Below are 72,089 nucleotides of genomic sequence, written 5' to 3' on the forward strand. Positions count from 1 at the left end.
TTGTTTGTTTGTTTGTTTGTTTGTTTGTTTGTTTGTTTAACAAGGAGCTGCCTGGAAGAGTGCTAATCTGTCTTTAACATCGTGGCATCTCCTTATATTACATTAACCCATCTCCCTGGCATTTAAAAGTGAAATATTCGCTTCAGAAATTGAAAAGATGGGCAATAAAATGTAGCCGTAAACAAGCCTTCATGGCTTTATTTTTCATAGATAAATACACAATAAGTTCAAAGTAGAATTGAATTGCTAAAGCAATACTCCACTAATCTGTATTCGGGGGTCTCAAGCGTATTATCTGTAATTTACAACCAATTTAAATGGCATTAACAGCCTTGCCCTTATGGGAATTTAAATTTGCATCCTACCATTGAATTAAACAGTGATTGCATATTTTCTATAGGGGACCGGAAAGCTCTTTGATGCTTGTTTTGAATAATGAAGCATCTATTCATGCACAGAGTGTGACGTGCTCCTTTGTCCTCATTGTAATTGAAGCAAAATGGGACTTAAAGAGATTTCTCCTCTCAGTCAAAGGTTTGTTGATTGGTGTCTATTTTCATCTATTCAAAATTAAGAAAACAGTCATCTCTTGCTACACTGGAAAATCATTTACCCAAAAAGGCCCTGAATGAAGGAAGGTCAAGTTTTGCCTTATTTGATCTTTTCAAAGATGGATCAGGATGTCAGAAAATATTGCCAACTAACCTTTGGGGGAATGGTATTGTGGAATTAATTTGCAATTCTTCTCTAGGACCAAAACAAGAGAAGTCTAAATGGGGGATAGGGAAAAAAGAGAATATGCCCTGTTTCCAAGGTAAGAAACTTAAATAGCCTGGCTCTCCCATGCCAAACCATACTGAAGGGAGAAGGATGGATTTCTTGCAAATCATAGAATCTGAAACCTTGGAAACATGAGGATGACAATTTCCTGGGGGTTTCTATCAGTTTTGATAGCATGCCCATGCTAGACATCAATAATTGGGCACTGCCCTCTTTGCCACTGAGTAAAGATAGTACCTTATAATCAAGTGCTCTCAGCAGCCAATAGCAATTGATGTGAGTTGGCATTAGAGGTGAAACCTATTTGCCATTTCAGTTAATCTGTCTATCTCATTCAATAAATGGTTTCTAGAAAGATGGGGTGACCCTCTCAAGGTCTCAGAGTTGTTCTTTGCCAGAACCAGAACTAAGAACATATTACTACTGGTGCTTGATAGAGCTCTTTCCACCTAAAGCCATCAGCATGCACCCTGTGCCTGCCTTGTGTACCCTTATCACCCACACGGCAGAACACCTAGTACAGGTTCAATAATCACCTCTTGTAAGTGAATGAGTAAGAAAGATGCACATGGTTAAACCTTTATTGTTTTGGAAAAGAAGTTTCTATTTTGGAAAAAATAATACTCTGGCCCAGCTTGGCATAAATAGACAAGGTCTGAATAAAATTTTAGTATCTGATACTAACGCCTTAATTCAAAGATGAGAAAAATCACAAATATCGGTATCAATGAAAACACAGCACCTGAAGAAGAAATTATCTTGTAGACCTGAAAGTACTTTCATGGTATCTATTAGTATAAAACCTATATGTGATTGCAAATCATGATTCATCAAAGAAGTGATTTAAAAACTCACTGTGCTGCACCTGAAGTAAAATTATGTCGAAGCGGGCGTGGTGGAGCATGTTTGTAATCCCAGCATTCAGGAGGCTGAGACCAGAAGATCACAGTTCCTGGACAGGCTCAGCTACTTAGTGAGGCCCTCTGCAACTCAGTGAGACCCTGTTTAAAAAATTAAGAATAAAAAATAGGGCAGAGGTTGTAGCTCGGAGGTTGAATGCCCCTGGGTTCCATCCCCAGACCCGCAACAACAACAACAACAACAGAAAACTTTGTTGAGCCAGGTGTGGTGGTGCACACTTGTAATCCCAGCACTTGAGAGGCTGAGACAGGAGGATGGCGGGTTCAAGACCAGTGCGCAGTAACTTGGAAAGACCCTGTTTCAAAACAAAATAGGCCCGGGGATGTAGCACAAAGGTACAATGCCCTTGGGTTCAATTTCCAGTACCATAAAAAATACTGCATTGAAAAATTGCATAGCTCATACTTTTCAATAATTGAAATGGGGTGTTGTGTTTGTTAGTCTGTATTAATATCCTAGTGTGTTTCCATTAAAGAAGTCAAACACTAAATGTTCCTGACACCTATTTATAGAGCATCAGAGTTCCTTGATTTTAAATGTCAGCCCTTTTACAACAGGAATGAACCATTTTCAATATTTTTTTGGTATAATCAGAATACTTCTGGTTTAACTTTATTTTTAATTATTTATTGGGGCTTATAATCTTATATGATAATGTAGTTCAAAGTGATAGTGATACATGTGTATACCATCTTCAAGACTTAAAATGACAGACAATACATAAGTTCAGTTGTTTTATATTCTTTTAAAATATTTATTTATTTATTTATTTATTTATTTATTTATTTATTTATTTATGTTGTGGTACTGGGGATTGAACCCAGGGGCAGTCTACTTCTAAGCTACACCTCCAGCCATCCCTGTTTTATTTTTTTTAATTTTGAAACAGGGTCCTGAAAAATTACAGAGGGCCTTATTAAGTTGCTGAGGCTAATTTCAAAACTACAATCCTCCTGTCTCAGCCTCCCAAGCACTGGGATTATGTGCATGGGCCATCATGCCCAACTGTCTCACATTCTTAACATAAGTATGTCCCAGGTGTTTCATCAGGGACTATTTTGGCCTTCATGGGACATTTGGAAATTTCTAAAGACATTTTGCTTATCACAGTTGGGAATAGGGTGCTACTGAAATTTGTAGCTAGAGGCCTGGCGTGGTGGCACATACTTGTAATCTCATCATTCAGGAGGCTGAGACCAGAGGATCATGGTTCGTGGACAGCCTCAGCTACTTAGCGAGGCCCTTTGCAATTCAGCAAGACCCTGCATCAAAATAAAGAATAAAAAATAAGACTATGGGTGGAGCTTGGAGGTAGAATTCCCCTGGGTTCCATCCCCAGTACCGCAAAAAGGGAAAAGAAAAATATGTAGTGAGAGGCCCGGAGCACCCCTGAACACCTGCAACCCACAGAACAGCCCTCCGCAACAGGGAGTCATGCAGCCCCAAAAGTCAATAGTGCTGGTATAAGCCAGGCATGGTGGCTCACACTTGTAATCCCAATGCTTGAGAGGCTGAGACAGGAGGATCACACAGGTTTGAAGCCAGCATCAACTACTTAGTGAGGCTCTCAGCAACTTAGTGAGACCCTGTTTCTAAATAAAATATTTTAAAAAAACAGGTCTGGGAGTATAGCCTGGTGGTAGAAAGCCTCTGGGTTCTACCCCCAGTACCACCAAAAAAAATAGTGATATATTCTCCCCCTCCCATAACTATTTATATCAGTTCAGCCCTGTGTTAAATTTAGAATATTTCTCTGACAAGTAGGACATTTAACTGTAGTTATCAAAATGTCTCTTTTGCTTTGCATTTTTGTATTTTGTTTTGTTTTGTTTTTGATGCTAGGGATTGAATCCAGGGGCATTCTATCTCTGTGCTACATGCCAAGGTCTTTATATTTATTTATTTATTTTTATTTTGAAACAGGGTCCCACTAGGTTGCTGAGGGTCTCAATAAGTGGCTAAAACTGGCCTTGAACCTAAGGTCCTCCTGCTATAGCCTCCCAAATACTGGGATTACAGGTGTGTGCCACTAAATTGCTGAAATGGCCTTGAACTATTCTCCTGTCTCAGCCTCCCAAATACTGGGACTGCAGGTAACTGGATGTCTCTCTCTTTTATATTAAGATATCTTGTTTTCTTATGTAGAGAGAAAAGTAGCCACTAATGTCATTTTGCTTTGCCCTTTTCCCAGAGACAAGTTGATATTTCCCTCAGGCAGTTCAACTTGGGGTTTTCCCAGAACACAGTGAAGGAGGTCAAGAGTTCCTGGGATCTCAGATCCAATTTCCTAATATACTGTGTATTGGTGTACTCTACAGGTGGGCACAGGAAGGAACTGCCTGCCATTGCATATATGTGAGGATGGTTTCCCTTATGCCACATTTAATATAAAGAAAGAGTAAAATTTAGTTTCTTCTCTCTTGATTTGTTTTGTTGTTCCCCTACTATTTGTAACTTTGCTACTAACTTGCTTTGCGATCTTGGAGATTATGAGCCATCGCTCGCATTTCCCGTCTTTTAAGTTTTCTGTAAGTATGTGGTCCTCACGCTGTTCTACTGAAAGATGAAACAGGGATAGTAAGAGCCCAGCTGTTCAAAGTGCTATTCAGTGGAGTAGCACTTGTCACTTTGTGGGCTAGAGACTGTGTCTTGTTTACCCTATAGCTTCAGAACCCAGCTGGTTCTGTGCTTGGCACAAAATTGATGCTTAAAAATAAGTACTAAGAATATTTGGAAAGTACTTGGCAGTATCTACTAAAGATGAGCAGTGATCTAGCGATTCAAATGCAAGGTATTTTCCCCAAAGAAATTGGTACATATGTCCTGTGAAATATGGCTATAATAAGGTTCATAGTAACTTTACTAGTAATTATCCTCAAACTAGCTGGGTGCGGTAGTGCATGCCTGTAATCCCGGTACTTAGGAGGCTGAGCCAGGAGGATAGCAGGATCAAGACCAGCCTCAGCAACTTGGCAAAAGCCTCAGTGATTTAGTGAGACCCTGTTTGAATTTTTTTTTTCGACAGCAGGAACAGATTTGGAGATAGGATCTAGGAGGAAGCACCTGACCAGGAGAGAGAGTCCATGAGAGTCTCTCTTAATCTGTCTTACAGACTAAGGGCTTTTTATGGGCCTGAAATTTTTTTATAAAAGGTCTAGGGGTAAAGGTCAGAGGTAGAATGCCCCTGAGTTCAATCTCCAATACTACTACTACTACTACTAATACTAATACTAATACTACTAATAATAATAGCCCAAAACTACAAAAACCACATGTCTATTGACAGGAGAGTGAGTAAATAGTTTTCAAATAATGGAATGATATTGTACAATAAAAAAGATTCTACTGCTTTACCTAAAACTCTCAGTAGAGTACCCGGTGGTAAGGGATGCTCAATAATTAAGACAACAATAATTATGATTGAGCATTTACTATGTGCCAGACACTTTTTAGGGATTTACACATACTGACTTCATTTTAGCCTCAGAACAACCCTCTGGGGGTAGTTTGCATATCTGTTCCTATTTTACAGATAAGAGTATTGACATAGGGGCAGGTGGAGTAAATTTGTTTAACTAAATTAAAATAAATATACACTCTAAAAAGTACTACTATGACTTAGATATGGGGATATTATGTCTCCCAAAGGGTTGTGTCCTGGAAAACTGGTCCCCAGAGTGGAGATGTTGAGGCAGCAGAATCTTGAAGAGGTGGGATCTAGTGAAAGGTCATTAGATCATGGGGGAATTATCCTCAGAGGGGATTTATGTTGGTCATGAGTACCTGGTTTTCACTAGAGTAGGTTTTTATAAAGCAAGGACTCCTCATATACTTAGCCCCTTCTTTCCAAAGATGGTTTCCTTCCCACTTTTCTGTCCATGTTATGACACAGCTGAGGGCCCCAAATGAGGCCCTAGTGCCATACTTTTGGACTTCCAGAACTCACATGAGCTGATTAAACCTCTTTTCTTTATAAAATTCTTAGCTTCAGGTATGTTGTTATAGCAACACAAATAAGACTAATAATACAAATACTACATGTTGGTTCAGGCTGATAAAACATAGTCACACATCCTCAGGTGGCTTACAACCAACAGAAATTTGTTTCTCACAGTTCTGAAGGCTGGAAGTCTTCAACCAGGGTACCAGCATGGCCAGGTTCTGGCTTTCAGACAGTTGACTTCTTGCTGTGACTTCACACAGCAGAATAAGGAGGAAAGAGCTCTCTGGAGGCCTTTTATAAGGGCACTAATCCCAGTCTTGAGTGCTCTGTGCTCATGACACAGTCACTCCCAAAGCCCCATCTCCTAATGCCATCAAAGTGGGGATTATGGCTAAAACACAAGAATTTGGGAAGGGTGGGGAAACAGACCCTGGCCCATTGCATACTATATCTAAAGCAATATTGGGGAAATTAAAATTAATAGTCTGATATTTAATGTGGACATATCTTTTATCTCCTGTGCTTTAATGTTTCATTCCAGAACTTGTCATTTTATTCCTTTCGGCCCATATTATCTTTCAGAAATCAAAGACCATGCATATGCAGCTCATGTGATTAAGGGCTGACATTTCCACACACTAGTTAATGGAAGTTGAAGCTCTTTTGTCTTTGAGTTGCCTTGCCTGCCTAGCTATGGGGCTGCCTCCTGACTCCTAGAGGGCATCCAGTTGAAAAAAACCTGAGAGTGATGTTTGAAGGCGAGCCACGGGGAGCTTAGGGATCTCAGATTTCCTGCCTGTCAAATAATGAAAGCTGTGCCCCTCCTGGGAACCAGAGCTGCAGGGAGGCAGCTGGAGAAAGCTACTCCTCCCACCAGGCAATCTCAAGATCTCCACCATGTTAATATGGTACTACATCTATGACCATATCGTGTGGGGGGGGGTACGAAGGACTGAACCCAGGGGCATTCTACCAATTTACACCCCCAACCCCAGTTTATTTTTTTATTTATTTTTTTTATTTTTTTTAAACAGTCTAAGTTGCAGAGAGTCCCCTAAGTTCCTGCAACTGGCCTCAAACTTACAATCCTCCTGTTTCAGTTTTCCAAGTACTGAGATTACAGGCATATATCATCATACCTGGCTTCTGTTATGTGTTTATAGTGATCCACATGTTTATCTTGTTTGGTGCCATGATATTGAGAAAAGTCAGGGTTGGGAAGGAGGATGTGACTAGATCATAAGCAGCTGAGACTATCTCAATTGTTCATATCTAATGCTTATGTACATTATTTTGGACTCAAAAATTTTCCCATGAAGACAAAAAAGATCATGTAAAAATACTCACCCAGCCAAGAGTGGTGGTGCACAGCTGTAATTCCATTAATTGGGAGACTGAGACAGGAGGATCACACATTTGAGGCTAGCCTCAGAATCTTAGCGAGACTCTCAGTAACCTAGTGAGACCCTGTCTCAAAATAAAGTATAAAATGGGCTGGGAGTGTAGCTCAGATGTAGAAATCTCCTGCTTTTAATCCCCAGTACCAAAAAAAAAAATACCCACCTTATCTTCTTGTCATATTGGAAAAGCTGCCATTGGTGATGACAAATGTGTGTGCACATATATGCGTATGTATGATAGAAAGACTGAGACAAGGAAACGAGAGAGAGAGAGAGAGAGAGAGAGAGAGAGAGAGAGAGAGAGAGAAATTTGCTCAAGTACATGGAGACTTGCAATCACATCCTTTGTGCAAATTTATGATTTGCTCAAGGTTTATTACCCCACCCCCATCCCTGCATCCCCAGTGGTAAGATCCTGAGAGGGCAGAGATGAGACTATTAAATCCCCTCATCTGTACCTCATCTCAGCTCTCAGAGGCAGCTGGTCCCTCCCCTCCACAGATATGGTTACCTGGGTAGCCTGGAATTCTTCTGGCTGAGGTGATAGATAGGATGAGCCCTGTATTCTTGGGGGCTATTGTGGACATTGGTTTAGTGTAACTAGAAATATTCAGTAGGTACAATGCCTTCAGCTGATGGTGTTTAGTGGGTCCGAAAAGAATAATGACCAAAAGAAATCAAACAATCAATTTGAGGCCAGAAAATAATGCCTTGTCTTTGAATTCTGAGAACACTGAGTAGAAATTCTCTTTCTTTAAGGAAAGGTTCTGGGACATTTTTAAATTTAAAAACAGTTTTCATATGAGTATGAATTGATTTTTTTATTAATTGTCTTTTAAATTATACAAGCAATAGAGGATCACTGTAAAACTTATAAAACTGAGAAATAAAAAGAAATTAAATACTCAAAGAGCCAAAATGTGGCCTATAATCTTCCAGTTTTTCCATGTGTACATGTGTGTGTATCTGTAATTGTTTTTTAATGAAGTACTAATGCACTTAGAAATTTATAACTTGCTTTTTTCATTATATAGTATAACTGGAGTATCTTTTAATGTTAATGAATATGGTTCTACACTATTATTTAATATGGTTGTCCAGTGTGTTCCATTGTACTAGAATTTATCTAATTATATCCTTTCATGCACATATTTTTGAATTGGTTATTCCCAGTATCCCACCATCATGAATAAAACCAGTAATTTTTTTGTTTACGTTCATTCATGTATGCGCTTTTGGAGTAAATGGCTATAATTGCCATTGATGGGTCAAGGGACATTTTTAAGGCTTTTGATATGTATTGCCAGATTGCCCCCAGAAAGGCAGCATGGGCCCATTCATTCACCAGGAGTATATGAGAGGGGCCTATTCTCCAAACACAGAGGGGTTTGTTTAAACAACATTTTAAAAGCCTGTGATTAACTTCCTTTCTATTGCTTTTCGTCTCATCCTCTAATGTCCACAGCCTCTCTCTGTTCTCTGCCCGCTGCTCTGGTACTCTCAGAGAGCCAAGAGACACGATAGAACCCCTTAGGGGAACTGGTTTTGGCAAACTCTCAAGGAATTTCAATTTCATGCTGGAGCGAGACGACACAAAGAGCTGCCCATTCATTCTCTGTGAGAGGATATTTACATTACGTTTTATAACAGTCATAAATGAAAATGGCATTAATCTGCCAAGTTGTTGTTTTTAAAAGAGAAAAAGGGAGGAGGTGGTTGACCTACCAGAGAAAGCCCTGTGTCTGCCAGAGCTTTGCTGTGTGTATGATTTTAAATAGCAGGGCAAAGGTGATGAAGCCAGCTCAACATCGCTGTCTCCATGGCAACAGCATCCCTGCTCTGAGCCTTTGACACAGCAGCAGGGACCAAAATACACTCCTTGCACACAATTGTACTGCAAGTTAGAAGTTTCTTTTTATTCCTTGTAAATGAACAATTTAAAAATATGAGCAAGGATAGAGATGGAGCAAACCATGCACATCTAGAGGAGAGTCTTTAAAATGACTAAGCAAAGAAAATGAACAGCCACGAGGTTTGCTGAAATCTGCAGCCTACACTTAACATGTGCAGAAAGACTAAAAATCTTTCTCACATAAGAGTAGAAAAAAAAACCATGCATATGTATAAATGGGTGCATTAACATTTTTAAATGACCATTCCCTAAATTTTTAATACAGGTCAATCTTGCTTTCGGCATATCTACTTAGCTCAGGTTATGATTTAATCAATTAAACTACTATCCAATTTACATAGCTGGAAGGCCTCATATGCTAAAGCCTGACAAAACTTCCAAGAATATTATCTCTGAGATGTGGAGGGCATCATAAGCCCCCCTTAAGATCCGTTAAAACCTAAAAGTGGTCACTAGTGCATGCTTGAACCCTGTTAAGGTCTAGCCTTGTATTTATTTTTAAGAGAATTTGAAAATAATGGAATGCAGAATTGTGATTGCAAACTGTTGAGTCCTTTCTGAGCGGTGTCTATGCTAACAGGTAAGTAATATTCCAGAAGCCAGATATGTTGTTAGAACTATCAAAGTTGCTTCTTCTTAACATTTCATTCTTGCAGACTGTGCCTAAAATGTCAAGGGAATAAACAAATGAGAAATACTAAGGACATGTGTGATGAGCCCCCTACGTGTGTATCTCCATTGCATGTGCCACAAATATCCAGTTCAGTGGTCCTCAACTGGGGGCAATTTGTCACCCAGGGAACATTTGGCAGGACCCAAAACATTTTTCCCATCAAAACTATGGGGAGGGAAGCTACTAGCATCCTTGTGGGTGAAGGCCGGGACACTGTTACAGTGCACAGGACAGCCCCACGTAAAATAATCTGGCCCCAAATGTTGATTGCACTGAGGCTGGGAAATCTTATTCTAGTCTGACTATCCATGTGGATACTATAGATTCAAAGGGTTCTGTGGGTAGATGAAATGGTTACTAACTAGTTCTGCCTTCTGGTGAAAGGCAAAAAAGCTCCTCAAATTGAGCCTTAGTATTTTCTTCCTTGGTTTTATTTTCACATGATTTCCCCCTTGCTTTAAATACATACTTTCTGTTCTATTTTAGGTAAAGACTCCTGAGAGTAAAATGGAGTAAGTATAAAATGAAAGGTAGAATGTTAATAATAAAAGCACAGGGTATCCCTTCAAAGATGGCTCCTGCAAAGTGCTTGGCACAGAGAATGGGTCAAGAGATAAGAGCTGGTATTATTTTTCCCTACACATTTTAGCATAAAACCACTATATATAAGTATATAATATATGTATATATTATATGTATATGTTATATATATATATATATATATATATATACTGTGTTAAGTGTTTGCTAGAAAATAATTAAAAACATTTAAGTACTCACTGCCCATTTTCAAGGAACTGGGAAAGGCCTTCCATCAACAAATGAAATCCTGCCAACCACCACATGTGCATGAGTTGAGAAATGCATCCTTCCCAGTCAATCTTTGAGAGACCCTGAAGCAAAGGACCCAGCTAAGCCACATCCAGATCCCTGCATCATGGGAATTGTGAGGACATGTATGTGTGTTCTTTGAAGCATCTGAGTGTTGAAGGCATCCGTTACACAGAGGTAGAGTAACAGACAAACACACACTGAGTATGCATATAAATTTGTAGTTATCTGTGTTGCAAATATCATCTTCTAGATTGTTTTTTTCCACTCATAATAATGACCTTTCATATCACCATTTTAAGAGTCTTGAGGTTTAAGGTAACTAAATGTATCCATCCTTTTATTTAAAGTTTGCACTTTTCATGTTTTGTTTAGGAAATCATTTCATACCACGAAAGTGGTCTTATCAATATTTTCTCATGCTTTCTTCTAAAACTTTAAAAAATTAATCTTTAACATTTAAGTTTTCAATCCACCTGAAATGGATTTCTGTGGAATAATAAAACCGAGGTTCATTTTGTAGGAACATCTCATCTATCCTTGAGCATCATTCTTCATATATGTTTTAGAAACAGCATGCCAAGACTAATTTGTAGCATTGAAACTTCCTAGCTATGAATGTACTATATTCATAGGTCTTCTTTAACATCTTTCAATAGTTTTGTAGTTTATCCCATAGAATTCTTATAAGCTTTGTTAGAGTTATTCATAGGTACCTAATATGTTTTTTGCCATTATAATTAGTGTCATTTAAAATTTCTTTAACCTGATATATAAGAATATTGATGTACAAAAATGCAATTCACTTCTATATAGTCAAGGAAGCTCCAAAATTATAATTACATTCAAGAAAAAAATTGATAACATTTTTCTTACCTTTTCAGGAATGCATTTGAGGCATTTCATAAAATAAAGCTATAATTAAATTATAATCACTTTCTAGTAATAATTTATATATTTCTACCCCCAGAGCTAATTTAGCCATTCTTCATATCAAAATGTATAATTAAGACTAGACATTCTTTCCTTTATTTCATTCCTGCATAATCATTTGAACTTCTGGTTGCTGCCTTTATATTTACTTTGATCCAACTAAATCCCTCACCAAGATACATAGCTGTCATGATTTAAGGACTACTGCAGGCAGCATTTCCAGAAGAAAATTTTTTTCTTATAACTTCATTTATTTTTCATTTGTGTACGCTATTAACTTTTCCAAAATTCTCTCATAGACATATTTTGGTAAGTCTGATTTATCATAGGATTATGGGTTTTATTGATAAATATAATAAACTGTATTAGGCAATCATTATATATATGTGTGTATATATGTATATATATATATCACAGCAATTGAAAGTGTTTAAACTATACAGCTAACTCTTTACTTTTTTCCTTCTTAACACTTCTTAACACAGGTGAAAGACTCCAGAAATATGAAAACTCTATACACACACATATCCTCATATTTTTATTACTAAGTTACTAACTTCAACTGGCTTATCTGGCTAATTTTTTAAATATATGTATTATATATATGCATGTATACCCACAAACACACACTTGCATGTACACATATGAAGAGAAATTTATCTTCAAGTAATACTCTTAAGAAATGCTCATTTCTTTATTTCAGGGTGGGTCCAGAATGGAAAATGTGTGTGTTGGGAGTCTTACCCACACCAGGTGAGGCTGAGGCAGGTGAGGCTGAGGCAGGCTTAGTTCCGGGGTGGGTTTTTAAAGAGGCTAATGGGAGAGGGTGGCTTTAGAAATTTTCACCTAGGAGAACTGAAGATAGCAAGGCAAGGACAGCTGAAAACCAGAGGAGAGTTCTCAGATCCAAGAAGCAGGGAAAGGAGACCAAAAGGTCACTAAAAATCAGACGGGTCCTATTCAAGTCTCAGAGTTGGAGAAAAACAGAGGTCCATGTCTGGGGAAATAAGAGCCCAGGTGTCCGCAAGGTAGGCTATGAACATGCAACAACCCCAAGCCAAACTTTTCTACTTGGCTCTTGAACTCTGGACTCTTTGGGCTGAATCCTCCAGGGCATCCAGTGAGCTGAGAACCAATCTGGGAGCTGAAGTCCAGAGCACAAAGAAGGGCTCAGACCTCATGCTGTGGGAGCCCGAGCTCCCTGCCTTTCCACTCACCCTCCTCTGTCCCTGTCCTCTGATGTCTGATGTGCAGGCCTTCCTCTATGATCTCATTCTGTTCTGTTTTTCCAGCCCTGACTATACACCAGCACTCTTTGTTCCTTACACTGATGGGCTGAGCTGCTCTGAAACCTTTCCTGTTCGTTTTTTATTCTCTTAAATCTATCCTCTATCCCCTCCTTAAGGGATAGCTTCCTCCTGAAAATAGTATTAAGAGAAGATAAGGTTCTATAACAAAATGATCCCCCAAATTAAATGGCTTTAAAATAAAAGAAAAGAAATTCTCTTGCTCCTGGCATTAGTCCAAAGTAAGGGTTCTAGATTCAGGGGTAGATCTGCCTCATGGAATAATTCAGTGCCTCCAAGCTAAACCCCTAGCCTTTTCATTTTTTGTATTGAAACAGTGTCTCGACAGGTTGCTATTTTACTGAGGATGTCTTCAAACCTTCAAATCCTCCTGTCTGAGCCTCCCAAGTACTGGGATTATACGCATGTGCACATTGCACCTGGCTTAACTTTTATTTTCATGTGTATAAATAAAAATGTTACTAACAATAGTGTCCCTCCATTAAGGTTATCATTGCATTCTGTAATGATAATGTAATAATTAATAATAATAATGTAATAATTTTTACAGGTATTCCTTCTGATGTTTTTCATTCTGTCTTGCATTTTTGTATTTCTACCTAGGATTATTTTCCCTCTGTATGAATAACTGCTCTTACTATTCCTTTTAATGCTGGTTTCAAAATATAACAGAATTCACATGGACTGAAACTCCATCATGAGTCATTTTAATCATTGAATAAATTAAGTGACCTATCCTTACATGAGCTGCCTACCAAGAAACAAGCAAATCTTCCCTGGAAAAATATGAAATCATTCAAATATCAATAATTGTTTATACTTAATATCCAGCATTCAATAAAAATTTACTAATCATACCAGGAGACAGAAACAATTTATCAAAAACCAAAACAAAAAAAGGAGAGAAAAGAAATGGAAGTGCACGTAATCAAATACTGGAGTTATCATTTACAGCAAAAAAGTGGGATAAGGATTTTTTAACCTGGTGCCCATGGATGGAATTCAAGAGGTTATGAACTTGGATGGGAAAAAATCATTTAAATTCCCTTTGTATCCATTACTCATTGATTCTGTAACATGTTGCTATAATTTAGTAGGGTTAACAGCACAAAATTATTTTCTTCTAGTTCTGAACCAGAAATACTAAATCAGTTTCACTGATTCATGTTTCATCAGGACTGTTTCTTCTGGGAACTCTAGGTGAGAATTCATTTTCCATTCTTTTCCTGCTTCTAGAGGCCAGCTGCATTCCTTAGCTTATGACCCTACCTCTATCTTAAAAACTGACAATGTGGCAACCAACTGTCATCATATTGCCTCATCTGAATCAGTTGTCCAATCTCCCTCTGTCTCTCTCATATAAGAACATTTGTGATTACATTTAGGCCCTACAGGGATAATTTAGAGTAATCTCTATATTTCAATATCCTAACTTAATCACCTCTGCTATAAAGTGCCTTTTACCACATAAGGCAACAGTCACAAATTCTGGGGATTTAGATTTGGATATCTTTGAAGTCATTATTCATTATTTCTTTTTACAGTGGTAGGGATCAAACTCAGGATCTCCCATATGCTATGCAAGTGCCTTACCACTACCCATGGCCCTGTGTGTACATTTTAAGTAATGCATCAGCTAACAAGATCTTGTGAGTATGATGTCTATAAACTAAAAAACATGCAGAAGCTGAAAAATACTATAAGATATTTGTGATTTCTTTCGTGTGTGTGTGTGTGTGTGTGTGTGTGTGTGTGTGTGTGACTAAATTGCTAAGTCTTGCTAAGTTGCTGAAGCTGTACTTGAACCCATAATCTTCCTGTCTCCACCTTCCAAGTACTGAGATTACAGGCATGCGCCACCACAGCTGGCTATTATCTGTGATTTCTATCAATGAAATCCTGTTCCAGGTACTACTGATAATACTATGGATTGTTTTCTACATTTAGAAAGTAAGGAAATGCTAAATTTCAATTAGATTTTTAAAAATTTTTTATTGGTGCATTATATTCATATATCATATTAGGGTAAAGAAGTTGTGTGCACTTACATGTACACATCACTGATTTAACCCCTACCCAATTCCTACCCCATTCCCTCCACATCCCTCCTTCCCTTGCTTGGCTTAGTGATTGACTTCGATATGCTTAAGTACATTGTGTGTTTTAGAGAATTTCCTTCTTCTACCCTCCCATCTCCTCATTTAGTTTGTCTTGTTTGCTCCCCTATAGGATTTCCTTTTTCATCTAGAGTTCCTCCTATGACCCATTTCTCCTTAGCTCTCACATATTAGGGAAAGCATCTGATTTCTTATTTTTTGTGACTGACTAATCTCACTTAGCATAATGTCCTCCATTTATAATGAGCTGTCATGAATATAAGGAAATCTCAGGAATGAGCTTGGGCAGCAACATAATAAAGAAGAAAGGTTGCAGATTACAAATAAAACAGCATAATAGAATCAAGTTGGTTAATATAATAGTGGAGAAGCCTACTTTTGGTAGGTTCCATAATCAAGTCAAAGTTTCTCTTAAATAATCTTAAATAATGCTTAAAAAATAACCCAATTAAGAAATGGGCAATTGAGTTGAATAGACACTTCACAAAAGATGAGATACAAATGGCCTATAGATACATGAAAAATTGTTCAACATCATTAGCCATGAGGGAGATGAAAATCAAAACTACACTGAGATTCCATCTAACCCCAATCAGAGTGGCAAGCATAAAGAAATTAAATAACAACAAATACTGGCAAGGATGAGAGGAAAAAGGAACTCTTTTACACTGTTGGTGAAGAGTGCAAACTAGTTTAGCCACTATGAAGATCAGTGTGGAGATTCCTTAGAAAACTGAGAATGGATCTACCATATGATCCGGCTATACCAGTCCTGGGTATTTTTCCAAAGGGGTTGAAAACAGAGAACTGCGTTAACATACGCATACCCATGTTCATAGTAGCACAATTAACAATAGCCAAAATACGGAACCAACCTAGGTCTCCATCAACAGATGAATGGATTGCAAACTTATGGGAAATACACACAATGGAATTCTACTCAGCTATAAAGAAAAACAAAATCATGTCATTTGCAAGAAGATGGAAAGACCTGGAGAACATTATGTTGAGTGAGATCAGCCACGCACAGAAAGAGAAGGGACATATGTTTTCTCTAATATGCCCAAATGAGGGACTATTAGGAATACCAGAGTGACTCCAGATAATGGAGGGGAAACTTCAGCAAAGCTGAAATGGAGGGGTAGATGGAAGAAGGCTCATGTTTATTAATGAAAAAGCTAAATTTGCAATGTGAATACATGTCAACATAACATAGATAACCTGGACACTCAGTATTGGGAGGGAGGGAAAAGGGGAAGCAGGGGGAGGGAGAGGGTACCAAGTACTGTGTGAATATATGCCATTGTCAACATGATCCGCATTACGATATGAGACTATAATGCACCAGTAAAAAAAAAAAAAAAAAAACATAGTCAATGTCCTTCCCAGTCACCCTGATTTTGCCAGATTCTTTGTCTTGAATCACTATACTGAGTGGCTTGGTATAGGAAACACAGTTAGGGAAACACCAGCCTGGTGAGCATTCCTGTGGGAATCTGAGATACTGAGCACAGGCTCAGTGGTCATACTACTCTGGACTCATACTGTACAAACATGGGGCAGTAATTGAATCTCCTTGAGCCTTAAGTTTTTCACCTCAGACTGGGGAGAATTATACTAGTCTCACAGAGTATGAGTGGAGGTTTCAACTCTACTGGTGAAAGTCTAATACAGTGAGGTCTAATAGAGTGGCCAACTATGATGGTCAGCTTTTCACTGCTGTGACCAAAATACCTGACATAACATTTGAAGGGGAGAAAGTTTAGTTGGGCTCACAGTTTTAGAGGATCAATCCATGGTCAACTGGCTTCATTGCTCTGGACCTGCTTTGAGGCAGAACATTATGGTGGGAGGGTGTGGTAGAGGAAAGCTGTTCAACTCATGACAGCTGGGGAGCTGGGAGGAGAGAGGAAGGTAGGGAGAGAGAGCAGAAGAGAGAGAAAGAGGGAGGAATAGACAAAGGGAGGAAGTGGTCAGGGAAATATGTAGTCCCCAAAAACATGCCCCTATGATATACTTCCTCCAACCATGCCCACCATCTGTCTACCATCTTCATTACTTCCTAGAAGTCTATTCAAATTATGAATCCATCAAGTGGATTAATATACTGATGGGGTCAGAGCCCTCATGGTCCAATCATTTCCTAAAGCTCTACCTCTGGACATTGTTGCATTGGGAATTGAGCCATTAAAATATGAGACTTTGGAGGACATTCCAGATCCAAATCATAACACTGACCCAATACGGACACTAACAAATCCACCAGTGCCTTTTCTTTTGTTCGTGTGAATTTCTTGCCAGAGAAGAGACTGGGGCTTATGTTATTATAATGAGAAGCAGAGTAATGGGAAGTTATGGAAATCAACAGCATAGTAAAGGATGTATTTAGACTATCAAGGGAGTAGCTATGATTATATAGATACATACATATATACATATATGTACATATATATTTGTGTGTATTAAACTCCAAATAATGGGCAGAAGCCAAGTATGGTGGTACATATCTTAATCCCAGTATTTTGGAGGCTGAGACAGGAGAATTGCAGGTTCGAGACCAGTCTCGGCAACTTAGCAAGAGCCTGTTTTAAAATAAAAAATAAACAGGACTGGGTTGTAGCTTAGAGGTAGAATGTCCCTGAGTTGAATCCTCAGTACCCCAAAATAAAGATAATTGGAAAAAAGAGAAAAATTAGGCTAAATTTTTAAAAAGACATTCTTACTAAGGAGAAAATGTACTTCTTTTTCACATTATATCCCCAGGTACAAATTATTGTCCTCAGGGATTTAGACAAAGAGGGCAAGGCTGAGGTTCTTTGGAATAAAAGCTAGAGATCTCACTGTTCCTTTTCGTCATACAAATCTAATAGCTGAAATTTGTACAAGAAACTTGGCAAACTATAATTATGATTTCAAGAATCACTATACCAAGAGCCCTTAAAACCACTAATGGAGAGAAATCTGGGTCCTTTTGTACATCTTGCTATTTTCTTTCAGATCATTAAAGCTCCTTATATAAATGGCAAACAGTCATTTTGATTCAGGTTCCAATGGCCCCAGACCAGAGACTAGAAAACCCTCCTCTGTATGCAGCCTGGCTAGAAATAGTCAGACGAGAAAGGAATTTTTCCCCCAAAGCTCTTTAAGCTGCCTCCGCTGGACCTGATTAATTCAGGAGAGCAGAGTCCAGGAAAAATGATTTTCATTCCACTTAAGCTCTTTCTGGCTCTGGCTCTTTTATTTCCTCCATTTGAGGAGCCTGGAGCCGCATCCTCTGAAGCATCCTGCACCCTCTCATATGGGGGAGAGGAGTGTTTGATCCCACAAAAGCAACGCAGAAATGTTTCCTTCTAGGTGGCTGTTGGTTCAAGGGAGTTCTGTCCTTCAGCATCCTCAGGAGGTGAGGACAATTCTGATTTCTGTGACACGAGAGAAGAATCAGAGCTGACAACCATTAGCAGTGGAAAATTGGACTAGTGACGATAAGGACAACAACAAAAACCACAACAAGAAACATGGCTGGGGCAACAGCATTTTCCATCTGGATATATCTCCCAAACTCATCTCTCCCTCAATCACCCAGTTTGCGTGATAACACGTCCTCTGTGCTGAGCGAAGCACGTTGGTTTCATCTATTCTACTCTCTGCATTCCTCTGGTGGGGAGGGCAGGACTGGAAAATGATGGTAGGGATAGTAAATTTCTGTTATTTATTGGCAGGACTTTCTATGCCCTTTGCTAAAAGCTCGCATTGGGAGAAGCCGGCAGCAAGAAGGAAAGTATTTCTTTAGCATAGTTGTCATTTTTCAGTGAATGGAATGTAGTTAAAAAGGTCATAAATGCTGCCTCTATCTATTCACAGGGTACTATCATCACAAGTGCCAATATTTCATACTGAAGTTAAAATCAATTAATTCTTTGAAATTTCCTGTTTTCAAGCAAGTGACTACTACGGGGCTACCTTTCAGTGTTACATTAATTGTAGAGCTGGTGATCCTAAGAGGCTAGTTTAAAAAATTAGCATCCTGATAATCAAAAGTGGTGGCACGTTTGTCCCAAATTATTGAAAGCTGGTTTCATGTCTGGTTGTAAAAATACAAATTGTCCTTTTTTTTTTTCTTCTTCTCTGTGTCGGCTCAGAGAGCAGCTGTTTATGATATTAAAAAAATATCACAGCTGGTTGGCTTATAGCATCTACTCTAAATAAAAATGTATTTTATTCATCTGGAAGAAAACTGTGAATTGTATCAAGACAAGTTAGAAGAAAGAGTAAGAGTTTCAATTTAAGGGAGTGTCACAGAAAATGGACCAGGTGGAAGATTTGAGCCCTGAAGCCTAGACCTCTCTCCCTCTCAACCCCCATCTCCTGACCTGGGAAATTCCCTAGAGGCCTCATCATCCCCCAAAGAATTTATATTCTTCAATAGATTGGGGGATTATGGGGAGAAGAGGAGCCATTTTATATACAGAAGAATTAAAATCTTGAGATGTTTATGCACACATATTATTCAAAGCTACCTGAGATATTACCTAACACATCTGCCCTTCACAATTCCCCAAACAAGTTGAACAGCCAATTCCAGTATCAGAAAAGTCACTATAATATAAATTGAACTATATCATTCCATGACCTTAAATTGGTTATATATCAAAATAAAGTTTGAGTCTTTATAAGCTGGCTGCATTGGCTTTGTTGTGATTTTTCCAGTTCCACATATTTAATGTTTTATTTATGTTAAAATTAAATTTACCAGCCTCAGAAATTTAGCAAGACTCTTGGCAATGTACCAAAACCCTGTTTCAAAACAAAACATAGAAAAGGGCTGGGGCTGTAGCTCAGAGTTAGAACACCCCTGTATGCAATCCACACTACCACAAAAAAATTAAATTTGAGCTGGGCATGGTGGCACATGGGTATAATCCTGGTACTTGAGAAGCTGAGGCAGGAGGATCACAGACCTGAGACAGCCTCAGCACAGCAAGACCCTCAGCAACCTAGTAAGATTTGTTTCAAAAGATAAAATAAGAAGGGTTAGGTGTGAAGCTCAAAGGTAGAACATCCCTGGGTTCAATCCACAGGATCACAAACGCACAAAAAAGTGTTTTCCTTATAAGGAAGCCTCCTTATGAGTCCTTGCCTAAAGAACTATAACCTAAAGAAACTTAGAACCTAGCTTAAGAATTTGCTTTGTGACAGAAGCTGAATTAACCAATTGCAGCAGCCAAGCTTCTGTCAATCACAGGCAGTCAACTGGTCGAACCATGTTACATAAGATAAACACCTAGCTATAACCAACTTAGCTGTCTTGGTACCTTACTTCCATTTCCTATATGTCACTTCCTTTTCTCTGGCTATAAATATAACCAGCTCATGTAGTGAACCAGAGCACTCTGAACTATTTTGTGTACAGACTGCTGCCCAATCCTAAAATAGCAAACAAGAGCCAATTAAGATCGCCCAAACTGGATTTGTTTTAATTTTGTCATTTAAAATTTATATCCTGTCTTGTTTCCTAAAGTATTTGAAGCAGTCTACAAAATAAAAATAAAATAAATAAAATGCACATATGTGCCTATATGTTTGTATCACTTTGAACACATCACTATTATGTGTAATTCAAATAAAAGTATTTGAAACTGCATATGGTATAAAAACTGAGAGAAGCAGGTAGCAAGAAGATGAGGTTTAAGGAAACATACAGTCTAGGAGAAAAATTAAAACCAGAAATCTATTTCATGTGGTCTTAAAGACTTGGTGGAAGTCAGGCGTGGTGGCATATGCCTGTAATTCCAGTAGTTGTGAAGCTGAAACAGGAGGATCAGAAGTTCAAGGGCAGCCTCAGAATGTAACCAGGCTCTCAGTGACTTAACAAGACCCTGTTTTTACATAAAGACTAAAATAGGGCTGGGGATATAGAATTTAGACGTAGAAATGCCCCTGGGCTCAATCCTCAGCAACACACACACACACACACACACACACACACACACACACACACACAGAGTTAGTTGGTGGAGGGTGCCTCAAATGGGGCTCTGTGTTTCCTGACAGTCTGAGAAAGGTTACACTGAAGTGTAGGCTCTGTGATAGCAAGGACTGTATCTGTTTTGTTCTCTACTCTCTTCCCCAGGACCAAGACTGATGCCCAGTCCTTAGCAGGTGTTCGATCAATACTCAATCACTATGCTCGGAATAAATATTGAATCAAAGGAATCAATCAATTACAAAATTCCCAGTAAGATTGGGAATATTTTTTTTAAAAAAGAATGAATTGTTCTGAAGAGCAATTTCTGGAAATAAAACTTGAGAAAAAGTTCCCCTGAGTCCTCAAAAAGAGAACAGAATGTAATGAAATAGGCAACATCCTTGACAGTCTTCCTACAAGTGGGGAAAGAATATGTTTCCTCTACTGTTTTTAACAATGATACTCAGTATAGCCAGAAAGTAAAAAGCTGAAGTGCTGCTCAGTGAAAAAAGAAATCTACAAGAGGACAAACAATGCAATACAAATAAGTCCAAAAAGTTTTTAATTCCCAGCTTTTTGGAGGTGCATGGCCACATCCCCAGGGGTCTGTGGCTTTGTGGAAGATGAGTGAAGACAGGAGGCTGCAAGGTGCAAAGCCACAGATTAATCCTGGCACGTCGTCTTGAGGTGTTAAATTTACCGGAAGATGGAGGTGGGAAGAGAGAAACCAAGTAAATAAACCAGTTCGTTAATTTCTACCTTTACTCGTTACCCAGCACCTGGGGGTATATTAGAAATTTGGAATCTCCATCTCTCCCCCAACCTATGGAGTTAGAACAGCCATTATAACAAGATCTCCTGGAGATTTGTACATATAAAAGGATGAGTATCTCTCATATATTCTATTATTTGCATACTCAGAGACACATGGATCCATTTATGGAGTAAACTGTGAAGTATAACTTTCAAAGATACTCAAGAGATATTTCTCAGTATCAGCTGGCAGTTTGGAGGTGCCCTTTGGATGGCTGGGGAAGCTGTGAGTGCTCCAGCTCTTCTGTCTTCAGGGTAAAAATGGGAATGTTGGACAAGCATTGATCTGATTTGCAAGAAAAAGGAAAATCTAAATTCTCCAAGTATTTAAAGACATTTGTTTTTGGTTTTTATTCTTATTGAATGCAGAGCCCTGACCTTAATCATGCGTCATGTCAGAAGGTTACTGACAATGATGATCCTAATGGACAACCTTGCTTTCTGGAAGCAAAAGTCCTGATTTACTAGGCATAGTGGCACACACTTGGAATTCCAGTACTTGGGAGGCTGAGGTGTGAGGATGACAATCAGCAACTTAGCAAGACCTTGTTTCAAAATTTAAAAAAAAGGACTGGGGTGTAGCTCAGAGGTGCCTCTGGGTTCAAGCTCTAGTATATTTTAAAAAACAGTCCTGATTTGTAGGACTTGCCAATTAAAATGGTGTAAATAGTCTCAAGATAACCCATGTTAAGCTACCAAGGGTTTAACAACCAGCTCAAAAAAGTACTAAATATGTAGCAATCTCTGTAGTGAGTACCAGCCAGCTTCTTTACACCATTGGTTCTGGGCCATTTTCTATTCTGGCTGATTGTCTCAGGTCCATTTGCAGTTTGTCAGCCTGCCATGGTCTAAGTACAATAACCCAGACAGAGTCTGGCAGGTACAAAATACAATAGAATTAGCTTTCCTAGTATACTGTAATTAATATAGCCCAAAATCACATTTGATGTATGGCAGTCATGGATAATTTTGGATCATGAAGAGTTTATAATAATTAAAGGTTCTAAGACTTCCCCCACCACTATACTGATGTTTATTCATGCCTTTTTCATACTGTTCTTACATAGTTTAAATTTTTTTTGCGAGTCTGAGGATGGAACCCAGGGGCATTCGACCTCCAACCTACACCCCCTGCCCTACATTTTATTCTTTTATTTTTGAAACCGGGTCTCACTGAGTTGCAGAGGGCCTCACTAAAGTAGCTGAGGCTGTCCGCGAACCGCGATCCTCCAGTCTCAGCCTCCCAAATGCTAGGATTACAAGCGTGCACCACCATGCCCGGCTTGCATAGTTTAATTTTAAACAAAAAGTGCATACATCCTTATATTTCATCTTGTTCCTCTAAACTCTTCACTCTAGTTTGTTTAGAACCTCTTGAATTTTGACTTTGCCATTGGCCATGTAATCCTTCTCTATTCTGCGACTTCTACAGACATGCTGAGGTTTTCTCATAAATGTTTATTATAGCCTTGGATTAAAAGTGGCCTAGGATAGCTGGGATCCCAGGACAGGTGGGGGAGCTGAGACAGGAGGATCACAGGTTTGAGGCCAACTTCAGCAACTTAGAGAGGCTCTCAACAACTTAGCAAAACCCTGTTTTCAAATAATGAATAAAATAAGGCTGGAGGTGTATCTGAGAAGGACATCCCTGAGTTCAATCTCCAGTGTCACGCGCGTGCACGCACACACACACACACACACACACACACACACACACGTAGCATAGGACAGAGGTAAGTGGAAAGCCCTTCCAGTAGCATTATAAATCCCACTCAGAGTTAACATTCAAGATCAGACATGTGTCTACGGATTTGTTCTATCATGCAGATCACATTATTTGCTTCTTGTCTACATCAATATCGTGAGAGCCCTGAAATAGCTTGCTGAAATCCAGATACACTATGTATGCGGCATTCTTCGTATGGGAAATTTTTGTCGCACTATCAAAAAAAAGAAGAGGTATTGAGTTTGCTTTTTGAAAGATTCTCTCTCTCTCTCTCTCTCTCTCTCTCTCTCTCTCCCTCTCCCTCTCCCTCTCCCTCTCCCTCTCCCTCTCCCTCTCCCTCTCCCCTCCTTCCTTCTCTCTCTTTTCGTGTATTTGTGGTACTGGGGATTGAACCCAGGGACATTCTACCTTTGAGCCCTATCCCTAGCCTACCCTTTTATTTTTTGTTCTGAAACAGGGTCTCACTAGGTTGCTGAGAATCTCCTTAAGTTGCTGAGGCTGGCCTCGAACCTGTGATTCTCCAATCTCAGCCTCCCAAATACTGGGAGGACAGGTGTGCACCATTACACTTCATTAAAATATCTCTTAATAATCATCACTTTCCATTTTTATGTCTCTCAATTAAACATTTAATAATGCACTTATAACATATCCAAGGATCAATGCCTAGATCAATAGGACAACACTATGGTATTTTCACTCATAACCACAAAGGTTCACCAATGCAGGATCCTGAGAAAGGCTGGTCAGTGGAAGTGACTGGGATAGATCTGCACATAGGGACAGTGTGAGTTGAGTATCATCAGGAGAAAGTTGTGACCAGTAGGCACAGCATGGTGGGTGGAGAGTAGAATTTCACACAGTGCTTTGGCAGAAGCAATGAGTTCCATGGAAGTCCCTCAAGAGTGAACAGCCTGCATGCCCGTCATCCCGGTACTTGGGAGGCTGAAACAGAAGGATTGTAGGTCTGAGGTCAGCCTCAACCATTTGGTGAGATCCTGTTTCCAAATAAAAAAAAGACTGGTGGTGTAGCATGGTAATAGAATGTCCCTATGTTCAATCCCCAGCACAACACACAAAATAACTTTAAATAAATAAATAACAGGAAAGCAAGTAGATCCCAGGAGAGGATCCTATAAAGAGACCTACAGACCAGGGAGACTGAGGCTTGGGGTCTTCTGTTAGCAAGTTTGCAAGCTGGAAACCAAGAACAAGCTCCAATGCCTATATTAGGGGTGGATAACCCAAGGAAGAAGTGAAGAACAAGATCAGGGCTGGGCTAGTAGTGAGGAGCTGTACCTGTCTTCTGTATTTCTATCTTTTTAATTATAAACTCATTTAAGTCTTCAGCAGGAATCTGGATTACTGCATATCTATCCTTAGTCTGGACAAGGACCCATGGTTACAGGACGAGGTCCCTGGGAACAGTTCTCCCCTCCCCAAACCATAACAGTTCAAACTGTAACACAGGCCCTGGCTACTTTTTACATTTTGAAACTAATACCAAAGCAATTTTCCAATACCGGCACATTCCCCATCAAGTTCTATCCCCAGTATCACACACAAAAAAAATAAATTAACTTGTTTCTTTTTGCTCCTTTAAATGTGGCCCCTGGAAAATTTTAAATTGCACATTTAACCACTCTTGAATATCTTTCCAAAAGAAATGAAGTCAGAATATTATAGTGATATAGGCATATCTATGTTTATAGCAACACATTTCACAACTGCCAAACTATGGAACTAACCTAGATATCTATTAACAGAAGAATGGATTATGAGACTGTCGTACATACACACAATGCAATTTTACTCAGCCATAAAGAATAACAAAGGTATGTAATTTGCAGGAAAATGGATGGAACTAGAGAATATTATGCTAAGTGGGATCAGCCAGTCACAGAAATTCAAGAGTCATGGGTTTTCTTTCATATGTGGTAGAGAAATTTAGAAACAAAAGGGACTTCAAATAAATGAGGACAGAGACCAGTAGAATAGTGGAAAGAGGTTTGGGGAGGGGAAGAAGAAAACTTGATGAAGGAAACAGTTCAAATAATGCCATGTTCATACATAAGATAACACTACCAATCTCACTAATATAGATGGGGAAGGGTGGGATCCAGAGGGAAACACACCAAGTGCTGTGTGCATGTATGTTTCTATCACTGTTAACTTTGTTATGACATATAATTACAATGCACCAATAAAATATATATATATATATATATATATATATATATATATTTAAAGCTGCACATGTGGCTTGCATTACTCTTCTATGGATCTCTTTGCTCCAAATATACATTACTCTGACTGCCATGGATTGGTAGTAGTTTCTAAAGTCTGAGATGGCAGTCAATGGGATGTGACATAAACAGCAACATCTCTAGTGCTATTTTGAATGATTTCCCTTTTTTTCTGCAGCCTAGGCTGGTAGGAACAGTCCAGTTCCTGATGGGGAATTACTAAAGTCAATGTAGTAAAAAAAAAAATCACCAATGGGTTTTTCCTTAAACAGAAATGTTAGCACTCTTGCTCCAACTTTCAAAAGAATGTAGCAAAGGCATTTGAAACTTAAGTTCCTAGTGAGAAATTATTCAAAAGACTTTAAAATATCTCAAAAACTGCCGGGAGTGGTGGCACACACTTGTAATTCCCGCGCTTAGGAGGCAGAGAGAGGAGGATCGCTCAGGTTCAAAGCCAGCTGCACTGGCTTAAGAGACTGTTTCAAAAAAAAAAAAGATATATATATTAGGTCTGGGAGTGTAGCCCAGAGGTAGGAGGCCTTCCAGGAACCCCAGTACCACAAAAAAAATCTCAAAATGTATATATTAGTTTCATACTCATTCCAGATCACCTATATGAGTATGAAGATTAGAAACTTGGATTTTGGAATCTTGAAAGTATTACAATGGTCCTACAAAGAGGCAGAGACAACTTTTATTTAGTGGCATCTATGGAGAACTCCTCTTCAATATGATCTTGCTGGGCTGAGTACAAGTGTGTGTGTGTGTGTGTGTGTGTGTGTGTGTGTGTGTGTGTGTGTACATGTGTCAAAGAGAGAGAGCAATAAATAGACATGTGCCAACCTCCAATATCTCTGAGAGAGAGAGAGAGAGAGAGAGAGAGAGAGAGAGAGAGAGAGAACAAATTACATTTTTTTTTTTTTTACTGGGAACTGGGAACTGAAGCCAGGGGAGACCAGTAGAATAGTGGAAAGGGGAAGAAGAGCTACACCCCCAGCCCTATTATTTATTTATTTTTTACTTCAAAACAGGATCTCACTAAATTGCTGAGGGTCTCACAGAGTTGCTGAGGCTGGCCTCAAAACTGATCCTCCTGTCTCAGCTTTCCAAGTACTAGGATTGCAGGTGTGTACCACCTCACCTGGTTATAAACTGCATTTGAAAAAGCACTAAAAAGCTAAGTATGGTGGTCCACTCCTGTAATTCCAGTACTTGTGAGGCTGAGACAGGAGGATTGCAGGTTCTAGACCAGCCTCATCAATAGCGAGACTCTCATTAATCTAGTAAGACCCTGTTTCAACATTTAAAATAAATAAATAAAAAGGGCTGAGGATGTAGCTTGGAGGTAGAATGCTGCTAGGTTCAATTACTACTACTACTACTACTACAAAAAACTAAAGTAAAAATTTCAAAATATACTAGAAAATAACTCGAGTAGTAAGGGCTGGCACAAACCTGAATTCTCAGAGGACTAATCCAATGAGTAGAATTTATAATTCCAGAGAAATAAATGACAAATTAAGAAATTCTTTATTCAATTTATATGCTTGATGTCACAGTCCCTGAGATTTGGGGTCTATTATTGACTTTATGGAAATAAAGTTAACATGCTTTACTTCTGGATTCTTTTTAATTTTTTTCAGTACTAGGAATATAACCCAGGAGCATTCAACCTCCAAGCTATACCCCAAGTCCTATTTTTATTCTTTATTTTGAAACTGGGTCTCACTAAGTTACAAAGGGCCTCACTAAGTAGCTGAGGCTGGCCAGGAACCTGCGATCCCCCTGTCTCAGCCTCAGAATGGTATTACAAGCATGTGCCATCACGCCTGGCTACTTCTGGATTCTTAATAAATGATTTTTTCTTAATTTACTTTGAGTCTATTGCTAAAATTTGTTACACCTGGACCATGATCAAATAGGACTATATGACAAAGAAATAGCCCTTCTGAAAAGAGAAATGAAAAGAAAACACACGCACTGAAACTTCTTTTAGAAAATTTGACATCGACTTTGATGTGTTTGTAAATGCCAAACATGAGAAGGAGAGAGGGGGAAGGGAATAGGGTGGGAATTGGGGCAGGGTTAAATGAGTGATGTTTGCAATATGCCTCTACCATCTTGTTTTCAATTAAGATGTATGACTATAATGTACCAATAAAATTTTTTTAAATGAAAAGAAAACTTGACATTGGAAATATTCTACAATGAACCTATAAGTTTCTACTAAATTGCCATCCTGACAACCCAAGTTTTTGCATCTAAATGCATAACAGATATGACATACTATTGGAATATTTTCACCCCTGGAATGATGAATGATGGGTGTACAGGGAGAAATAATGCCATGACAGCCAGTAATATATAGGTTTGGATCATAAAACAAAAAATCAAAACAATTTCCGAGTTTCTCCAAACAGAAGGCATTTTGTTTCAGCTTCTGGGTTGGGGTTGAAAGTAAAATGGGTGAAAATAGAAATAGAAAGCAGGGGCCCCAAAGACCTACTTCTGCTGCATGAAAACGTTGCCTCAAATGACTCAAGGTCTTACACCTAAAATAAAATTGTTGCATTCTTTTAACTGATATAGACTTGGCTAAGCTTGTCTGCTTTTGGAAATTCAGCTTCAATAAAGCCTTCCCAAGGAGCTGCAATCCTCTGAACATTAGCCACATAAAATGTCAACCAGGCCTTCGACTAGCTGGGCTCCCGTGCACAGGGCTATTTGCTAGGGGTCAGAGCACATAGATCAGAAGTGGCCCAGGGAAAAGCCATTCCGGGTCCTGTTGATCCTTTGGGAACTGTTTGCCTTGCATTATTTGCATGGGTGGCTATCATTGTCATAAAACCCATTTTGTTTGCTTTCTAGAATCATTTCATCGCTGATGACAAATATTACAAAGCATTTTATATGATAGGATATTATTCTAGGAGCTGGGGCTATAAAGTGCAAGGAGACATGGCCTCAGAATTCAAGACATGTATGTTATAGTTGTGGAGAGAATCAAGTGAGGGCCACAGATATAAAGAGTAATGTGAGCATGTGTATCTCAGCGGGATTCAAATGTGCATGGGCATGACTAGCTGTATGGTTGGGTGGGCACAAGGAAGCCTACTTACATAAGCAGTGAAAGGCTGCTTTAAAATCCCTCCCTAAAAGGACTAAAAAGGCCAGAAATAAGAAAAAAAACAGCTATATAGTCTCTAACCCAGCCCTAAGGAAACATTGCTTGGATTATAAGAGGAAAGAAAGCTATTAGTTAACATGTACTTTCACTGAAACCCTATAGAATGTTGGAGATAGAACATGCATTCAGACCCTCCTCATACAGTATAACAAATGAGGGCTATGGTAGCCATTACCACTATTTTCAAATATTCACTGCTCTACATTTTCTGGACATATAAACTGGATTGCAATTTATTCATTTGTTTATTTATTTACTATTTATTTGGTACTGAGGATTGAACCCAGGGGTGTTCTACCTCTGAGCTAAACCCTAGCCCTATTTTAGTTTTTAGTTTGAAATAGGGACTCGCTAAGTTGCTGGGGCTGGCCCAGAACCTGCAATCCTCCTATCTTAGTCTCCCAAGATCTGGAATTACAGGCATGTGCCACCATGCCTAGCTGGACTTCATTTCTTGGTGCTCTTGTGTTTGGGTGATCCAGGAAACTAGCGTGTACATGTGGACAGAAATATCCAAGTGGCAAAAAGTTTGATTCTCACATGAACACCCAGCAGAAAGCATCCATCAAAGAGGTGGCACTGCGCTGGGCGCGGTGGCGCACATTTATAATCCCTGCGCTTGGGAGGTGGAGACAGGAGGATTGTGCAGGTTCAAAGCCAGCCTTGCTGGCTTAAGAGACCCTGTTTCCAAATAAAATTATAAAATAGGTCTGGGAGTGTAGTCTGGAGGTAGAAGGCCCCTGGGTCCCTAGGTTCCATCCCCAGTACCACACACACAAAAAAGAAGATGAGCTGGCTAGTCCATGTCAGTCATCCTTGCCATTCATTAGCCGCCACAGAAATGGCATTATGGAGACACTTGAGTAGCCATGGTGGTAGAGATGGAGAAAGAACATGGACATGATAAGTCTCTGCCACCTGCCAGTGAAATTGATGGATGCTGAGCTTCCAATCTGATACTTTTCCTGGAGGAGATGGATTGGCCACTGGTAGTGGTTGACTTCACTGAGTCACTACCATCTTCAAATACCCAGCCATTCAATCTCTCAGGAACAGATATTTATTCCAATTGTGGCTTTGCCTTGTCTGCCTGCAGAGACTCAGCCAGGCCTATTGTGAGGGGGCTTTACAAAATGCCTTTTCCACAGGGATGGAATCATGTCTAACACAGTAAGTCACCAGGATGCTTCGTTTCACAGCACAGGAAGGAAGGAGGACAGTGGGCCCATGATCATGGGACTCACTGGTTATATTAGATACTACAACATGCAGAATGCAGCTGGCCATCACAGAGCCATAGAATTGTGTGTTGAAGGCACAGTTGAAATGGCAGCTCAGAGACAAGACTCTGCAAGGATGCAGTGCTGCCTCCAGGATTGAGTATGTACTCTGAATTGATACCTCTACGTGGCACTGTGTCCCCCACAGAAAGAACGCATGGGTCTGTGAACCAAGGAGCAGAAGAAGGTTGCTTCTATTAGTCCTAGGAATCCACCAAGGGATGTGGTACTTTCTACCTCCAAGCTATACCTCCAGTCCTTTTTTAAATTTTATTTTAAAATAGGGTCATGCTATTCAGTTCAATTGCCCATTTCTTTATTGGGTTGTTTGTTTTGCTAGTGTAGAGTCTTTTGAGCTCTTTGTATGTTCTGGATATTAGCCCCCTATCAGAGTGGTGGCTGGTAAAGATCTTCTCCCATTCTGTAGGCTTCCTCATTAGATTTTTGATGGTTTCCTTTGATGAGAAGAAACTTTTTAGTTTGATGCCATTCCACTTGTTAATTCTTGCTTTAATTTCCTGAGCTTTGGAGGTTTTGTTGAGAAAATTACTGCCTGTGCCAATATGTTGTAGTGTTGAGCCTATGCTCTCCTCTAATAACTTCACAGTCTCTAGTCTAATTTCTAAGTCTTTGATCCATCTCGAGTTGATTCCTGTGCATGGTGAGAGGTAAGGATTTAGTTCCATCTTTCTACAAATGAATAGCCAGTTCCCCCAGCACCATTTGTTGAAAAGGCTGTCTTTTCTCCAGCATATGAGTTTGGCCCCTTTGTATACAAAAAAAGACATGTTCTACATCATTAGCCATCAGGGAGATGCAAATCAAAACTACACTGAGATTCCATCTAACCCCAGTCAGAGTGGTAAGCATAAAGAAATCAAATAACAACTAATGCTGGTGAGGATATGGGGAAAGAGGAACTCTTTTACACTGTTGGTGGGAGTGCAAACTAGTTCAGCCACTATGGAGATCAGTGTGTAGATTCCTTAGAAAACTGGGAATAGATCCACCATATGATCCAGCTCTACCTACTCCTGGGTATTATTCCAAAGGGGTTGAAATCAGAGAACTACAGCAACATATGCATACCTATGTTCATAGCACAATTTGTAATAGCCAAATATGGATCCAACCAAGGTCCCCATCAACAGATGAATGGATTGAAAAATTATGGGAAATACACACAATGGAATTCTACTCAGCTATAAAGAAGAACAAAATCATGTCATTTGCAAGAAGATGGAAAGTCCTGGAGAGCATTATATTAAGTGAGATCAGCCATGCACAGAAAGAGAAGGGACATGTGTTTTCTCTAATATGCCCAAACTAGGGAGTATTAGAAATACCAGAGGGACTCCAGATAATGGAGGGGGAAACCTCAGCAAAGCTAGAATGGAAAGAGAGGAGAGAAAGAAAGCTGAGGTTGATTAATGAGGGTCCACATCCAAATATGTGTAAAAGTATGAATATGGCATGGTTACCCTGTACAATCATTGATAGGAGGGGGGAAAGGGAAAACGGGGGTAGGGGGAGAAGGCACCAAGTACAGCTTAAATGTATACCATTTATTTTCAATTAAAATATGTATAAAATATTTAATAAAAACAGAATAAAAATAAAAATAAAACAATAAAACAATAAAAAATTTGAATTTTATTTTTTAAAGAATAAAATAAGGTCATGCTAACGTGCTGAAGGTCTTGCTAAGTTGCTGAAGCTGGCCTCAACCCTTCAATTCTCCTGTCTCATCCTCACAAGAATTGGGATTATAGACATGTATCATGCCCAGCTGGGACAGATATTCTTTCTTAATTAGCTTCTGATACAGGATTACCATGAATGATTCAGATTAATTCAAAATACATTTTATTGGCCAAGCATGGTGGCCCATGCTTGTAATCCCAGCATTTGGGAGGATGAGACAGGAGGATTCCAGGTCATGGACAGCCTCAGATACTACTTAGGCCCTTTGCAACTCAGTAAGACCCTGTTTCAAAATAAAGAAAATAGGGCTGGGGGTGTACATCAGAAGTAGAATGCCCCTGGGTTACATCCCCAGTACTACAAAAAAATTACTGAAGCATAATATAATTCAAAATACATGTGAAACTTGATATATTTTTTACAAACTAAGCTCACTTGTATAACCAGCACCAAAGGATTTTTAATCTTGTATCAGGAATTCCTCTGACAATGGGGTAGAGTTCAGAGGCCCCTTCTAAGAATGTTTTTCAAATGTTTAGAGTAAAATATGTTCGACTATAAAGGAGTATAGTTACTTGGGAATGACAGTATTGGAAGTTTAACACATTCATCCAGGTTAATGAAGATTAATTTGGTCATTCAACAAGTGTGTGATATAGAAGTACTGTGTTTCTCTACTAACAGCTTAAACAACAAGATCTAGTGGCAGACATAATTACTACCATAATTTTGAATTGCTGATGAGGATAAAAGATTCTACTGGTGACAAAGTCACAGATTCTGCTAATAATGTGATGTGCTACTTATATCTATCTCTAAAGGGAAAACTGCATATAAGTTCATGGTTAGTGAAACCAAAGTATTATTTTTTTCTTTGGAAAAATTAAGGATCCATAGACCTGATCTCAGGAACAGGTCTGAGATCTGAGTGGTCTGGGTGTTGAGGAGTCCAACACCATAACCCTCCATTGTATATACAGGATATCTGTCATCGGTGATGAAATGATTCTAGAAAGCAAACAAAATTGGATTTATAACAATGATAGCCACTCACACAGATTCATTCATTCATTCATTCAACATTCAACAATTACTTATCATGTATTAAGCACATACTAGGCACTATGCTCTGTTCAGATATACAGCATGAATATAAGTAGCCATGATCATTCTCCTCAGGTAATTTCCACACGTGGAGAAGAGGAATAATACAGTAAGCAGAGATGAACTGAAGGTTCTTAGAGCCCAAACTGGCAATTTGAGCTGGAATTAAGAAGACTGGCTCAAAACAAAGGATGGCCAAGTTGTGAGCTGACTGTGTGAAAGTAACTGCCGAGAATTTCTCCCAAGCAAGGCAGACTGCCCAGTGGGCACACCCTGAACCCCTAGTGAGCCTCTCCCTAAAGCAGCCCTGTGTGTCTTAAATATTGGTTTCCAATCTAGTGCTTCATTCCATTTATTTTGGTACTGTCTGTTTGTGTCCTTCCAAAACTTCATATGTTAAAACCAAATTCACAATGGGATGGTATTAAGAGATGCTTAGAGCATGAGGGAAGAGAATTCATAAAAGTCATCCCATCCCAGGGAGCTTTTTTTGTCTCTTCTACCCTGTGAGAACACAGTGAGATGCCATCTGCACTAAAAATCAGACTCTCACTAGCTACCAAATTTTCTGGCACCTTGATCTTAGGCCTCCCAGTCTCCAGAACTAGAGAAAAGAAATGCCTGCTGTTTATAAGTCGCCCAGTCTAAAGTATACTGCCATAGCACCCAACAACTGAGACACTATCTAGTAAAGAGACTTGCCGTGTTGGTGTTTTCCACCAAAGCTTTCTGCCAAAGCCAGGAGTCACCTGTCAGTGACTTAAGATCTTGCCTCCAATTAGCCAGTTCCAGAAAGTCAAGGGTCATATGATTTTTCTCATATGTAGTAGCTAGAGAAAAAGCAGGAGAGAAAGGAACTTCAGATAAATGAGGACAGAGACCAGTAAGGAAATGGGGAAAAAGGGCTTGAGGAAAGGAACAATTCAAATAACATTATGACCATACATGAAGGTGTCAATACCATGTGTAACTGTAATGCACCAATACAAATATGTAAATAAAAATATGTTAAATGCTAGCTCCAACAACACATTATGTCTCTGACCTGCAACTTCCAGTATCAATAAAGGTATTTCAGTGAATACCTTGATAACTTGAGAAAACAAAGTTTCATTTCTTCCTTCCCTCCTGCATTATAAAATATCTATTGAGCACCTTCTGGATAATAAGCATGATACTAGGAGCAAGGGACACAGAGATTAATAAGACATGGTCCTAGCCAGACACAGTGGCATGTGCTTATAATTCCAGAATTTGGAAGGCTGACACAGGAGGATTCATATTTTCAAGGTCAACCTCAGCAACTTGGCAAGACCTTCAACAATTTATTAAGACCCTGTTTTCAAATAAAAAATGAAATAGGGCCATGGATATGGCTCAGAGGTAGAACATGCCTAGTGCCAGTACCACCACCACCACCACCACCACCACTGCCACCCTCTAAGCAAAAAAAAAAAAAAAAAAAAAACATATATATATATATATATATATATATATATATATATATATATATATATGGCCATACCCTCAAGGGGTAGTGGAAAGAGAAAGGCATATACACCAATAAGTGTTCCTTAGTGTCCCAGGTGCTAGGGGAATGTCTTTAGATTGCAGTGAGGGTTAGAAGGTAGAAGAAGATGATTATAACAGGCCAGGTATGAGACGGACAGAGTAAGGTATAGAAGTCAGTTCGTGGGCTTCATCCTGGAAGAGGGATGAGTAGAATATTGCTACGTAGCAAAAGGAGAAAGTGACTTTCTCAGCCATGCTTTGGCCAGACAGCAGGGCCTCCTTCACCCATAGGAGCCACACATTCCTCATCAAAGCCCCAGTGATTCAGTTCTATAACTGGGAGACCCTATCGTTAAACTTTACTTTTCCTTTTTTGTTTTCTGGTTTTTGGTACTGGGGATGGAACCCAGGGGCATTCTACCTCTGAGCTATATCCCCAGCCTGTTTTTTTGTTTGTTTGTTTGTTTGTGGGAGTGTGCCATTGCACCCGACTCAATCTTGCTTTTCTTCAATGATGTCTGGAATCATGTGAGCCTGAAAGATTCTCAGATAGAGAAGGGAAATGCAATGACAACTAGGCAAGCAGGCAAGAATTGGAAATGGCTTGGTAAGCACAAAGAAAGTAAATGAAATTAATGATTTTATGTTATAGAAAGGAATGTGTGTGCATGTGTGTGTGTTTACTAGATCTTGAACCCAGAGGCATTCCACCTCTCAGCTACATCTCCAGTCGTTTTTATTTTTTATTTTTTATTTTTTTCTTTGAAACAGGGTCTCACTAAGTTGTGGAGGGCCTTGCTAAGTTGCTGAAGGTGGCCTCAAACTCGCAATCCTCTTGTCTCTGCCTCCCAAGAACTGGGATTACAAGCGCGCACCACCATACCTGGCTAGAAGCAAATATTTTCACGTCCTCAAATCATCATAAGTAAGTACAGTTTTACATATTTTTATACTGGGTTTTGTGGTTCTCTGTGGCTGCAAAAAAAAACCACCTAAGGAGTCCTTAAAATGACTAATTCCTAGGGTGTACTTCCAAGCACTGCAATCAATACTTTTACCGGTGGAGACTCATGCAATTGTATTCTAAAGCTTACCAAGTTGTGGCTAGAGTTGGAAACCACTGCCCATACACCAAGGCTCAGCATGCTTTGGCTGTAAAGGGGCAGAGAACAAATATGTTGGGCTGTGCAGGCAATACAGTCTGTTGTTACCTCTCAACTCTGTGTTGCTATAGAAGATATATAAATGAATGACATGGTTGTATTCTAATAAAACTATTTATGAACACTGAAATGTGAATCTCATATAGTTTGTTTTATATGTGGGGGAGTTCTGGGGATTGAATCCAGGGGCATTATATCTCCAGGTTACACTTCCAGCCCTTTTTATTTTATTTTTTTAATTTTGAAACAGGATCTTGCTAGGTTGCTTAGAGTCTCAATAAGTTACTGAGGCTGGCCTCAAGCCTGTGATCCTCCTGTCTCAGTCCCCTAAGTACTGGGATTACAGGTGTGTGCCACTATGCCTGGCTTACAGAGTTTTTTTTTCCTAATGGTATTAGGGGTGGAAGCTAGGGGTCATTCTATCTCTGAGCTACACCTCAAGTTTTGTTTGTTTGCTTGCTTGTTTGTTTGTTTGTTTATTTTGAAACGAGGTCTCGCTACATTTTGGAGGGCTTCTCTAAGTTGCTGAGGCTGTCCTCGAGCCTGCATTCCTCCTGTCTCTGCCTCCCAACTACGGGGTTATAGTTGTGCACCACCACACCTGCTTCATATAGTTTTCTGTATCAAAAATATGTCTTTTGACTTTTTCAATCATTTAAAAATGTATAAAAATCATTCTTAGCTGCTTACAAGCCATAGAGAAACAAGAAGCAGGGAAGTTTGGCCCATCAGACACTGTCGGTCAGTTCCTCTTGCTATAGGCAATATGCAAGGAGAGTGACACAAAGAGCTTCCATTGCTTACTTGGTGAAATGTCACCGTGAAGTCAAAGAATACTCCTGCAGACTGAACATTTCTATTTTTCCTTTGAATTGGCTCTCTAAAAGTTCAAGTGTAATATTACATGTATGGCAAAAATTATATCTTATTGCTTTTAAAAAAAGAAGGTGGACAAGATATACAAGAACCAGTTTTCCAAATATGATTCTATAACCCTATGCAATATCCACCTTCAAATTGCCAATATCACAACTCGCTCTGCAATTTCATCAAGCTGGCAGAAACAATTGGATGAGGCTGGGAAGGGATGACTTGCCAAATGTTGCTTGAACCAGCAAGGGCTAGAAACAGCCTTGCTGACAAAGCTCCAGCTTGGTGAACGCACGCACAGCTATAACCAACCTGTTCTCAACCAAGTAATTACCTTCTCCTGGGGAGAGAAAGGGGTATTAAAAATCACAGGAAGAGAACACACAGTGGGGGAGTGGAAGATTGAGGCAGGGAGAGAGAAAAGAAGGGAGAGAGGAGAGGGCTGCAGGCAGGAATAAATCCCCATAAAATAAAAGAGAAGATGAATATGGACAGAATCACTAGAATTTCATCTGGGAAAATGCTTCAGGAGATGGAATAGGGGACTAAAGGCCTGGCAGGTGAACAAGCCTGGCTTTTAATGGCTTAATAATAGGGATGTTTGGTAACCAATGAGGTTAATGCACGAGTGACATAAACCAGCAGGGGGTCTTGCTGGGGGACTTGCTGCACATACTAATTGAAGGACATTTAATACAGGGTAATGGCAGCAAGACTGACTGTAGCTGAACCCACTTCCCTTCATTCACAAAGGATGAGCTGGCAGAATGGAATAGCTTGGCACTGACATTTAAAAGGAGCAGCAGTATTGATTGAAATAAAGTCCTTTTTAATGTGGGAACCAATGGAGGGAAAAAAGCAAGAAAGGAAGGAAGGAAATGAGGATGGGAGGGAAAAAGAGAGGGAAGGGAGACAGAGGAGTTAACAAATGACATTAATGAGAGATCTGGTGATTGCGATTTCAGGGTTAGAAAGCTATTATATGCCATTCATTAGAAAATGTCCTGTTAATGCAGCATGATCACTAGGCTGGCTTCTCAAACTTTGATGTGCAAACAAATCACCCCAGGAGTTCATTAAAAGACAGATTTTGATTTATCAAGGCTAGAGTGGGTCCCAAAATTCTGCACTTCTAACAAATTTCTGATTGAGGCAATGTCCTGGTCCAAAGACCGGCCACACTTTGAATGGTGAAGCTACTCACATAAACTGTTCCAGCGCAGTGGCCACTGGTCATATGTGACCACTGAACACTTAAAATTGTGAAGGTCTGAGATAAGGTGCCCTATAGATTTTGAAAATGTAGTAAAAAATTATCTAAAATAAAATATCTCATTCATATATGAGTGTGTGTGTGTGTGTGTGTGTGTGTGTGTGTGTGTTACTAGGGATTGAAGTCAGGAGTATTCTACCTCCAAGCTACACTCCCAAGGCCTTTTAATTATTTTTTCAAATTTTTATTTTTGGAACAGGGTCTTGCTAGACTGCTGAGAGTCTTCCTACATTGTTGAAGCTGGCCTTGAACCTGTGATTCTCCTCTCTTAGCCTCCCAAGTACTGGTATTACAGGCATGCACCAGCACGCCTTATCTATAATTCTTTCTTTTTTTTGCAGGTCTGGGGATGGAACCAGGGGCATTCGACCTCCAAGCTATACCCCCTACCCTAATTTTTATTCTTTATTTTGAAATAGGGTCTGACTAAGTTGCGGAGGGCCTCACTAAGTATCTCAGGATGTCTGCAAACCTCAATCCTCCAGTCTCAGCCTCCTGAATGCTGGGATTACAAGCATGTGCCACCACACCCAGCTTTACCTATAATTCTTATATTGATTACATGTTGAGATATTTGGAAATATTGGGTAAAATATAGTATGATAATTAATTTTATTTGCTTTTCTTTTACTTTCTAAAAATGGCTAATAGAACATGTACACTTGAGCTCATGTTGCATTTCTATTAGACAACAGGGCTCTAGGCTCTTCCTCTGATTGTCTCCTGTTTTTAAAGTTACAAAACTGTTTTGCAAGTCATGGTAGCCAAATTATGGAACCAATTTAGATAACCAATCTACAGATGAATGAATACAGAGAATGTGGTATATACCCACAGAAGAATTCTATTCAGCCATAAAGAAGAACAAAATTATGTCATTTGCAAGAAAATGGATGGAATTGGAGAATGTTCTATTAAGTGAGATCAACCAGTCTCAGAAAATGGAGGGTGGTATATTTTCTCTCATTTATAGAAGCTGGAGATAAAATAGCAAACAAAGGAATTTAATGAAGAGAGAGCGACCTATAGAGAAGCTGAAGGGAGTTAGAGGAGAGAGTTAGGGTGGGAAGGGGAAGGACCGAAGAAGGAAACATTTCAAATAATATTCAGGCAACATGTAAAGGAATTACCACCAACCTCACTAACTTGCCTGGGAAAGGAGGAGGAAGAGTGAAGTGAAATACACAAAGAGTGTGCACGGATGTTTTTAACACACTGAACCTCACTACCATATATAATTGCAATGTACCAATAAAATGATTTTTACAAACAGTTCTGAGCAGATAGCATGGCTAACTCATGAGTGATGAGCAATGTGGCTTCTCCATTTCCCTTTCCCTCTTTCTTTGTAGATCCTGCTCTCCCAGTTTTCATGAAGAAAACATAAAATCTTAGGTGCTTTGACAAAAGGTGTCCCATAAGCTCTCAGCCCCAGAGTAACTCATTCCTCACACAAGAAATTTCTTTACAGCACAGTCCCTGCCTCGTTCACTGAATCAACACCAGCAAAAATAAGATATCGATGCTATATGTTCAGGCTCATAATCCAGAGGGGCAGAATAAAGACACATAATACAATGTACTGCATGCTGGGAGAGAAGCACATCAAAGGAATGGGTAGAGAATATGATCTGAGCCAGTCCTTTGACCAGAACTTCCTCTTCTTCCGCACATTGCTAATAAGCAGGTGTATTAACCGATTCATGCCTAAGTTTCTACATCTGTTTAATGGGAATAATACTAGTAACCGACCTCACAGTGTTAGTATGAAAGTTAAGGCCAAGTGTGGTAACACATACAGGGATTCCCTGGACTTGGGAGCTAAGAAAAGAGGATCACAGGTTTGAGGATAGACTCAGCAACTTAGTAAGGGTCTCCACAAGACTCTGTTTCAAAATAAAATATGACTGGGGGTGTAGCCTGGAGGTAGGATTTCCTTGAGTTAAATCCCCAGTACCACAGAAAAAATAAAGTTAAATTAGTTCTTATTTATAAAGTACCTAGCTCAATGTTTGATATACAGTAAGCCTCTTATACATGCCAGCTAAATACATACTTAATTGGCTATTGTCAATCTCTTGAATATTTTACACACAACTATCTAAATATAATTATATTCCCATTCACATCTCAACAATCTTCCAAAGATGAGTACTAAGAAGCCACTGCAAATGACACAAGTGGGTAGAAAATTACATGATTCAGGCAATTTAATACAATACAGAAACAAAAAAAGAAATGATTGCTTTTCATGATAACATGTATGCACCTCAAAGGTCTAATGTTGAAGAAAAAGAAAAGTACACCCAAGCATGGGCATGGTGGTACATGCCTGCAATTCTAGTACTTGGGAGGTTGGAACAGGAGGATCACCAGCTTCAGCAACTTAGTGAGACTCTTCACAACTTAGTGAGACTTGGTTTCAAAATAAAAAATAACAAGGGCTGGGGGTATAAAATGCTCTTGGGCTCAATCCCCAGTAGGAAGGAAAGAAATGAGGGAGGGAGGGAGGGAGGGAGGGAGGGAGGGAGGGAGGGACAGAGGGAGGGGGGGAGGGAGGGAGGGAGGAAAGAGAAAAGAAAAGCACAACACAAAAAATAGAAGCTGTGTAATTCCATTTATATAAAAGTTCAAATAATCAAAACTAATCTATGGCAAATGACAAATGTGTGTGCTCACTTTTTTACATTCATCCAGCTGTTCACTTGAAATCTGGATGCTTTCCACAATGTATAATTTCCCACAATTTAAAGAAAAGAAGGAAAGGAAAGCTACAGAACACTTCTTTCTAGTGAGTTTCACTTGGAAACTCCAGCCATGAACACTTGGGTCCAAAGATGTCAAAAACTACTTAACAGTGAGAGCTCAAACTGAACACTTTTATAAAATTATGAGATTCATTTTGCTTCTGCTCCAATTCTTTTGATCTCTGACCCAGAACAAAATTCTTCCTTAAATAGGGAATATGGGGTGGAAGATGAGGAGATTATAACAAAGAAGATAAAACAGAATACAGCAGCAGTAGAGATGCCAAAGTGTCCTGGGAGCCCTAAAAGACCCTGAGAAATGTGGGAAGATCTGTCTACCTAGCTAGAAAGTGGAAAGTGCCTGAAGAGAGAAATACCAGCCAAATGTTCTACTTCAGACCTTTTTCTAAACTTTCTTCTTTCACAAAATCTTCCTAAAGCCCTTCATATCTTAGAGATCCCTCCACTTGTAGGATTTCTTTAGTCCCTCATGGACCATTAAGTTTTGCAATTTTTTTCTTCACAGCCCTTTTTTTTAAATCATCAAAGCCAGGCATGGTGGCACACACCTGTAATCCCAGTACTAAGGAGGGTGAGACCAGAGGATCACATGTTGGTAACCAGCCTCAGCTACTTAGAGAAACTCTCAGCAATTTAGCAAGAGCTTGTTTCAAAATAAAAAATAAGCCAGGCATGGTGGCTGCCACTTGTAATTCCAGTACTTGGGAAGCTGAGACAGGAAGATTACAGCAACTTAATGAGACTCTATTTCAAAATAAAAAATAAAAAGGGCTGGATATGCAGCTCAGAAGTAGAATGCCTCTGGGTTCAATCCCCAATACCACAAAAATTAAATTAAAATCATAACTGTTTGGGGTATAGCTCAGAGGAAGAACACCCCCGGGGTTAATCCCCAGCACAAAAAAAAGGAATGAAAATAAAGGCAGAAAATTGAGTTGCCATCACATTTCAGTATCTGCCTGGGTCTGAGCCTTTACCTGCCTTGGCCGCAGTTACTTTGTTCATGAAATGAGGAGAAGGAGGAAGAATAGAGGGTTCTGGACTTTAGAACCTTTAATGTTTCTGTCTTTATCTGTTTCTTAGAACTATAATAGAATACCACAGACTGGGTAATTTATAAATAAGAGATTTACTTTTTTACAGATATGAGGGCTGATAAGTCCAAGGTTGAGGGGTGTACATCTGCTGAATGTCTTATTGCTCATTCCATAGTGGAAGTTGGAGGAGCAAGAGAGTGTGTTTGAGGGAGAACTAGGCACCAAACTCTTTTTATAACATGCACACACCCACAGTAATGACATTAATCCATTGGTGAGGACAGAGCCTAAACTGAATCCTGCTTAAGGCTCTCAGAATTGTTACATCGGGGATTAAGTCCCCAACACATGACCTTTGGAGGACACAAACCATAGCAGTCTCTCTGAGATGTAATATTTTTTTTAAATTAGATCCTTGCCAGGAACATACCTATAATCCCGGGATTTGGGAGGCTGGGACAGGAGGATTACAGGCTTGAGGTCAGCCTCAGCAACTTAGAAAGACACTCAGAAACTTAGTGAGACCTTGTTTCAAATATAAAAAAAAATAGGTCTTGGTATAGCACAGAGGTATAATGCCCCTGGATATAATTCCCAGTACCACAAAATAAGAAAAAGAAAACTCGATCCTTACCCTTACCACTTCCAAACATTCACACCTATATTTCTTTGTCTGAGGTCTAGCTTTGGCCATTGAAGCCAGGTTTATCTTGCCTGTATAGAAAACCAGAAATGCTGAGAATTAATATAATTTGGGAGAAGTTTTATGCCTAGTGATAGTGCAGAACTTGTTTATAAATATCCCTTGCACTCATCTGCAGTTAGAGGAACCCTGAAGAATGTGATTCACATGGTTCCCCAGGATTTTCCAGTGAAATCAAGGTCTGATGGACTACAATGGTATTTGCTTGATGGTTCACTATTTTATCTGCTGCCTTCCCTATCCTGCCTTACTTTCCACTTTCCTACCTGTGTTTTGTTCCCTTACCCAAATCAGCTAATTGGTACTCAAAACCTTGTCTTCCTGTCTCTCTCTGGGTCAACTTAAAGAGAAAATCCCATAAGCCAGACACTGCAACACAAGGTAACCTGAGAACAACAGGGAAAACCATTTCCTTCTCTGGATATGAATTTTAAGGAACTTAGTAGATAGCGTGAACAAGGGAAGAATCATTGCCATGCAGACATGAAGCTGATGGCAAGACCACTTAGCCAACTGCTCTCCTCCTCCCACCAGGATGAGGTCCCCTAGAGGCATCTCAACTGCTCAGAATGCATGAGAATTATAAGAAGCTTAGAAAACTTGCACCATCTGGCTCAATCCAGCTTGATGTCCGGGAGACACCCTGAATTTGATGTACACTCCATTAAGGAAGATAATGAAATGGCCATTTTTCAAAGATTCAAATTAAGTCATTGGTTAAGAGCTCATCTTTTCAATTTGATAGGAGAGACTTTCAAATTTGCTGTTCCAAATAGATTTCACTCGGCTATCTTTGACACATTTTTCTACTAAAGGGATCAGTGAAAGCCTTTTTTATCTAGAGAAAAGTAGCAGTTAGATACCACTGATTTCGAGCCAATCCTTTCACTTCTACTCTTCTTCCTTTCTCAGTGCAGAAGTGTTTTTATCCAGGGAATGTGTAGTAGACACTGTGAAGAAATACCCAGTGTTGATTCCCCTCTGTTTCTCCCTTCTCCATCATAGCCCACAGAAGTTGGAGGACTCAGTTTTCGACTTTACCTTATACAAAGGTGGCCATGTTACCTAAATCTGATCAATGAGACTAATGAAAAAATATGCTAGGGTGCTTTGCAAAAGTAGAAGAGAGAAGCAGGTTGGGAGACTTCAACTTAGCTCTCCTTTCCATACAGATATGATGGCATGGGTCTTGGTAGCCATCTTGTGACCATGAGGGGAAGACTGCTAGAACACTGGAAACAGGAAATAGAGAAAATAGAAAGATCTTGGGTCATGAGGGCCCCATGAAGCTAGCAAGTCAGCTTAGAGACCACCTACCTCCCCATTAAACAAATAGTGAATACCTCTTTGATTTAAGTCACTGCCAACAGATTGTTGTTGCTGCCCAAAACATTTCTAGTTGCCATAGATTTTTAAGGTAAAATTTTTACTGACATAGGTATACAGAAATATGTGCAAATCAGAATGTGGAAGGATTTTCACAGAATACTTTTTAATTTTAAATCTTGATTACCAAAATATTTAGAAAAAGTATAGTGATTAAAATCATAGACCCTGTGGAACAGGGTACATGTGCCTGTAATCCCAGTACTTGGAAGGCTGAAACAGGAAGATCAAAGGCTCAAGGATAAGCCTTAGCAGTATAGAAAGACTCTCAGCAAACTAGCAAGATCCTGTTTCAAAATAAAAATTAAATAGGGCTAAGGAATGTAGCTAGGAGGTAGAATACCCCTGGGTCCATTCCCTAGTACCACCAAAAATAAAAAATAAAAAAGATCACAGTCCCTGGTATCAGATTGCTGGGTTTAGAACCCAGCTCCACCACTCACTAACTAGATGCCTTAGACAGATAATTGAACCACTCCATGCCTCGGGTTTCTCACTCATATGTTGATACTACTAATCTCATGGAGGTTTTGTAAGAATGCAATAGGTTGATTTTTAGAAATATATGCCTGGCACATAGTAAACACAAATAAACATTTGTTGGATATAAATATTAACCAGCCTATAATTTAGGAGAAAGTTGGAGCAGGAAGGATCTGGGAGCATATATGTTAGAGGGTCTGAGATGATTCAGGAAGCTAAAAACACTTAAAGACCTAGGAGATACTAAAAGGAGTTTTTGCAGTGTAGAGCCACACCACAGAGCTATAGACTGCTAGAGCTTGGGCGAGGCTTCACAATCTACAGTATAACTGGGTGTAATGGCACACATCTGTAATCCTAGTACTCAGAAGGCTAAGAGGATCAAAGGCTCTAGGCCAGCCTCACTAACCTAGTGAGACCCTGTTTCAAAACAAAACAACAAAAAAAAAAGGACTTGGGCTACAGCTCAGAGGGAGAATGGCCCTGGGTTCAGTCCCCAATACCACTAAAAATAAATAAATATAAGTAAATAAACTCTATTACAGCTATTCTTAAGTAGGATCTAAAGATATAACTTTAGAAGCTCATCACCCATGCTATGGCACACAAAGTGAGCAAAAAACCGGACATGTGTGTATTTTACTGAAGAACAATCCAGAGTTTTCCTCACACTCTCAAAGGTGTTCATGATTCACAAAAGGTTAAGATCATCAACAAGCTCGTCTCCATGATGTCATAGCTACACACCAGAGAGAGGCCCTCTAATACTTCGACTAGCCTGTCACACTTAATGTTCGGTATATCTCCCCAGAAGAAAAATGAGGTCAAAGAAAATGTTAGTCTACTCCCAAATCCTACAATTTTCCAATTGGAAGGACTTAGTAGCTCTTTAAATAGAATCCGGCTGCATTTACAGATGAGGAATCCAAGTTCTAGTGAGGTTAATATGACATACTCGGCATCCCAGTGAGAAACAGAGCTGTGGTTGACCAGTTGTCCCGGCTTGGCATCTCATTTTCCCCACAGTAATATTTTTGTGGCTAAAAATCCCACCAGTTCATTTCACAGGCTAACTCCAGTCATAATTGCTAAATGCTCTGTATGGGACCCTTCAAGTGTGGTTGCTAAGGCTAGCCAAGAAAGAGGGGCTTTAAACATTCTATTCCTCTCATTGCTATAAGCTACAGGATCATTATAATTAGCTGCACATCTTGCATGTATCATAGGGTAAAAATGGGAAAATAAACCATAGGGTTTTCTACCAACCCAATTTATCATTACAAAATTATTTGTTTGTTTTTGCCTCTTCTTCTCCTTGAATAAATATTTTTTTGGGAAATACTAGGGATTGAACTCAGGGACAGTCTTCCTTCTAGCTATACCTTCAGCACTTTTTATTTTTTATTTATATATATTTATTCTTATATATATTTTATATATTATATTATATATTATATATCATATATATTATATATTTAATATATTTATATATATATATATTTTTTTAATTTGGAAACAGCGTCTCTTAAGCCAGCGAGGCTGGCTTCAAACCAGTGTGATCCTCCTGTCTCTGCCTCCCAAGCACAGGGATTACAAGTCTGCACCACCACACCAAGCTCCTTCAATAATTTTTTAAGAACTAATTCCTTAATGCTATGTGTGTCCAAAATTATAAAAGGGTGGTTACATATGATATGAATAGTTTCTACATACAGATTGTTCTTTAATGGATAGGGTGGGGCAGGGGTGAGTTATACAGATATGAAACAAAATAGATTTATCCATGAGATTACATCGGATCTGGTGGTTCTGACTGAACAAAGGGTGTGTGTACATAGATGTGTTAATGTAAATTCAGAGGCAAATTGAATGTCCTGGCTCATAGCTCTAAGACTTGCTTGCTGCTAGAATAGCTCTCCCATCTCTACTGCATCTTTTTCTTTTTTATTGTGGTACTGAAGATTGAACCCAAGGATATTCTAACTCTGAGATATACCCCTAACCCTTTTTTTAACTCTGTATTTTGAGACAGGTCTTACTAGGTTACAGAGGGCTTCACTAAGTAGCTGAGGCTGTTCATGAACCTGTGATCCTCCTGTCTCAGACTCCCAAATACTGGGATTACAAGCATGTATCACCATATACAGCCAAAATCTTCTGCTGCGTTTTTTATTAATGTCATGCCTGAATTGTCAATAGATCTGGACTACTTTAGTTCTATGGGAAGGAAGAGGAACAAGAAGAAAGGGAGAATCAGCTCATATTCTGGGACCATATTACAATACTAGCTAGGCTACTATGTAAGATCCAAAGATCACTCAGACTTCTTCACTCAGACTTTTTGTTAAATGTAATGTAGCAAAAAATAAATAGCCAGGCATGGTGGTGTATGCCTATAATTCCAGAACTTGGGAAGCTAAATCAGGAGGATCACAGGTTCGAGGCCAGCCTCAGCAACTTAGCAAGACCTTGGTTCCAAATAAGAGGAGGAGGAAGAAGAAGAAGAGGAGGAGGAGGAGGAGGAAAGGAAGAAAGGAAGGAAGGAAGGAAGAAAGGAAGGAAAGAAAGAAAGAAAGAAGGGAGGAAGGAAGGGAGGAAGGAAGGAAATTTATTTCAGGCAGGCTGGCAGGCAAGCCAAAGGAAAAGATGCTTAGTTCCAAGGCATGAACTCTTCTTTCTCACATTATTCTGACCCCAAGAGGATGACAGCCTCTTCTCCCACTTCCTCACTTTCAAGTGGATCCATTCATCCATCTGCTCTTTTTTCAGATATGGATTGGGCTAGTCCATTGCCCAGAGATGCTGATCAATTGCAATAGATGAGAAGAAAGGAGAGGACAGTCAGGGAACCAGAAGATGAAAAAGGCACTAAAATTTTTCTCTGGGAAAAATAATAATATATTTTAGAAATTACCTAAAACCCAGGGGTAGTGGCACATGTCTATACTCCCAGTACTTGGGAAGCTGATACAGCAAGATTCCAGGTTTGAGACAAGCCTCAGCAACTTATTGAGACCCTCATCAACTTAGTGAGACCCTGTTCCAAATTTTTTAAAAATTAAATATGGTTGAGAGTGTAGTTCAGAGGCAAAACACGCCTGTGTCTAATCCTCAGTAACACACACACACACACACAAAAACACATGCATACACACTAAATAAAATAAATTCCCTAAGGAGCAGTTATAGGTATATAAATTATATAGGTGTATAAACATATTACACAATATATTTATATTATAAAATATAAATATATTATATAATATATAAAAAATAAATTATATAGGTATATAAATTTCCTAAGGAGCAGTTAATAGGTAGTTAGATCTAGGTTAATATTACTTCCACTTCTCCATGTTGGCTAAGGAGGCAATTTTAGGCTATTTCCACATAAATATTTACCTTAATTTATATGTGAGTGGTGTGTGTGTGTGTGTGTGTGTGTTACTGAGGATTAGATACAGTGTGCATGTGTGTGTTTGTATTTTATTGGGGATTGGACCTAGGAACATTCTACCCCCAAGATTACAGGCATGCCCCACCACACCCAGCCTTCACATGGGTTCTTATAAAAGTAGATACTATTAAAAGCAGTTAAGATGCCAAATATGTTAATGAAATTAATCAGTGGAACTCATTTCAACCGTAACCAAACCTAATTCCCAGGGGCTTTTCTTGCTTCCTTGAAATGAAAGATGGTTAAGAGTTGGCACTAGGGAAGGCAGCAATTGGCAACTGAGCCCAATGAAATCAAACCACAGAGAGCGGAGTCACATCTTTCAGAAAGACTTGGTTAATTCATCTTCCACTTCTCAGGATCTTAACACCCATAGGCAGCTTTGTTGTGTGTGTATGGGGAGGTGGTGCTGGAGATGGAGCCGAATGACATTCTACCTCCAGGCTATACCCCCAGCCCTTTTTAGTTTTTATTTTGAAACAGGGCTCTCCAAGCTGCTGAGGGTTTCACCAAATGGCTGAAGCTGGCCTCCAACCTCCAATTCTCCTATCTCCACCTCCCAAGTACTAGTATTAAAGACATGTGCCATCACACCTGGCTCATAAGCAACTTGTTGTGTGTGTGTGGGGGGGGGGTCTGGGGATGGAACCCAGGGGTATTCTACCTCCGAGCTACACCCCCTGCCCTATTTTTTTATTCTTTATTTTTAAACAGGGTCTCACTAAGTTGCAGAGGGCCTCACTAAGTAGCTGAGGCTGGCCACGAACCATAATCCTCTTGTCTCAGCCTCCTGAATGCTGGGATTACATGCACGTGCCACCATGCCCGGCTCATAAGCACATTTTAAAAAATCCCAAGTGCAGGAGGAAATCAACTGGCCAAAGCTTACAGAAGTATCCTCCCATCTTTAAACATGGTTTCCGTTTGGTGCACTGAATCTATGAGTCTTCACTCTGCAACTATTTATCAGAAGCCTTTCTTTTTTTAATTTTTTAAATTTATTTTTATTGGTGCATTGTAATCATATATCACATTGGAATACAAGACTTGAGAGGATATACAAGCACACATCATCCAATTAGCCCTCATCCAGCCCCCATCCCATTCCCTCCCCCTCCCTCGATCCCATGCTTGTTTGGTGATTAACTTTGATACATTGGTTTATGTACTTCCTGCGTTTTAAAGAGGCTCCATTGTCCCCTATTCCATACCCTCTGCTTGGTCACCTTAGTTGCTTCACTATTGGGCCCTTTCTATAGCTCAACCTCTTCCTGTTGCCCCTTTCCTCCTAGTAATTGCTGATTAGGGGAAGCATCTGATTTATATTTTCTGTGATATTTCTCTGTGCATGCTGTGTTGCGAGTACTGAACCCACTCTTGATGGCCCCAGTAGTGGCCTGGCTACCCGGTGGAATGATTCACACCTCGCTGGCTCAAGCAGCAGCCTTGCCTCATGTGAGGCCTTGACTCTGGTCTTGCTGGCCCCAACACCGGTCTAACCCCTCAGCTGGCTCTGATCCTAGCCTCAGAGGCCCCAGCACCGGCCTCAGGCTCCGATGTCGGCCTCACTGGCCCCGGCACTGGTCTAACTCTTCTGCAGGCTCCGATCTCAGCCTCGAAGGCCCCAGCACTGGCCTAGCCTCATGGCAGGCTCCTATCCCGGCCTCGGAGGACCCAGTAGCGGCCTTGCCTCCTGGCAGGCTCCGATGCCGGCTGTTGGTCCCAGCATCAACCTAACCGCTCGGCAGGCTCCGATTCCAGCCTCGGTGGCCCAGCACCGGCCTAGCCTCAAGGCAGGCTCCAATCCCGGCCTCGGAGGCCCCAGTAACGGCCTTGCCTCACGGCAGGCTCCGATGCCAGCCATTGGCCCCGACACCGCCCTAACCCCTCGGCAGGCTCCAATCCTGGCTTCAGAGACCCCAGCACCGGCCCTGCCTCATGGCAGGCTCTGATGCCGGCCTTGCTGGCCCCAGCACCGGCCTAGCCTCAAGGCAGGCTCCGATCCTGGCCTCGGAGGCCTCAGTAGCAACCTTGCCTCATGGAGGGCTTTGATGCCGGCCTCTGGCCCTGGCACTGGCCTAACCCCTCGGCAGGCTCCTATCCAGGCCTCAGAGGCCCCAGTAGCAGCCTTGCCTCAAGCCAGGCTCCGATGCTAGCCATTGGCCCCGATGCCAGCCTCGCTGGCCCCAGTACTGTCCTAACCCCTCGGCAGGCTCCGATCCCGGCCTCGGAGGCCTCAGTAGCGACCTTGCCTCACGGAAGGCTTCAAGGCCGGCCGCTGGCACCGGCACCAGACTAACCCCTCGGCAGGCTCCAATCCAGGCCTCGGAGGCCCCAGCACCGGCCTTGCCTCACGGTAAGCTCCGATCCCGGCCTTGCTGGCCCCGGCAATGGCCTAACCTTTAAGCAGGCTCCGATCCCAGCCTCGGAGGCCCCAGTAATGGCCTTGCCTCACGGCAGGCTCCGATGTTGGCCATTGACACCGACACCAGCCTAACCCCTTGGCAGGCAGGCTCCGATCCCAACCTCGGAGGCCCCAGCACCGGCCTTGCCTCACAGTAAGCTCCGATGCTGGCCTTGCTGGCCCCGGCAATGGCCTAACCCCTTTGCAGGCTCTGATCCCGGCCTCGAGGGCCCCACCACCAGCCTTGCATCATGGTAGGCTCCGATCCCAGCCTTCCTGGCTCCAGCATCAGCTAAACCCCACGGCAGGCTCCAATCCTGGCCTCTGAGGCCCCAGTAATGGCCTTGCCTCACGGCTGGCTCCGATGTCGGCCATTGGCCCCGGCACCCGCCTAACCCCTCGGCAGGCTCCAATCCCGGCCACAGAGGCTCCAGCACCAGCCTTGCCTTATGGCAGGCTCTGATCCCAGCCTTGCTGGCCCCAGCACCGGCCTCACCCTTCCACAGGCTCCAATCTGAGCACCCTCTTCGCCCAGCCATTTGTCCCCCGTTCTCGAGGGTGCGTGGTGGTAATATTCTGTCTCTTGGGTTGCTACTTCAAAGGTTCCAGGTGTAATGCATCAGATCACTGCCTCCCCTGAGTACTGGCCACTGCCATTGCCACTGCTTCCACCATTTCAGATCTTTCTCAAGCTCTTTTTCCACTCTGAATGTGATCCAGTTTTCCTAAGCATGCATGATGGTAGCATTCGACATTTGGTGTAATTTCTCCAAAAAAATAAGGCTGGTAGGATCTGATTTCTGCTTCTCTTGAATACAAGTCTCCACCGCCATCTTGGAGACCACTTTCAACACCGCCTTTCTCCTTGGTCTCCGCTAACCTCTCTCCTTACAGGTGATGTCCAAGATTTTTAACAATGTACAGAAGAAGCAGTCCTCCTTCACGGGGAATTTTTCCAAAAGTTCCAGTTCATCTGGATAAGTTTTGTCTGCATCTCCAGTATCCTGGCATCCACCTCGGTCTTCTTGACCCCTCTCCGATATTTTCCTTTTTTCTTTTTCTTTTCCTTTTTTTTTTAATAAGAGAAGACAGTATGTGTGTTTTGAGGAGGTAGTGGGATCAGGCACTCAGTAGCACTGTGACCCAGCCCGGTTTCCCCATGGGTCCAGCGTGCTCCACACTACTCCATCTGGGGCCCAGAGTCCTGCAACCTGGGCCCCGGCTGTTCTGGGGTCCGGCGTGCTCCACCCCACCCCTGCCTGGGACCCAGGGTCTGACGACCGGGCCCGGTTTCTCCAGGGGTCTGGTGTGTTCTGCGCAGTCCGGCCCGGGGCCCAGAATCCTGCGACCTGGGCCCCGGCTGTCCTGGGGTCCAGTGTGCCCCGGCTGACCCCTACCCGGGACCCAGGGTCTGATGACTGGGCCTGGTTTCTCCAGGGGTCTGGCATCCTCCATGTGGGCCGTCCCAGGGTCCAGGGTCTGATGACTGGGCCCAGTTTCTCCAGGGGTCTATCAGAAACCTTTCTGAGAGATAGTTTTCCTCTCTGTTTCCAGAACCCTGAAACAAGTCTCAAGGATCCTAAACCTGTTTTCTGTCTGCTTGTCCCCAGCCGACCTGATACACCCCAGAAGGCTTCCAGAGCCCCATTAGTCCTCAGTGTATATGCAGAAAATGCAAATACATATTTGTGAAGTCTTGGGTAAGAAAATAAATGCCCTTTACAATAGCAATGCAGAATCATCCTGCTTTCTGCTGAGGACAAATCTATGCTGTTTTCCCCAGAGAAAAATAAATAAATACATTTTTGTTCAGAAAGCTTCCCCACAAGGTCCGGAGCAAAGGATTTCTGTCCGTGACCTCTCAGTACAGAACACAAGGTTTGAATATGACCTAGTTATACCCCTCCTCAGACTCCTTTTAATCCTAAAAGAATTAAAGTTAGAATAATATAATGAGCCCTGCATGGCCATGTTTATCACAGCACAGTTCACAATAGACAAATTACAGGACCAACCTAGGTGCCCATCAACAGATAAATGGAGTTTTTTAGATGTGGTATACACTCAATGGAAATTTACCCAGCCATAAAGAACACAATTATATGATTTGCAGGAAAATGGATGGAACTAGAGAATATTCTGCTAAGTGAGATTAGCCAGATACAGAAAGTTAAAGGTCAAGTGTTTTTTTTTTTTTTTTCTCATTTGTGGGAGCTGGAGAGAAAATAGGAAGCAAGGGGACTTTTGAAAAAGAAGACTAGAGAGAGCAGTAGAATAGTGGAAGGGGACTGGGAGTGGGAGGTGGGGAAGGGGAAAGGAGAACTGACGAAGGATACAGTTCAAATAATGCACAGTACGTTTATGACAGTCTCATTACCAATCTCACTAATATACCAGGGTGGGATCTAGAGGGAAACTCACCCAGTTTTTGTGCACATGTGCTTATATCACAGTGAACTCACTATGATGGATAATTACAATGCACCAGTAAAATATATATTTTTTAAAAAGAGTACAAAGTTTGGCCAGGAATGGTGGCACATGCAAATAATTCTAGTACTTTGGAGGCGGAGACAGGAGGATCGCAGGTTCAGCAACTGATAAGACCCTCAGCAATTTAGTGAGACCCTATTTTGAAATAAAAAGGACTGGTATTTTCTGAACAAGCAAAATAATTTAATGTTATCAACCAAGGATACTCCAGGGGTTCAAGGTCTGTCCAGATCATATTGATGCCATTTCAGTTCATTGTCTAGACACATCTCAAAGCCCTAATAGTCAAGATCTACATGGACTTAACATGTCTGTCCAGAGAATGCACCAGACATCTGATTTTGAAATCTCACCAACTCCCCATTATGCTAGTGCTTAATTAAATGCATAAATTATGTAGACAGACACCTGGATTCAAATTTCATTTCTGCCAATTACTACACTGTATCGCTTGAACAAGTGACCTATCCTCTCTCTTTCCTGGGAAGTTGGTGACACTTCAAAATCAGATATCTTGAAAGAATGATTTCTTGTGTGTGTGTGTGTGTGTGTGTGTGTGTGTGTGTGTGTGTGTTACTAGGATTGAACCCTGGGGTAAGCCTCCAGGGACTCATCATAAAAAAAAAACTCTTCTATCCATTCCCAGAAGACTTGGTTGCCCTCCCAGACCACCACTTCAGGAAGTTGAACCCCACACGGGCAAGAAAAGTGTTCTTGTTATGGTGGTTCCTGAGCCCAAGATCTGTTGGAAAAACTCAGATATTCTTTGTGAAAATGGCCAGTGCTTAGAAGGTAAAGGTAGGAGGATCACAATTTCAAGGCCAGCCTCAACAACTTAGCAAATCTTTGTTTCAAAATAAAAAATAAAATAGGGCTAGGGATGTGGCTCAGAGGTAGAATGCCCCTGGGTTCAATAACTAGTACCAGAAAAATATTGGCCAAGTGAAGGCTTGCATAGAAACCATCCCAGATGGATTTTGGGGTCCAGGCTATATGTTCCGAGGAAAACGCCTTGGAGACAGTGAATCAAAGCATATAGATTTACTGAGAGGCCGAAAAGAAAACACTGAGGCAAAATGGATTGCTGCTTCCTAAAGGTACTGAAATGGATCGTGCCTTTGTTTAGCTTGAGGGAAATTCCCTCTTTTCTTTGTTGTGAAGAAGTAGGAAGATATTCTCTCACTGGAAGGGAACCTTCCAGAAGTCAAACAATATCCCATTCTTACTCCAAATCATAGGCCACAGTCCCCACTCCTTCCCATCCCTGCCCAGGGTAAAAAATTGTACTTAAGATAAAAAAGAATAGCCAGACATGGTAGCACACTCCTGTAATCCCAGTACTCAGGAGGCTGAGACAAAAGGATAATAGGTTCCAGGCCAGCCTCAACAACTTAGCAAGGCTCTCAGCAACTTAGTAAGACCCTGTTAGGGCTGGAGGTTTAACTCAGAAAGGCAGGATGATCTTGGCTTCAATCCCCAGTACTAATTAATTAATTGATGGCTGAGTGTCTTGCTAAGTTGCTGAGGCTGGCCTCACAATAAAAATAAAAAGGGTATAGTTTGAAGGTAGAATGCTCCTGGGCTTAATTCCCAGTACCAAAAAACAAACAACAAAAAAAAACCTCAAAGAAATTACAGGGAAATATTACCAGGGATGCTGAAATACAGGGGAGATATTGCTCAAGAAGTCTTCCTGTAAAGTCACAAAAAGGAAGAAATCGGATGTTTTCCCTAATATGCGAAAACTAGGGAGAAATGGGTAACAGGAGGAACTCTAGATGAAGAAGGAGATCCTATAGAGGAGCAAATAGGTGACCTGAGGGGATGGGAGGGGGAAGAGGGAAACTCTAAAGCACATGATGTACTTAAACATATCAAAGTCAATCACTAAGCCAAGCATGGGAAAGAGGGATGGGGAGGGAATGGGGTGGGGATTGGGTAAGGGCTAATTGGGTGATGTGTGCATATATGTCTCCACCATCTTTTATCCCATCAAGATGTATGACTACAATGCACCAATAAAATAAATAATAAATAAATAAAATAAACAAAAAAGAAGTCTTCCTTGTTGACCCATGTAACTATGGAGAGTTCTTTCCATCTCCTGGTCAAGTGCCTCTTTCCCCATGATGGGCTCCACAGAGAAGAGAGCTGCTTAGAATATTCAGGGGTGCTCCAGCCAGTCAGAAAAGGAAGGACAAGAGAGGATGGCTATCAACAAAATGACAGCAAGCTAGCTACAATGTGCCTGCTATTTGAGCCAGGGAGATTAGGTAGAGAAGGGCAGTAGCAGATGTAAATTAGGAAGGCCCCCTGAATCTTTCTTAACCCTGCTGCTGGTGAGCTAGCCATGCTACACATAAACTGCATTAAATTATAACTAACACAGTTAAAACAGCATTGCAGGTCTGCTTAAACCCCCAGGTATCTGGGAATTTAGAGTTAAGATTTCCACACGAGGTTATCTCAAGTGCCCAAGTGTTTGCAGCTGCAACAGTTTTGTTTTTTGTTTTGTTTTGAAGGGGGGAGATTGAACCCAAGGGCATTTTACCTCTGAGCTACATCTCCAGTCTAATTTTTTATTTTTTATTTATTTATTTTTTGTGATACTGGGGGTGGACCCAGGGGCATTCTACCTCTGAGCTACACCCAAGCCCTATTTTTTAGTCTTTTTATTATTCATTTATTTATTTATTCTTGGTGGTACTGGAGTTCCTGGAAACCCTTCTACCTCCAGGCTACACTCCCAGGCACCTATTTTTTATATTTTTATTTGGAAACAGGGTCTCTTAAGCCAGAGCGGCTGGCTTTGAACCTGCACAATCCTCCTGTCTCTGCCCCCCAAGTGCGGGGCTTACAAGCATGTACCACCATGTGCGGCTTAGTCTTTTTATTTTTTCAATTGCCAAGGGCTTTGCTAAGTAGCTGAAGCTGTCCACTCATGCGATCCTCTGGTCTCCGCCTCCGCAATGCTGGGATTACAAGTGTGTGGCACCACACCCGACCTTATTCTTTTGAAATGGGGTCTTACTAAGTTGCAGAGGGCCTCACTAAGTAAGTAGCTGAGGTTGGCTCCGAACCTGCAATCATCCTGTCTCAGCCTCCCAAATGCTGGAATTATAAGCATACACCACCATGCCCAGCTGCAGCAAAGATTCACCTTATGAATTATTACATTCTAGGCCTGTTCTTGTCCATGGATTCCTTTGGCCCATCCACCCCACATCTTGCAGGGAGGCTTAATACCATCCTATCTCTCTTTCTGAGAAACCGTCCCTAGCCCAGCCACCATAGCATGGAGGTGATGAGTATGTGTTAAGAGTGGAGGATCTTCACTGAAAAATAATGTTCCTTTCCTCAGGGTTTTATAGCTTGAACTGTGTCCTCTTAAAAGTAGGATGTGGCCGAGCATAGTGGCGCATGCTTGTAATCCCAGGAATCAGGAGGCTGAGCCTGGAGAATCATGGTTTGTGAACAGCTTCAGCTACTGAGTGAGGCCCTCCCCAACTTAGTGAGACTATTTCAAAGTGAAGAATAAAACATAGGGCAGGGGGCATAGATCGGAGGTTGAATGCCCCTGGGTTCCATCCCCAGACCTTCAAAAAAAAAAGTAGAATGTGAGCTGGGGGTATAGTTTAGTGACAGAGTACTTGCCCAGCATGCACAAGGCCCTTGGTTCAATTCCCAGTACTGCCAAAAAAAAAATTCTTGGGTGGGCACAGTGGCACATGCCTGTAATCCCAATACTTGGGAGCTGAGAATAGAGAATCTCAGATTCCAGGCCAGCCTTGGTAATTTAGAAGGCCTCCAACAACTTTGTGAGACCTTGTTTTAAAATAAAAAGATAAAGGGACTGAGGGTGTAGCAAAGAGGTAGAATGCTCCAGGGTTCAATTCCCAGTACCCAAAAGTAAAAAGAGCTGGATGTACAGCTCAGTGGGAGAACACTCCTGGTTCAATCCCCAGTACCATCAACAAAACAAAAGTAGCCTGTCCAATAGGACCAGTGTCCTTATTATATAAAGAGAATAATTTGGACACGGACAAAAAGACAACAGCCATGTGAAGACAGAAGCACGCGTCACAGTTACATTGCCACACACCAATATTTGCCTGAGGCTACCAGAAACTGAAAGAGAAAAGGAAGGATTTTTTTTTTTTTTTGCTAGAGAGAGCACAACTCTACCAACATCTGCATTTCTGACTTCCGACCTCCAGAAGTCAGAGAATATTTGTTACTTTAAACTACCCAGCATATGGTATTTTGTTATAGCAGCCGTAGAAGGCTTATGTCATCACCTCACCTTTTCTTACTATTGGGGATTGAACCCTGGGGCATCCTACCTCTGAGCTACACCTCCAGCTCTTTATTTTATAGTATATTTTGAAACAAGATATCTCTCTAAATTGCTGAGAGCTAGCTAGATATGGTGGCACAAGCCTATAATCTTAGTACTTGGGAGGCTGAGACAGGGGGATTGCAGATTTGAGACCAGCCTCAGAAACTTAGCAAGATCCTGTTTCAAAATAAAATAAAATAGCGTTTTAAATAGGGGGTGGAACTCAGAGGTAGGATGCTCCTGGCTTCAATCCCCAGTACTGATTAAGTAATGAATTAATTAATTGTTGAGGTTCTTGCTAAGTTTCTGAGGCTGGCCTCAAACCTGTGATATTCCTGTCTCAACATTCCAAGTACTGGAATTACAGCCATGCACCATCACACCTAGCTTGATTCTAACTGTCTTTAATCCCTTCTTCCATTTACTTGCCTCCTGACTCCAGTTACAATCACTCCAAACCATCAGAGGCATGGGGTTAAGGGAGAAGAACCCCAGTGAAGGAATTAATTGGGCCAGTAATCATTGAGCAGCACCAAGGAGAGAGTGTGAGGGCCTGTTGCCTAATACCAAACATAGCCCAAACAAGGCCAGTCTATCTTCCTGGTTAAAAAAAAAAGCCACTTTCCTGCAGGTCACAGCGACCTCACAATCCAACCAAGGGTTGCACCCAGCCAGCTTCTGCCTCTGTGCCCCGCAGGCCTCAGCCTAAACCGCCCAGGCATTTGAAGTGAGGACTTGCTCCTCGGGGGTTTAGCAGGCCCGTCAGCATGGGGGAGGGGAGCTGGAGGCAGGAAGCTGGGGCCCAGGCTCATGTTTTCTCTCACACATGCTACAGGGTCATTCCGGTATAGAAGAGACATTTAAACAAAGACTGCTGCACTTGGGGTATTCAATACTACAAATATTTTAAACAACCCAACTGGACCTCATAATTGTGTGACAAAGGCCGCAGAATGTAAAAGTCGGGAGTCTTGGCGCGAATGCAAAGGCTCTCTCTGAATAACAATTTATTTTAATTTGAGATTTCTCATACTGTCCATATGGCGGGTCTTCATGGGAAAGCAACTGTCTGGCACTTGATGGGGACATCTGAAGGATGCTTTTTTGGCACACCAGAGGATTTTGTCCCCCCACTTAAATCAGTGGTTTGGTTGAGAAGGATAGTTTGAAAACATTTTCCCAGTGTTTCTAACGTTTTTACAACTGGAAATTTATGATGGAAGTTACAAAGTGAAGCTCATTTCTCCTCCAAATCACCACCCTTATGGGCAACACTAGCAGGCAACTGTGGAGTCTTGTGGGTATTCATTTGAAAATAGGAAATCATTTAGGTTGCATTTTTGAGGGGGTAGTAAGGATTGAACCCAGGAACATTCTAACTTTGAACACCATGCCCAGCCCTTTTTATTTTTATTTTGAAACATGGTTTCACTAAGTTACTGAAGGTCTAGCCAAGTTGCAGAGGCTGGCTGTAAACCTGTGATCCTCTTGTCTCAGCCTCCCAAATACTGGGATTACAGGCCTGTGTCCCCATGCCCACCTCTGGATACAACTGAACAGCAACAACCCGGGAAGCATGTGGAGAATGTTACAACTTCAAGTACAGACTGCCTTGCCCAGTATCCCAGGCTTATCTCATGGGGTAAATTCTAGAATATTCTACAATATTCTGGCAAGATTTCCAGGCAACTTGGAGTAAGGCCCTGGTACCACCACAGATCTTGTGACAATCTGTACTCTTGCTAGTCCCGAGGGATGTGATGTGGGGAAGGAAGCCTGTTTCCGTGCCCTTTTCTACTCCCTCTTCTCTGGCTGCTCACCAGCTGCTTCTCTGAGGAAAACAGAGGAGACTCTGACAGAATCTCAATTGCGCCCACATTTATGGTGCCACGAGGAAAAGGCGAAGTAGATGATGTATCAGAAAGACATCCAACATACTGATAAAGCCAAGACACTTCTTCACAGAAACCTCAATTCTCAATCACCACCTCCTCTGAGAGGTCTCCCTTGACTGCAGCAGTGAAAACAGAATCCCTAGCCAGGTATGGTGGTGCACACCTGGAACCCCAGTACTTAGGAGGCTGAGACAGGAGGATCACAGGTTTCATGGCCAGTCTCAGCAATTTAGCAAAGTTCTAAGCAACTCAGCAAGACCCTGTTACTCAAAATAAAATATAAAACTGGGCTGGAGGTATAGCTCAGAGGTAGAATGCTCCTAGGTTCAATCCCTGGTGCCTCCCAAAAAATAGCAATAAAAAGTCAGCAAGCTGGGTGTGGTGGTGCATGCTTGTAATCCCAGCATTTGGGAGGCAGAGACCGGAGGATCGCGGTTCACGGACAGCCTCAGCTACTTAGCAAGGCCTTTCACAACTCAGTGAGACCCTGTTCCAAAAATAAAAAAGAATAAAAAATAGGGCTGGGAGTGTAACTTGGAGGTACAATGCCCCTGGGTTCCATCCTCACTACTGCAAAAAAAAAAAAAAGCAACAACACTGAATGAATAAAATCGTTAGAAGCCCCATTTGACGCGCCTGTCCCAGCAGCAGTAACTCCTTTCTGGGTTTCAAAGTTCCCTTCCACTTGGCCCCAACCCTCTTCTCCATGTCTCCCTGCCCTTTACATTATCTTTGTCATATGCCTCACATCAGCTAGAAACAGTTACCGACCTTTCTTTACTAGTGATTGCTGATTATTCATTCATTTAATTACTTTGGCTTGAGCAGCTTCTTTGGCCATCTGGGCATTCCTCTGAACTTTCCCCTTTCACATTTTCCCCCAAAAAGAAATCTCTACATGTCTGGCCAATGGTACATGCTTATATGGCACCCAGAATAAGTACATACCTAAATTACTCTCTCTTCACATAAGACACATAAGCCAGTTGAGCAGCTAAGATTAATGTTGACTTTAAAAAAAAAACTATGAACAAGTAAGATAAATAATGGTTAAACTGGAGAGAAGAAGCAACATGCAGTGGCACATACCTGTAACCCCAGTACTTGGGAGGCAGAGACAGGAGGATTGTGGATTCAAAGCCAGCCTTAGCAACTTAGACCCTCAGTAGCAACTAGCGCTGGACTAGAGGTGTGACTTGGAGGTAAACTGTCTCTGGGTTCAAACCCCAGTTTTGATTAAATAAATAGAGAACCACTGGACCAAACAGAGGAAGAAAGAATCCATCAGAATTTAGAGAGTGCCTTGAAAAGGATCACTCACTTAACTAAGAACCCTCACTAGATCCACGACTGCGCCTAGTCACAAGGCGTGTTAGCCAGCTTCATATACATGTTTTGTGCATAGTCTTTTATTGTTTTTTATCATTATTATTATTTTGCTACTAGGAATTGAAACTAAGGACATTCCACCTCTAAGCTATGCCCACAGCCCTTTTGATTTATTTTTCATACTAGAGATTGAACCTAGGGACATTCTACTTTGGAGCTACACTCCAAACCAATTTAATTTTTTTGAGGTTCTGGGGATGGAATCCAGGGCCATTTGACCTCCAAGCTACACCCCCTGCCCTATTTTTTTCTTTATTTTGAAACAGGGTCTCACTAAGTTGTGGAGGGCCTCACTAAGTAGCTGAGGCTGTCTGTGAACCACAATCCTCCTGTCTCAGCTTCCCAAATTCTGGGATTACAAGTGTACAACACCATACCCAGCCATTTTTTAAAATTTTGAAACAGCTGGGCGTGGTGGTGCATGCTTGGGAGCCTGAGACAGGAGGATAGAGGTTCACAGACAGCCTCAGCTACTTCTGAGGCCCTTGCAACTCAGTAAGACACTGTTTCAAATAAAGAATAAAAATAGGACTGGAAGTGTCACTCGGAGGTAGTACATGCTTAGCCAATGGTACATGCTTATATGGCACCCAGAATAAGTACATACCTAAATTACTAAAGCCCCTGGGTTCCATTCCTAGTACCACAAAAAGAAGAAGAAGAAGAAGAAGAAGAAGAAGAAGAAGAAGAAGAAGAGGAGGAGGAGGAGGAGGAGGAGGAGGAGGAGGAGGAGGAGGAGGAGGAGGAGGAGGAGGAGAAAAATTTGAAACAGTTTTCCTAAGTTGCTGAAGCTGACCTCATACCTGCAATCCTCCCATCTCAACCTCCTAAGTACTGGTATTCGAGGCACACGCCACTATGCCTGGCTATATACATGTTCTATTAAATGTACACCTACAGCCGAGCGTGGTGGTGCACGCTTGTAATCCCAGTACTTGGTAGGCTGAGACAGAAGAATCACATAGTTTCGAAGCCAAACTCAACTACTTAGTGAAGCTTTATTCAACTTATTGAGACCAAATAAAATAAAAATAGGTCTGCGGATGTAGCCCAGAGGTAGTATGTCTTTGGGTTACATTCCCAGTGCCACACACAAACACACACACAAATAAACGTACACCTGCATTAAACTTGGGCTGAAATATTGGTGTGATTTCCAAATGATTTGGTCATTGAACCTTGTTTCAACAGAATCTTACCCAGAATCAAAAATGCTAAGGACATAAGCAGAATGGGCTTTCTTCGAAGCTTGAATAGAGGATCAGGCCTTCCTTGCATATGCCCCAGCTCTGCCCAATGGCCTAATAACACAACAGTTTCCTGGTATGCTTCGCTGTATCATAAACACAATGAAAATGAAGGTGCTATCTATGACCTCTGTACTAATGGTAATGTTGCTATTCAGGACAAGGAGCCATGGGTTAGGAGTTTCAAAACTGCCAGGTATAGTGGCACATGCCTATAATTCTAGTACTAGGAGGTTGAGACAGGAGGATTGCAGGTTTGAGGACAGCCTCAGCAGTAATGAGACTGTTTGCAGTCTAATGAAACCCTGTTTGAAAACAAAATATAATAAGGGGCTAGGGAAGTGACTAGGAGGTAGAATGCCCAAGTTCAATTCCTAGTAACACACACACACACACACACACACACACACATACACACACACAAGTTACAAAGCCTGCGAGTTTATCTGAAACTTTTGACTGACTTTGGGCATGTCACTGAACCTCTACGAACTTGAGATTCTTCATTATGATTGCTAAGAAACCTCTCAACTTCAAAATATTATGAATATCTAAGTACAATTGCATCCCATAATCTCTAGGCCTAGGGCAATGATGTTGATGAATACAGAGAAGGTGATTACTGATTATTTTGGGTACTGGGGATTGAATCCAGGGGTATTCTACTTCTGAGCTACACACTCAGCACTGTTTTGTTGTTGTTGATGATGTTGTTGTTGTTGTTGTTTTATTGTTGCATTATATTCATACAACTTATTGGGGTAAAAAACTTGTGTGTATAAACATGTACTCATCGCTGATTTAACCCCTACCCAAATACCACCCCATTCCCTCCCCGTCCCTCCCTTCCTTGCTTGGCTTAGTGATTGACTTCGATATGTTTAAGTACATTGTGTGCTTTAGAGATTTTTCTCTTCCCCCTCCTTTCTCTTCCTTTAGGAAGAAAAAAGATATTGTTTGCTCCTCTTTTCTCCCTAACTCTCACATATTAGGGAAAGCATCTGATTTCTTATTTTTTGTGACTGACTAATCTCACTTAGCATAATTTCCTCCAGTTCCATCCATTTCCCTGGAAATGACGTAATTGAGTTTTTTTTTGATGGCTGAGTAAAATTCCATTGTGTACATATCCCACAGTTTTGTAATCCATTCATCTGTTGATGGACATCTTGGCTGGTTCCATATTTTGGCTATGGTGAATTGTGCAGCTATGAACATAGATACACATGCATTAGTTTGGTAGTTTGGTTTCTTTTCTTTTGGGTAGATACCCAACAGTGGTATTGCTGGATCAAATGGTAGGTGTGTTCCCATTCTTCTGAGGATTCTCCATACTGTTTTCCAAAGTGGTTGCACTAATTTGCAATCCCACCAACAATGTCTTAGAGTTCCCACTTCTCCACATCCTCGCCAGCATCTGTTGTTGTTTGTGTTTTGAATGATTGCCATTCTAGTTGGAGTTAGGTGAAATCTCAGGGTAGTTTTGATTTGCATCTCTCTGATTGCCAGTGATGTTGAGCATTTTTTCATGCATTTATTGGCCATTTGAATTTCTTTTGTGAAGTGTCTATTTAGTTCAGTTGCCCATTTTGTTATTGGATGCTTTGTTTTCTTAGTGTTGAGTTTCTTGAGTTCTCTGTATATTCTAGATATTAGTCCTCTATCGGAGGGGTAGGTGGCAAAACCAAAAACATACACTGGAAAAAAGCCTCTTCAACAAATGGTGTTGGCAAAACTGGTTAACCATATGCAGAAAATTGGATGTTAATCCCACTTTTTCACCCTGTACAAAAGTCAACTCACGATGGATCAAAGACTTGGAAATTAAACCAGAGACTTTGAAGCTCCTTGAAGAGGGCATAGGTCCAACACTACAACACATAGGCACAGACAAACATTTCCTCAATAAGACCCCAAAGGCACAACAAATTAAAAGGAGAATCAATACATGGGATTGCATGAAACTGAAGAGCTTCTGTTCAGCAAAGGAAACTATCAAGAACCTCAATCGAGAGCCAACAGAATGGGAGAAGATTGTTCTTGTTGTTTTGAAACATGGAGTCTCACTAAATTGCTGAGTCTAGCCTCCAACTTCCCATCCTCCTGACTCAGCCCCCCAAGCACTGGGATTACCCGCATGCATCATTACATCCAACTTCAAAATTTCTTTTTAGGAGCAAGAGAAAATTGAGAAGTAAATCTGACCTTTCGAATTCTCTTAGACTACTAAGACCTTTGCTTGATTTATTAGTGCTAGAAATTCACTAGAGCTCTGCCTGACTGGCCTATATTCAAAAGATCACGCTAAATGGATCACAAAGGAAAATGCAAGTGGAGATTTTAGAAATTAGGAAGGAAAATGAAAATCTCGGACAGTTGTAGCCAAATCTGTAAGACTTTCTCAAAGCAAATGCACTAAATTCCATTACGATCAAGCAAAAGTCCCTAATGCAAGTCCAAACCCAGTAGCGACAAGATGTCTCTAAGTGGTGGAGCCTGGATTCATCTCTCTTCTACCTCAGGACACCACTAGGCAGCTCTCAGGACAAGAGGGTCTCACACAGTGAGCACGGCCAAGCGCACGGAGCATTTAAGTCTCCACCGTGGAGTGACTGCTCGCTCTGCTTCCTGCTGCACAAGACAGGGTGGGATTGTGCGCCTTTATTCTCCTGTTTTTGCTTCTTCTTTGTGAGAGAATTTTAAACCTCCCCACAACCATCTAATACCACAGCAATAGCATAAAACCACAGCTACCAAACAACGAGGCTAACATCCACAGCTATGTTTCTATCAAAATATGATACTTTGTTTACAACTGCCCTGTTCAATAGACTAGTTCTGCCCTTGTGTTTTAAACATAGAGGAGATGTCACAGTAGTCATAGACAAATGAGGATTTTTCACTGGAATGGAAAAATGTTCTTAAAACATCCAGTAACCTGATTCCTAGTGAGAACATGACAGCCACAGGAACTACTTTGGTGGTTTAAAAAAAACATGACAGCTGGTAATCCCAGCACTTCGGACGGAGGCTGAGACAGGAGGATCAATAACCAGCCTTGGCAACTTTGCAAGACCTCGTTTCAAATTTTAAAATATTTTAAAATGGTTGGGGGGGGTAGCTCAGAGGTAGAATGCCCATAGGTTCAATCCCCTGTGCCAAAAATAAATAAAATCATTACTAAACAACAAAAGCACATGTCAGTAGTGGCTGTGTTTCAGGAGCGGTGGGATAGTACAACCTCTCTGGCTGGTGGAAACAACTCAGAATTCTCCATAGCTATTCAGTTACTGATCACTAGAAGTGTGTGTGGCTTATTATATTTTCTTGAGGAATAATTTCTCTTCCTGCTAGAATTGCTAAAATATTGATTTTATTCCTAATTCATTATATTTTTATTTACTCATTCCAAATAACATGGTGAAAATGATTCAAACAATGCACAATGGCATTTTACAGCAAAAATGCTGTCAACCTCTGTTCTCAGCCTCCCAGCCACTCTGATACCAGCTCCATGTGTCCATCTGAAGATATTTATTCTATGCAGTACCCACAAATATACTTACACACACACACACACACACACACACACACACACACACACATATATATATATATATATATATATATATATATATATATATATACTTTGATATGTATATGCTGTGGTATATGTTATTTTGTACATATACATCTCTGTATATACATTTAAAAGAGCTCCCTTGTCTCATAAATGGTAATATATCATGCCTTCCATATATTTTCATTCTACTTAACAATTTGTGATAGATTAAAGATGGTTGCAAATTCTTTGCTATTCCTCTTATTAAAATGTGAAATCTATTTCCTTGCTTTTTTATTTTTTAGTGCTGGGGTGCCATAGAGATATCTGGGTATATTCTGAGTTATACAACGAGCCCGATTATATTTTATATTTTGATACAGTGTCTTGCTAGAATGCTGAGGGTCTCAATAAGTTCCTAAGACTGGCCTTGAACTCTGTGATCCTCCTATTTCAGTCCTTCAAGTACTAGGAATACAGGCATGAACTCCACACCTATCTACCAATTTCACCTTTATAACTGTAATAACTAAGTTTGATCAGATGTGTTCTCATTAGATATGTTTGTTTCGTTCACCACTTAGAAAACATGTGGAATCAAGTTTGAGAAATATATTTTTCTCTTGAGATGAAGAAGCAATATGGTTAAAACCTAGGGAAACTCTTACTCCTAAATTGGCTAAGTTACACCACTACTGCTCTGTAATATCCACGACATGGAATTCTTCATGTAACTTGACTCAGTGAGTATCATACTCCCATCTTGCCAGGATTCAACAACATTCTCCACATTTCTGAGACATGGTTAAAGAATAAACTGATTTCATTTTCTTGGTACTGGGAATTAAACCCAGGGACATTCTCCAAGTTACCCCCTAGGCCTCTTTCATGTTTTATTTTGAAACAGGGTCTCATTAAGTTGGTGAGGCACTCAGTAATTTGAATGAGTTTGGAGAACCACACCAAGAGATGTTACATATCACGTAGTATCAATGGATAATCATATCGCACCAATAAAATTGTAAAAGGAAAGAAAACTAGTCTGTACCTTTTCACAAGGTGTTTTCTGCCCATAGGTTCCAAAAATAAATAAAATCATTTATAAACAGCAAAGGAACATGTCCGTAGTGGCTATGCGTTGGGGGTGGTGGGTTCTAAGAACACAAAAGGTGAGACCCCAGTATAAAGTTCCAGCAATGAAGCAGGGTGGGGTGGCTTCAATACTTGCCAGGCTCAGACAGGCAGATGACAGGTTTGTGGCCAGCCTCAGCAACTTCATAAAACCTTGTTTCAAAATGAGAAATAAAATAGGGCTGGGGTATAGCTCAGAGGTAGAATGCCCCTGGGTTCCATCTCCAGCACCAAAAAAGAAAGAAAGAAAAGGAAAAAAATCTATAGCAGCAAAGAAAATTTCAGAGGAAAAGACTCTTGGATACACAGAATATGGTTTTTTTAGTTGCAAGTCCTTAAAAATTTGTCATGTTACCCTGTGACCATGTGTCTGACACTCAGCCTTAGCTAAGAACAAACTGGTTTCAAGTACAAGGAGCCAGGCACCTGATAAATCTCAAATTTAGTTCTGATTTGTCGTTAAACTTTGGAATTATCAGGCTACTCTCATGGACATCCATGGTTCATCTTCTACAAAGGATAAATGGGAAGTATGAGGTCAGTAAGAGAGGAAACAGGAGGGTCAGATGGAAACAAAGAATCAGCCCTACTCCTGCTGAAAGAAGAGCCCCAGCCAGTGGCCTGTCAGATGGATGGGCTGATTTAAAGGGATCCGAAGCACTTTAAGGCAAACTCAGAACAGATTTTCCCAGAGCACACACGGTTAATCTTTACCGAGGGATAGAAACTGGAGCAAGGTAGGCAGGAGGAGCTGCCTTCCTTGCCTTTGAAGTGCCGCCGAGCCCAGTATATTACAGTCAGGAGCAGGCACCCTTCCTTCAGGTGCCGAGTGGAGTTTATTAGCTGTGATTTTTATGAGATACTGAAGAAAGCTAAAATACTGCTGTGTAGCCACAGAAATGTGTAGTGTGGGAGCCAAGAGTCATTACCAGTTGTTGAGAAGTTGACAATGGAGGCTTCCTGAAAGATTCTTGCTGTCTGTGCAGAACATTAACACAGCATTCAATTTTTCTTCTTTTTCAACTAAAAAGTGTTGCCCCCCTAAGTCATGAATTATCACCCAAGATTCTATACATTATCCCTCTATATTAGGCCCATGTCTTCTTCTGAAATAGCTGTTGGGTCTCTCTCTCTCTCTCTCTCTCTCTCTCTCTCTCTCTCTCTCTCTCTCATTTCTCTCATTTCTCTCTTTTTGGTATTACTAGGGAACCCAAGGGCTTCCTACCTTTGAGCTATATTCCCAGCCCTTTTTGTTTAGAGACAGTCTTGCTAAGTGAGTCTCACTACATTTTTTAGACTGTCCTTGAACCTGTAATCCTCCTGTCTCAGCCTCCCAAGTATGGGGATTACAAGCATGCACTACCATGCCCAGCTAGGTTAATTATTTTCCTGTCCAAAACTTTCATATAAAATCAAATCTCCATATTCACATTATGGATCTGAACAAGGAATAACAAAATGGACTTATTATTCTTCAAAATAAGTGGACAGCTAAAATAGTAGTGTATGCTTCATAGAGGTGGAGAGAAACCATAGGGACAATCAGGCTACCATAGCTGAAGGTCTGGGCAGACATGGTCATGGGTGCTTCACCTAAATTTATCTCACATCACGTAGGGAGCATACCACTGCAAAAACAACATAACATACCCTGCCATGATGGTGCACACTTGTAATCCCAGGACTTGGGAGGTGTGAGACAGGAGGATCTCAGGTTCAAGGACAGCCTCAGCTACTTAGCGAGATTCTCAGCAACTTGGAGCAACCCTGTTTCAAAATAAAAAGTAGAAAATAGGGCTAGGGATGTAGCTGGGAGGTAGAATGTTTCCTGGGTTCAATCCCCAGTGACACACACACACACACACACACACACACACACACACACACACACCAGCATTTATGGCTCACGTGTATCCTCCCTGTCCCTTCTCCACAGGACCTTCTTATCTGTGCTGTGCCAGAGGAAACCTGGCCACCAATCAAACTGGCTGTCGAGTAGATAAAACATTCTCAAGAATGAATGAAGCCCAGCATGGTGGCACACACCTGTAAGCCCAGTACTTAGGAGACAGGAGGATCTCAACTTCACAGCCAGCCTCAGCCACTTAGTGAGGCTCTCTGGAACTCAGTAAGACCCTCTTTAAAAAAAAGAATCAAATAGGGGTAGGAATGTGGCTCGGAGGTAGAACGCCCCTGGCTTACATCCTCAGTACCACACACACACACACACACACACACACACACACACACACACACACACAGTAGATGAGTTGTAGGTTGTCACATTTGGCCAGACATTTCAGCATCACGCTGACACCTCTTCTATCTAGAGCAGCACTATTCATAATAACAGTAAGAGCCACAGAGATCATTTAAAATGTCCTAGCATCCATGTTATAAAATAGAAACACAATGGAATTTTACTCAGCCATAAAGAGGAGCAAAATTATGACATTTGCTAGAAAATGGATGGAACTAGGGAACATTCTGTTAAGTGAGATCAGGCGTTCTCAGAAAGTCAAGGGTTATTTGTCTTCTCTCCTAAATGGGGCTTCAAATAAATGAGGAGAGAGACCAGTAGCTGAGTGGAAGGGGACTGGGGGAGAGAGGTAGGGAGGAGGAAAGGGACGATTAAGGAAGGAAACAGACCAAAAAATGCTATGCCCATAACTGAAGTTATCATTACCAATCTCACTATATGTACTGGGAGAAAGGAAGGGGAGCCGGAGAGGGAGAGTTAGGAGGGAAGTGCACCAAGTCCTGTGTGCATGTGTGTCTGTATCACTTTGAACATCACTATGATGTCTAATTACAATGCACCAACGAAAGTATTAAAAAGCTAAAAGAAGCAAATAAAATTAATCTTAATAACATACCTTATGTAACCCCGTGTATCTAAAATACTATCAGTTCAACATGCAATCATAAAAAATCATGGAGTTAGTTCACATTTTTTCACACTGTTTGAAATGCAGAGTATGTTTGACAAGCACAGCATGCCTCCGTTTGGACCAGCTGCATTTCCAGAGCCCCAGGTGCTCTGTGGCTGCAGTGGTGGGCGGCGCAGCACTAAACCAATCGTCCCTGCATAGAGCGAGGTGGCAGAGAGCATTCCTCCAGCCTCCTGGTGTGAAGAGTAAAGATGCTACCAACAGAAACAGAAATCCAGAATTCTGGGTAGTTCTTTGGTATAGAAACTACCAAATTTTATTTATTTACTTGCTTGAAGAGAAGGGAACCAATTTTCTTAAATTGAAAGTGTGCTCTCTCACTTCCTCTCTTCCTTTCTCTCTCTCTCTCTCTCCCTCCCTCTCTCTCTTTCTCTCTCTCTCTTCCTTCCTTTCTTCTTTGTTTGTGGCACCAGGGATTGAACCCAGGGACATTCTACCTCTGAGTAACATCTTCAGGCTTTATTTTCTTTCTTTTTTTTTTAAAACAGTATCTCACTGAATTGTTGAGGGTCTTGATAAATTGCTGAGGCTGGCCTATGACTTGGTATCCTCCCATTTCAACTGCCGAAGTACTGAGATTACAGGCATGAAACACCATACCCGACTAGATTTTTTACTCTTGTAATCTATTTTCCTCGATTTGGAAGAACTACCCATCTACTGATTGTCAACCTACTTAGGTAACTTTATATATGACCCCCCAAAAAAATCTCAACTATCTCCATGACAACAGACTTTATAATGGCATATACTTCTTGACAGGAAGGGAATTTATAAGCCTTGGCTTTATTGTCTGTGTATCATTTTTTAAGAAATGCATCAGAATGAGACAGGTGTACCGCAGTTTTAGGAAATAATTCACACAGTTGGCTGTCAGTAGAATCAGGACCTTAGTAAAATACCGTGCTTTGTATTCGTAATACCACCATCCCACTAACTGTTCCTCACATGAGTTGGATTTTGACAAATGTGTAACAGGTATCTCACAAATCACATGCCATTTCCCACCTTTGCATTTGAGTATTTTTCCTGAGTTACTTCTGTTTAGGGGCAGGAAATATAAGTTGCACATAACTAAAACAAGAACTTGATCACACAACCATCTCCAGATCTGCTGTACCCTGTTGCACAGGCTGTTTACCATACAAGGGTGAATGTCTGATTCAGAGGAAAAAGTGAGTCTGAAACCCAATTCTGTGGTCTGCACACCAAGCCATGTACCTTCATATATCTTTGTTTGGAGCAACGTGTGCCTTTTGATAATTCCCATGGAACAGCATATGGGCTAGGAGCAGCCCTGGCCACATGTCCCTTAGTGGCCTGTTTGGTAAATATAAAGGGTAAGATACAGAGACGCAGCTGGGCATGGTGAAGCATGCTTCGAATCCTGGTACTTGGGAGAATGAGACAGGAGGATTGCAGGTTTGAGGTGAGCTTCAGCAGCTTAGCGAGATTCCAGCAACCTAGTAAGACCCTGTTTTAAATCAAAAATTAAAAAGGGATAAAGAAACCAATAGATAACCAAATAAGGCAACCTATGTGAGGGGGATGAGAGGGGATAGGAGGGAAACTCGCTAATGTATATGATATGCATTCATAAACATATCAAAGTCAATCACTAAGCCAGATATGAGAAGGGAGGGGGAGGGAATGAGGTGGGAACTGGGGAAGGGCTAGATGAGTGATCTGTGCATGTGTGCCTCTACCATCTTGGACTTCATTATGATGTGTGACTACAATGCACCAATAAAAAAGAGAGAAAAAGGACTGGGTGTGTAGCTCACAAGTAGAATGCCCTTGGGTTCAATATCTAATAACACACACACACACACACACACACACACACACACACACACACAAAGTTATTTATGCTTTCTAGGAAGCTTTGGAAAACACTCTTTTTTAAGAAATAATAGTGATTATGTGTATTTTACTGCATTTTGACTCTCCTTTCCTCAGTAATAAGCAACAGGGAAATAAGCTAGTGAACTTTAACTTTGATGCCTGTGACATGCCAGATAACATTTCTGTCTGGAACTAGTTGTAGCCACTTCCCATCTCATGAGTTTCACTAAGTATAGTGGTCATGGACATGCAGGGCCCACATCTCCCTTCAAAACATCCTCCTGTCCAGGTGTGGTGGTGCACAACTGTAATCCCAGTGCTCAGGAGGCTGAGACAGGGGGGTCGCAATTTTGAGGCCAGCCTCAGCAACTTAGAGAGGCTGTCAGCATCTTGGCATGACCCTGTATCAAAGTCAATCACTAAGCCAAACATGATAAGGAGGGATGGGGAGGGAATTGGGGAAGGGCTAATTGGCTGATGTGTGCATGTATGCCTCTACCATCTTGTACTCCATTAAGATGGATGACTACAATGCACCAATAAACAGTAAAAAATACAAAATAAAATGAGCTGGGGGTATAGCTCAGAAATAGAATGGCCTTGGGTTCAAAATATAAAAATAAAAAAGAACTTCCTGCTGAAAGTGTACTGGACCAATGGCCTCAGGTTGCTGCATCCTTGAATTCACCCCAGCACTCAAATCAAGGCCATACTCCCTCTGGGTTTTCCCCAGCCCAGAGAAAGCAGGATTCAGATATTCAAGTAGCACTTTTGTGCCCAGTGTGGTATTTCTCCACTGGCCAATATTTACCCCAAGACCTCCCCACGAACCTGCCTAAGATCTTCTCAGGTTCATGCTGTGGTGCAAAGGTCTTCCTGTCTAGTCCTCTAGGCTCCCTTCTCCCCACTCAGCGGTGTCATACCTGCATTTTGACCTAAAGGCTTCCTCGCTGTCCCTCTCCTTTTACCCTTCAAATGAATTTCTCTGGATATATGCCTTGCATACCTAATCTCTCAGTTCATGTTTCCCAGAAGACCCAGACTGACATGTTGGGGTTATTCTAACCAGCAAATGAAGCCAAATGATTTATAATTTAACAAAAGAGAAATTTTTCTTGGGTGAAGCAATTAGAAACGCATTCTATGATTGGATATTTAGAGATTACTTCTCTTGACCTAAATTGCTTTCTGTTCATAAATAATCCCTTTATTTTCCTATTTTTGAAGGGTAACATATGATAGAAAATTTCCAAGCTATGCTTAGACAATCCTTTAGATATGTATAAGCTGAACACACCCATACAACTAGCATCAAAACAGAATACACCAGCACTTCTGA

The sequence above is a fragment of the Muscardinus avellanarius genome (assembly GCF_963383645.1).
Source record: "Muscardinus avellanarius genome assembly, chromosome: X".
Classification (NCBI taxonomy): domain Eukaryota; kingdom Metazoa; phylum Chordata; class Mammalia; order Rodentia; family Gliridae; genus Muscardinus; species Muscardinus avellanarius.